Source organism: Corylus avellana, chromosome ca8 (assembly GCF_901000735.1).
Source record: "Corylus avellana chromosome ca8, CavTom2PMs-1.0".
Lineage (NCBI taxonomy): Eukaryota > Viridiplantae > Streptophyta > Magnoliopsida > Fagales > Betulaceae > Corylus > Corylus avellana.
The window spans coordinates 4,263,541-4,334,436 of record NC_081548.1 but is presented as its reverse complement, the minus strand read 5'-3'; the positions used below and the strand labels follow the sequence as shown (position 1 = coordinate 4,334,436).

At 34.5% G+C, this 70,896-nt stretch overlaps 3 protein-coding genes across 6 annotated transcripts; 1 reads left to right on the top strand and 2 right to left on the bottom strand.

Annotated features, from left to right (window-relative positions):
- The first annotated feature begins 9,192 nt into the window (after window positions 1-9,192).
- On the top strand, window positions 9,193-16,524 carry LOC132189384 (acyl-protein thioesterase 1-like). 3 transcript variants are annotated; one of them, XM_059604116.1, is made up of 11 exons: window positions 9,193-9,356; window positions 9,918-9,931; window positions 10,035-10,127; window positions 10,284-10,398; window positions 11,462-11,498; window positions 11,641-11,710; window positions 11,932-12,036; window positions 14,184-14,334; window positions 14,463-14,545; window positions 15,840-15,933; window positions 16,022-16,524. In XM_059604116.1, the coding sequence occupies exons 3-11, from the start codon at window positions 10,097-10,099 to the stop codon at window positions 16,101-16,103; spliced, it is 768 nt and encodes a 255-aa protein (XP_059460099.1). In that variant the 5' UTR covers window positions 9,193-9,356; window positions 9,918-9,931; window positions 10,035-10,096; the 3' UTR covers window positions 16,104-16,524. The 3 variants fall into 3 exon arrangements, with proteins under 3 accessions (XP_059460099.1, XP_059460096.1, XP_059460097.1); XM_059604113.1 differs by lacking the exon at window positions 9,918-9,931; XM_059604114.1 differs by lacking the exons at window positions 9,193-9,356; window positions 9,918-9,931 and adding an exon at window positions 9,661-9,761.
- Window positions 16,525-17,794: 1,270 nt separating this feature from the next.
- On the bottom strand, window positions 17,795-27,475 carry LOC132190710 (CRC domain-containing protein TSO1-like). 2 transcript variants are annotated; one of them, XM_059605756.1, is made up of 11 exons: window positions 27,221-27,475; window positions 26,171-26,325; window positions 25,451-26,018; window positions 20,516-21,132; window positions 20,349-20,423; window positions 20,095-20,272; window positions 19,922-20,020; window positions 19,757-19,823; window positions 19,064-19,247; window positions 18,151-18,916; window positions 17,795-18,058 (listed from the first exon to the last, which is right to left on the bottom strand). In XM_059605756.1, the coding sequence occupies exons 1-10, from the start codon at window positions 27,287-27,289 to the stop codon at window positions 18,172-18,174; spliced, it is 2,757 nt and encodes a 918-aa protein (XP_059461739.1). In that variant the 5' UTR covers window positions 27,290-27,475; the 3' UTR covers window positions 17,795-18,058; window positions 18,151-18,171. The 2 variants fall into 2 exon arrangements, with proteins under 2 accessions (XP_059461739.1, XP_059461740.1); XM_059605757.1 differs by having other exon boundaries at window positions 18,151-18,817.
- A 26,257-nt stretch (window positions 27,476-53,732) lies between these two features.
- Window positions 53,733-55,020, bottom strand: LOC132190263 (uncharacterized). The gene is made up of 4 exons (XM_059605199.1): window positions 54,915-55,020; window positions 54,375-54,770; window positions 54,132-54,242; window positions 53,733-54,059 (listed from the first exon to the last, which is right to left on the bottom strand). Exons 2-3 carry the CDS (start codon window positions 54,758-54,760, stop codon window positions 54,146-54,148), a joined length of 483 nt encoding a protein of 160 aa, XP_059461182.1. The 5' UTR covers window positions 54,761-54,770; window positions 54,915-55,020; the 3' UTR covers window positions 53,733-54,059; window positions 54,132-54,145.
- Window positions 55,021-70,896: the final 15,876 nt, after the last annotated feature.

The window sequence follows — 70,896 nt, the reverse complement described above, 5'->3', positions numbered from 1 at the left end:
GTTGTTGATAGCTGGTCAAAGGATTTGTTTGACTACGGACACTTGGACTTCGATTCAGAATATGAATTATATGGTTGTAACTGGACATTTCATTGATCCTTCTTGGAAATATCACAAAAGAATATTGGCATTTCGCCAAGTGTCGGATCATAAGGCAATAACGATTACCAAGGAAATAGAGCAATGTTTGGTGGAATGGGGGATTAAAAATTTGTTGGCGATAACACTTGACAATGCAACTGCTAATGACAAGGCAATGGCTGAGTTTAAAAAAAGAAATATGTCCAATGCAAATGTTATTTGTCGCCATGACTTTGTCCATATAAGGTGTTGTGCGCATGTTTTAAATTTAATTGTGCAAGCAGGTACGAAGGATGTACATGATTCAATTGAAAGGATCCGAAATATGGTGAAGTATGTGAAGGGATCCCCCCAAAGATTGGCCCTCTTTAAATCTTGTGTAGAAAGGAAGCAACTTGGGTGTAAATCTTCATTGAAACTTGATGTTTCCACTAGATGGAACTCTACTTATACCATGTTGGAAGTAGCACAAAAGTATGAAAGGGCATTTGATCTTATGTTAGATGAAGATTCGAATTTTTTCAACTTTTTGAATGATGATGAGTTGGGGAGTCCGACTGAAGATGATTGGAAGAAGGTTCGACACTTTGTTAAATTTTTGCGTGTGTTTTATGAGGAGACAATAAGGATGTCGGGTTCCTCGTACTCAACTTCTAACTTGTTTTTTGATACACTCCAAAACGTTTATCATTGTTTGACGGAGTATTGTGAAAGTGATGATTATTCGTTGAGTAACATGGCAAAAAGTATGAAAGAGAAATATGATAAGTATTGGGGAGACTTTGAGGCTATTAACCCCCTGTTGTTTCTTACTGCTGTGCTTGATCCACGTTACAAGATATCCGTCTTGGAATTTTGGTTGCAGACAAATGTGGGTACATCAAAAGCATCAAGTATTATTTCCAAGTTAAAGAATGTCTTGAACCAGTTTTATCAACATTATGCTAAGAATGTTGAAGGAAGTGGGAGTAGGGTTTCAAATGAGGGTGTGGATGTCGGTACAAGTTCCGAAAGTGTGGGTAGTAATAAGAAGGATGCTTTAGCTATTTACCATTCCTTTCGGGCGTCCAAAAATGTGATGATGTGTCGGACAGAGATAGAGCAATATTATACCGAGGAGGTCGAGTCACCAAATAAGACCTTTGATATTTTAATGTGGTGGAGGGTAAATAAGTCGAAGTTTCCGGTTCTCGCCGAGATAGCACGGGATGTCCTTGCAATTCCACTTACCTTTGTTGCTTATGAGTCGGCATTTAGCACCGGAGGTCGCATCATAGATCCTTTTCGGAGTTCTTTGGCTCCGAAAACAGTGGAAGCTCTTATTTGTTGTCAGAATTGGTTGAGATCTTCTCCCAATTTTGAGTATGGTGAGCAACTCTTGCCTGATATTGAAGATGAAGAAAGCTACAAGCTTGAGTCGGGTAATATTTGTTAATTTCAAATTTGTTCATTGTTCAAATTATTTGATTAAATTATTTTTATTTTTTACTAATCCTTTAAAAATTTCATTGTGGTAGAAATTCTGTCTAATTCCCTCACATTTGATGAGGATTAAAGGTTTGATGGATGAACATTGCGAGGTGATGTTTTGTTTAAAGTATTTGGTAAGTTTTTTGCATCATATTTTTTTTCTTACTTGATATTTATTTCTTACTCTTTAATATTAATCACTAATAGCGATTAACTATGTTTATGTTTTGTCTATTGAAGGAAGCAAATTTAAGGAATTGAAGATAATCCATGTTTGAGGTGGATCATGGAATTGGAAATTATTGTGTAACCTTGTTTATGTTTATCCATATTTATTACTATCTTTATGTTTTCTTTCTACTTTTGATATTTGTGTAATCGGTGTTGCCCTTTATGTGGGTTAAACTTATTTTCCTTTTACTAAGTGACTTATTGACTTTACTTAGTTAATACTTTGTTTATTATTCTTGAATAGTTGGATGGATTTTAATTTGAATTTGAGTAGGTTTGATTTTTTTTTTTTTTAATTTTGTTGATTTGAGATTGCTTATTATTCACTGATCACTGTATGTAGGTTGATGAGAGCCCCTGATACAAAATGTTTAAGGTCTTGACTCTTGAATTGGTTCAATGCTTAGACTACTAGATTTTGCATTTGTTATTTTGTTTTATTGTGATTTGTGAGCAACTGCATTATATAATTTATATTTATGGGTAGAATTTCCTTCCAATGAAAAATTTCAATTTTGCCTTTGAATCAAATAAAGCCCAATTTGTTGGTTGACAATGACATATTTCGTTCATTGGAAATTTGTAACAAAATGAGCTTCCAGCTTCTGGAAGCCTAGAACCGGTTCTGCTCAGTGCTCATGGTCCATGGAACAAAATGAGCTTCCAGCTTTTGGAAGCCTAGAACCAGTTTATTAATTATTATATTAATATAAACTAAAAAAAAAAAAGGCCTAATAAAAAGCCCACAAAACTCAATTTAGCAATTTCAAATTAATTTTTAGCCTAATTAGCAATCAGTAAAAGCCCAATAAAAAGCCCACAAAGCCCAAACCGATTTAACCGACCGGTTAACCGGTCGGTTAACCGATTACCGATATGACCGATAATTTTCGGTTAATGGACTTATCGGTCGGTAATCGGTTAGGACTTATTTAACCGATAGCTTATCGGTTAACCGACCGATAAGTCCATTAACCGGTCTTAACCGACCGATACCCAGCCCTATATAAATTATAAAGAAAAAAAAAAAAAAAAAAATTCAGCCAACCGACCCCTAACAACACATTTTTTTGACTCCTTACCCGTACCCATAATAGTTTCGGGCTCCATCCCTATATACACAAATGAGATCGGACGTGTCTCTATCATTTGCTTCCCCATAATTCTTCCAAGGCATCTTCCTAAAATGAATCATCCATCCTCCTCCATTCGAGTCATAAAGCTACGAATCCCCTCTTTTTTCTTTTTAAGAAATATTGAAATGTTATTCATTCGTCAAAGAATTAACAACACAAAGAGCTTAAAAGCTCTTAAGAGTAAAGAGCCAATTTCTCTAAAAGTACAACATCTTGGATAACGTTTGGGATTTCCTCCATCCAGATTCTATCCCACCCTTCATTAATTGCCGCCTTAGCAAGTCCATAGGCTGCACCGTTCGCATCACATCTGATAAAGCTAGCCTCCCACTTTCTAAAGGACCGAAGCACCACTTTAATATCCTCCACGATTTGCCCATAACTACAAAACTCATAACTCATAGAATTTATCCCTTGAATCACCAGCTTCAAATCCCCTTCTAAATATAGCTCTTGGATTCCAAGGTCTTTGCTAAATTTTACCGCACATAGAACCCCCATTGCTTCAGCAGTCGTGGGTTCTTGGGTAGCCACTAATACTCTGCTAAGAGTTGCAATGACAGCCCCCGTGGCATCTCTTATTATCACACAGATCCCACCCTTCTCAAAGAGGGATCCATAGCAATGTCCTAGTTTGTCTTAAAACCACTAATACTTTGCCCGTATAGCTAGCTACAAATCTTAAACCATATACTATCGTCATATAACTATTTCATACAATTTTTTTAAAAAAAATAAAACTGTAGATTTTTAAATTACGTGAATTTATGTAATTTCTTGCATCGAATGGCTTAAAGAATGCTACATATTAAAAATGTGCATGTTACAAATAAAAACTAAGTATATTTTTATCAAGTTCTTGCTTTTTATGTTGTAGAAAAAATTTGAGCTAAAAGCTGTCTTTAGGTTTTCTAAAGAATAAGCGTATCTTTAAAAGTGAAGATAAAGCATTTTAAGAATAAATTTTTTTTTGTTGTCTCCCGAACATGCCACTCTTTTTTAATATGTGACATTTTTTAAACCGTTCAAAACAAAAAATTGTCATGAATTCACGTAATTTTAAATTTTAAATTTTAATTTTTTTTTTTTAAAAAAAAAAATATAAGGAATCTAATCCACTATCGTCCTTTAGATTTTGGTGAGACAGAAATATTCCATTGCGATCGTTGAACTTGAACAAGTTTGTTTTCATTACTCATTGACTTCGCCGTAAAGGGTGCCACATCGGCCCCCACACAACGTTGTGGGCTCGAGGTGTCATCTTGCATGCCTCCATATACAACCATAAAAAAAAAATAATAATAATAATAATAAAGATTACGTGGATAGGATTTAGGGTATGCCACTTAGGATTTGTTTAGGATTGTGTTTTTAATAAGTGCAATTTTAAAAATTATATTTTTGAAATCGCTACTTTTTAAAATCGCAAAGGCGTTTGGTAAAACATGTTAACAAATATTTTTTTTATCAAATATTTGTTATACGAAATCGTGATTTTAGTTTAAATTCTCACATTTTCAAATAAGCACCCCTAGCCTGCTTTTTGAAATTGCATTTTTTTTCCTATTTTAAATAAGCGTTTTTTAAATTGCAATGTCAAACGCCTTACGTTTTGCAATATATTTTAAAAACACGGATTATTCTTACGAAATCACAATCCCAAACGTACCTTTAGACTTACAAATTAATGTGATAGTTTACAAAAAATGATCATATTAGGACAATTAAATTTAATTGTTTGGTGACTAATATGATAAGAATAAACCATCTCATCAATTTGTAAAAAATTTATAGAGGAAACTTCATAAAACTCCATAAACTTTTATACGTTTTGAAATTACCCCATGAAGTTCAAAAACTCTCAATTTATTGTATAAAACTTTCAATTTTTTTGCAATTTCCTTCTCGGTTAGGATTTCCCGTTAAATATTTTCAAAATTCCCACAATACCCATTTTTCATAAAAATAAATAAATAAATAAAAAATTGCAAAGATTTAGGAGTAAGTATTATTGCAAATTCCATTTGCAATTTTTTTTTTTTTTTAAATGGGTATTTTGAGAATTCTAAAAATTATTAATGGAAAATTCTAATGGGGGATACATTGCAAAAAATTAAAAGTTCGATATCATATTAAAAGTTTTGAAAGCAAAAAATTAAAAAAGTAATTTTAAAATGCGTAAAAGTTCAGAATAATTTTATAAAATTCTCTCAAAAATTTATATTAAAAGATGTGGTGTGGATTCAATTATAGCATTATTCATATATAGATTAAACTGATCGATGATTAATTTTGCACGTGATAGATGCATGCATGTGAGGACTGGGCATCTCCACATGAGCTGTATGATTCTGTCAAAATACTAATAATTCTCTCAAGGCATTTGTCTCTCCCCTCCCTCCTCTCCCCTCCCTTTCATCTCAATTCTCATATTATGATTCCATCTTTCACTATTGACTAAATTGTCATGCTTTTGAAATTATACCATTCTTTTCTTCTTCTTTTTAATTGGTCACCACCTACATTTTCGATTCCTTCTTGTTTTTTTAAATCATTTAAAAACAGACAAGACTTTGAAAGATACATCTTTGTGTCATTCAATCAGAATATATTCATATGTGTGGGGGTCGGACTAATCGAGGCAATCTTCATTATGCCACCTTGATGGATGAATCTTCATCAAACTTCGAAAAAGTTCTAATTAAATTTACTAAAACCCTATTTATCATTCTCCCATACATTCTTAATAGGGAACACTTCACAAAATCTCATAAAATTTTACACGTTTTGAATATATTTTTTTAAGTTAAAAACTGTCAATTAAGGATATCGAACTTTCATTTTCTTTTAATTACTCTATTCTGTTAAAAATTTTCATTAAATCTTGTCAAAATTCTCAAAATATCCACGTTTTTTTATAAGAAAAATAAAATAAAAATTGTAAAGATTTAAGTGTTTATTTTTTTACTAAAAAAAATAAGGGTATTTCGAGAATTTTGACAAAATTTAACGGAATGGGATAATTGAAAGAAATTGAAAATTTGATACCCTTAATTGAAAGTTTTTAAATTTTAGAGATAGAGTCCAAACGAGTGAAAATTCATGGGAGTTTTGTGACGTTTTCCCTTTTTAGTATGATGAATATGTGAGGGTCACATGATCTAAAAGACAAATATTGTCAAGTTTTGTGTCCGACCTAATTTAAAAGAAAATTTTATCCTTATCTATCCAACATCAATTTAAAAATATATGTTTGGTTGGTGTAATTTTTGTGCTAAGAATCAAAATAATAAAACATCAATTAAATTTGGTTTTATCAAGATTACTACATAAGCTAAAAAGTGAAGAGGCAAAATCGATTGGGGACATTGACTTTAGGAGGGTGGATTTGGATTTAGGCCCCCCCTTTGGATCCACAAGTAAAGGAATGGGATTTTAATTTGGGAAAAAATCCAGTCCAGATTTGAAAAGCCCAAAATCTCTAGTGATATCAAACCTAATCATAGTGTTTGCAGAACATGTTGTGGACTTTGTTTCAAGAATTTAGATATTATCATCATTTTGTCTCCCTCTCTCTTCCTTGGCTTGATACAAAGCAAATGCTACAATGGAGAAGAGACAAAAATCACTACATCTTGTTAATATCTCATTTGGGAAGAGTCTCTATCACTTCACATCCAACAATTCAAATTACCTAAAATGTTAATTTGACTACCCATATAATAAAAAAGTGGGATAAAAAGGTATTTGGATTATCTCCGGTTGATTTCAATTGAAAAGGAGTGTCATCTTTAGGTAGAGGGTAAAATTGTCAAAGACATGTAAAAAGACAATTTTACCCTCTACCTAAAGAGAACCGACTCCTTTCTAATTCAAATCAATTTGAGAGAATCCATTTATGATATAATACTCAACAAAGGAAAAAAAAAAAAAAAAAAAACTCATTCTCTCTCCTCTCAAATGAATTTAAAGTGGTTTTTGTAAAGAAATAATAAAATAAGAAAGAGGAAGAATATTTAAATAATAATAAAAAATAAAATAAAATAAAGAATGGAATGTGGGGGATGTTTTTGAAAAATGGGTAAATAAAAAAGAAAAAGAAAAAGAAATAGATTGTTTTAATTAAAATTAAGAGAGTGGGACGCATGTGGAATGTCGCAATAATTAAAAATTCCTACAAATAATGTGGAGCCTTTTTGCTAATCTTCATTCTGAGCCATTAGCTTTGGCCAAAAAATACCTAATTTCTTAATGATGTTGGACTCTTAGACCAAATTAGTGGCATCAGCATATGTTGTTGGTGAATAAAATACAGACAGAAAAGTCTGTTTTAATTAGTTAATCTCATGATTATTCGAAACTCAAAGACTATAAATGATTTTGTTATTAAGTTTATGTGATTCTCCTTCCACTACTTGTGGGGAATGGAAAGAGTTGACAACTTAAAAGGGTAATCTTTAACTCTTAAGTTACGAGAAATTTTAGACGTTCATTTTGTGTTCCTTTAAAAATAATGTGACTTTTAAAATCATCATTAAGCTTATGATTGATTATTATTAAATTTTGATCAAATGGTAACTGTAAAAATTACCTCATTTTTTAAGAGATACAAGAGATTCTTATAGAATTACTCTTAAATTATATATTTTTCTAACCTTAATTATATGCAAGCCCTATGTCTCTATATTATTATTATTGTATGAAGTAATTTTTTTTGGACCTAGGTTTATTAGTTGTTACTAATAAGGAAGAATTTATGTATAAAAAATGTTTAGAGTACTATAATTTTTATTATAATTTTTTTGTAAAACTGTTAATGTAACACTTATCACATCAACTAAGTGTCACTTACCAAAAACTAGCGTGACTAATGTGATAAGTGTCATGTTAACGAGTAATCGACGTGATAAGTACCATGTGCACTTACCAAAAGTGGGTCTTTATTTTTTCGTCCAAACATAACTCTCTTTGAACTTTTCAAACTCCCTTTCTAAGTTTATACCATATATGATACCTAATAAATTTCTAGTAATTTCCTCTAATTAAGTTCAAAGAAATTTCATTTATATATATATATATATATATATAAAACATTAAGAAATTAAGGAAGCCTTAATTGTTAAATATATTTTGCCAAGTTATAGTGGAGAAATTGCTGTGCAATGCCGAGTGGAGTGGGGTTCCTTGTGTGAAGTGGTTGTCAGATAGGTGCGCGTTAATGCGTCAATAGCATCCAGTTGTGACGTATGAGCTTCGACGCCACTCGTTGGGGTCCCACGAAAACACACCTTTACAGTTCATAATAATGCATCGAAGGAATGAAACATCCGTTTGAAAGAGACAGCCTCAATGCCTCGTGACATATTTGATGATTCTCCAAACTGTGAATGCCTCACTCGACACCACCACAACAACACTCATCACCATTTTTCTTTTCTCAATTATGGGTCCCTTTGATAACTAAGGAAAATCTTAGTTTTTTCTTTTTTTTTTTTTTTTATAATAAAATTAGGTGGGAAAAATAGGGGTTAGTTTCTTTTTAAATTTTTTTTACAATAATATTCACTTAAGACGGAAAAAACACTAAAAAAACACATAACATTTTTCATGTGATGATGTTTTTTTAGAGGGTATTTATTGATTGTTTGAAAAAAAATGTTATGACAAAGTAATAGTATTTTGTATTTGTCTTCAAGAGTTAGTTCAATCAGTTAGAACTATGCTTAATGAAGTAGATGTTACTGGCCCTCTCATTTTTTGTGCGGACATGTCAAAAAAAAAAAATATCATTTTATGTTTTGAATTGTCTGTTAACATATTTATTTTGAAAAGGGAATTATTATCAAACAAATAACCATCTTTAGATATTGATTTAAACTTTTGTCTATTAAGCTTATATTTATCTTTTAGAACAATTGATTATCATTTTCACTTGAATTTCTAGGAGCATATGTCAATTTAATTGTTTAAATAAAATAATTTTTTTCAGCTGAATTTAGAACAAAACTTTTGTGTTTTCAAGATATGCTTCCTTTATTTATGTGTTTTTTTTTTTTTTTTTTTACTTTTATTATAAAAGAATTATTAAAAAAAAAAAGGGTTTTAGATTGAAGCTCGCTTGCCCTAGTGGAAGGTTTAAGATTGGTGCCCCTATTCACTTTAGGTGAGAAAAAGGTAGCAAATGTGAACGTACCTGAAGGGCAGTTTAGTCATGTGAATAGCATTTCGAATAAAATTGAAGGGCAGTTTAAGAAAATGACCAGTTTTTGGACTTTCTGGCTTCTGTGTGTGTAATGTGTTTGCAGGGTTTATGTCTGAACTGTGAAGTATGAACAAAGAAAAGAAAAGGAGGTGAGAGAAAGTTTGTGTGAAGCAAAGAAAGGCAAATCAAAGAGGAAAAGGAAAAGCCCATATGCTTTTGGGTTTGTTCCACACCAGGTTGGTGCAAAAAGCTTAAACCCCACTTTACCTTTTAACCTCTATATTCAATAGTATTTCCTTTTTTTTTTTTTTTTTTTTTTTAAAAAAAAAATCAGATCTTTTATACGCTAGCAAGTTCGCCACTTTCATTGCCTCATTGACCCTGTGGATATTTGAATTTCTGGCTTTGTGAGTCAATGGTTATCTGCCATTCATAAAAAAGAAAGAAAGTATATAATAAATTTAAATGCTTTGTGTGTTTGAGCTGTGGGAGCCTGGGAGGGGATAAATTTTTTTATTTTTTTAAAATTTTTTTTAATATGGGGTTAATAGTCTTGGGTTGCTGTAGTTGAAGTGCTTTACTTTACAAACTGTCCACAACGATAGATTCCCTTACTGTTTGCATTGCAAACTGAAAACTCTGTAAGCTCATTTTATGCATTGATGTGCTTTGATATGTTTGTGGATTCTTTTATCATAAAGAGTTCCTGCTTTTTTGCCCCCATTCTTTTTATCTCTTTTCTTTTTCTGGGTGCCTTTCACTTTCTATGAGTTTATATTTTTTTAATGAATTTTCAGACTCTGTAACTGGTGTAAGCCGGAATAGCTGATGCAAATTCATGGGTTTTATTTCCCTTTTCACCCTCCCATATGGCTATAAGTAGAGTTGGTCAATGCTGATTTTCTTCATTGCAGGAGCTCAACTTAACCATTGCAACAAGTGGCCTGTACTGCAGCAAACATTTGGCTGAGAAAGAATGAGCTACGGCAGCTCCAATATAGGTTCTGGTTAGTTTTTATCCCTGCCAATGTCTCTGTCAGCTGTGTATGTATAAAAGCTCATATGTTTGTTAGTAAAGACTAATGCTGTTGCTTCTAGCCATATAATTCATCTTTATGCCTTCGGGGTCTTGTGGTTTTAACTTTGTTGCTCCAATGTTTCAGGCAGTGGAACTGCTACAAGGACATTTGAGTTCGGGAGGACTCATGTGGTGAGGCCCAAAGGGCGGCACCAAGCCACTATAGTTTGGCTACATGGCCTTGGTGATAAGGGCTCAAGGTATTAATGCTAGTTCTTTACTGAATCTACTCTTTCTGACGATGGCAATTCTGCTATAATTGTTTCAAGATGGTTCTTCTCTTTACTGCTCTCCATTTTATTTATTTATTTATTTTGTATAGGAAATACTATAGTGTTTTATAAGTTGGTTAGTAAGTGGATTTGGAAATTGTACATGTACTTGAGTTATAGCTTGTCATCTCAACATTATGATGTGGTATAACTATCAAGCTTTTGCTCAATAATGGTTATGTCAACGTGCATGGATCAATGATTATGAAATTGAAAATTTTGAGATTTAATAAACATCCAAATAAACCTATTCCATACTTTTTTAGCAGAATATGGGTTGAGTCGTCCCTTTCTCTTTTCCTTGAGCATATGCCTTCTTTGTTAGTGGTGAGCTTCTTTTGTATCCAAAAAAATCAAAAGGGAGTCAGAAAATGTCAATGTCTTGTCTTGTTCTGCTGAAGAAGTTTGTTGTTTATCTAAGTTCTTGACCTCTATATCCCTTTCTAGAAGATTCTTATTCTGATTGATTTGATGGGGAAGGGCAATGGTGAAGTCAACTAAAAAACAAATTTCTATTTGTCATATTCTTCCGTCCTCTCTTCTTGATTCTAAGCTATGCTGGGAAGCCTTGAATCCAAAAACTTCATATGCCAATGCCTAGAAATGGGGGACCACTTTTTCACTAGCTTGGTCTTCCTTTAAACTTGGCAAACTGAAATATATTATTCATTAATGGCATATATAATACTAATGCTTAAGTAATTAATTATCATTTTTTTTTTTTTTAAATATGACAATACCATATTGAGATGAGACATTTATAGCGGCATAACATTTTTGTTAAGGCTTGTTCTCAACTTTGCAAGTGGTCCCAAGTTTAGATAGTTAATATTTTTACCTTCAGTGTTTATTAAATGGTTGTATGGCTTCCAAGCTTCTGCAGCAATTCAATTCTATCATTTGTTTATACTAGCAAGTGTGGTTCTCAGTTGAAATGAAGGTAGCCAATAGTGACTAAGGTGAAATCTTACATTTATCCTTTGTTTTGCAGCTGGTCACAGCTCTTGGAAACCCTTCCTCTACCAAATGTAAGAATAAGCATGCCTTTTTTCAAGATTCTTAATAGCTTCTCAAAGTATGTACATGTAACATGCATCACAGCAGCCCTAATTCTTTGGATATCTAGTAGAGCGTATTTATCATCTGTCTCTACTGAAATTAATATTTCAGATCAAATGGATTTGCCCCACTGCTCCCACTCGGCCAGTGAAACTATTTGGTGGATTTCCCTGCACTGCTTGTAAGATTTGCTGCTTTAAAAATTCTTCCTTTTTTCTATTCTCGTCAAAGACCATTAAATCTTGCTGACTGTAAGTTTTGATATTCCGGCAGTGCATGCTCAAAATATATCCAGTAATTTACTGTAGGTTCTATCGCATGAGTTTAATCACTGTTTCATTTACTTTTTCTGTTTGGAACTCTGAATAACATAGTTTAAATTGCTTTGGTGATTTATATCAGGGTTTGACGTTGGAGATTTTTCAGAAGATGCACCTGATGACTTGGAGGGATTAGATTCTTCAGCAGCACATGTTGCTAACCTACTGTCGACAGAACCTGCTAACAGTATGTTCTCCTTTGAATCCTTGATAGCTTTGAACACTTTTTTTTTTAGTTATATGCAATAGACATATCAGTTTTGGAGTTTAAGGTAAGGGGGACATATATACTTGTATAGGGTTAGATTCAAGCTACGCTTGGTGCAACTTTAACAAAAAATTTAACATTAAATGACTTTTTATTACAAGAATATTTTGTCCCACCATTAGGTTAAATGTCTTTCCTATAACTGTCATGCTTATATCAAGGTGATTGACCATTAAAACAATCTTATCTATTAAGTCTTAAAATTTATAGTTTTTTGTATTCTTAAATATACTATACAAATAAGTTTCAAAGTTTGATAGTAAATGATGTTGGATTATTGTGAAATTTGGTGTGCATAATAAGCCTACAGGGAAACATGTATCTAATTGTAGTTTCAGCAGAATATTGATTTAATAGAAAATTGTTGAGTAATGTGGCTTAACTTGAACCCAACTCATTTATATATATATTAAGTAAATTGAGAAGCCAAGAGAGTTTTGAAATTTTGGGAAAACTATGGGAAAGAGTTGTTAAAGAACCAAGGTCGAATTATATTATCTCTTTATCACTTCATCCTGTTGTCCATCAGTTTATGATTTTTTTTTGTCTTTTTGTCCATTAGTTCATGCATGATTCCCCCCTCCTTTCAGGTTTTAATCTTGGTAGTCCCATTGATTAGTTCATGCCTTTTTAGAGTGGCTTTTAACATAAGTTTGCTAACATGGATGAGTCTTTTTGTACCTCGGGGCACTCTTGTTTTTTGTTTCTTGTAAACAACCATGGATGGAGCGGTGGGAGTTATATGACACCCACCCCCCACGGCCCCCTTGATGATAACTTTGCATGAATTTTTTTTTTTTTTTTTTTTTTTTTTTTTTTTTTTTTTTTTTTTTTTTTTGGAGTTGGTATTTATTAAGCTTTCCTTGGAATCTTTCTGTGACTTGATCCATCATTTACTAAACTCGTTTTGACAAAATAATACTAATGCTCCTTACGATTTTAATGCTATTTCGATTACTTATAAAAAAATAATAATTTAGAAACTTATGGATTTGGTGATTGAGGAAAAGAAACTCAGAAATTCCTTGTTTGTGAATCATGTGTAATGAACTGCTTCAAATATATTCTTGTCTTTTCCCCCCAAATGGTTTTCTCTTCCGAAATTTATAGCTGGCCCAAAATTAGGTTTTAGCGAATACAAGATACTTCTCCACCTGTATCCCTATTTTTTTTTTTCCTTAGTTCTTCAATGTTTTTGTATTCTAACCTAATCCTCTGTGATTTCCAAGAGTCTCATGAAAATGTCACTTACCTTGTTGTCTATTGAGGTTGTTCAGATTAGCTGAAAGCTGCAGGATCACTGCTGTGTCCTTTAGTCTGTTAATTTTAATAAAATAATTAAGCTAGGAGCAAAATAGTTGTTTAATTAAAGGGTAACTTCACTTTACACTCCTGAATTACCACGCGATTAGAGAAACCCCACAAACTTCAAAACCTCTCAATTTGGATCCCTTAACTTTCAATTGCAATAAATTTGAACCCCTCTGTTAGATTTTAAACGTTAAAAGTATTTATCAAAAAGATTTTAAACGTTAAAAGTGAGATAATGACGTTTATAGTCCTGACTTTTTTTATAAATTCCAAATTTACCCTTAATTCCAAATAAAAAAATAAAGTTAAAAAAAAATTAGGGATATTTTGGTCTTTTTAAGGGTAAATCAGGGAAGTTAATGGCTAAATATGACGGAGGGGTTCAAATTGACTGCAATTGAAAGTTCATGAGTCCAAATTGAGAGGTTTTAAAGTTTGGTGGGCTTCTCAAATCGCTTGGTAATTCAGGGGTCTAAAGTGAAGTTACCCCTTCCCAGCCTTGGGAGTTTAATCTTTTGCAGCAACTTTCATGTGGGTAGGAGGATGGAAGAACAGAAACATGGGGCGGGGGGTTTAGTTGGTTTGTACTCTTCTGAGAAGCATTTACAGTGCATCTGAGTATTGTCATTTAATCCTTGTGAGCATATAAATATGTGAAAGTGCTATATATCCAAGGCACATATTATATTATGTTTTATGGAGCATTACCACTACTGCATAGCTTATGTAATTTTAATTTTACCATTACTGTGCAGTCAAACTTGGTATTGGGGGCTTCAGTATGGGTGCTGCAACCGCGCTCTACTCTGCCATGTGCCTTGTTTCAGGAAACTATGGGAATGGCAACCTTTACCGAGTCAACTTAAGCGCAATTGTTGGTCTTAGTGGCTGGCTTCCGTGTTCAAGGTTTGACTTCTATCATATATATGTATACATAAAAATGCGTAATACACCAATAAGCCACCTTGTAATCAATAATCCGCATACTCTTTGTCATTAAGCAACATGTTCAGCATATCAGCTAATGTTTATAGGACCTTGAGGAATCGAGTGGAAGGGTCGCATGAGGCAGCAAGACGTGCAGCATTATTACCCATTTTTCTCTGCCATGGTCTAGGTATCCATATTCATCTATCAGTTTTTATGATGTGGTTTCAGTTAATTTTTAACTGGATTTTTTCCCCTTTTTTGTTAATTTATGCTAATGGGAGCATTTCAAGTCATCTCTCTTTACTGTTTAAGTCATATCAGGAAGCCACCAAGCTGCTGAAACACTTCTAGTGATATGAAGTTGAATATAACATGTCCTTTTTAATTTTTTTAAAGTTCTACTTTGTCAACATGCTTAAGGTCAATCTCAGATTCAAAATAGTGAAAAATTGCTTTTAACGATAAGTATTTCTAGATCTTCCATAATCTGCTTATCATAATAGAACTGTTTCTGTAGGAGGAAAACCATGCTTTCGTGCTTTCTACTTCTCTCGCACAAGTACTCACCCAGACTATATATATCCTTGTTGGAGCTTTCATTGGAAACTCATATGTTGTCACTACCAGTGTTCTCATTGCTAGTTTTGTCACTGAGTTACCATCTCAACATTTCCATCTAGCTAGGTTTCTTGATATATCTTGATTGTGTAAAATTGTGTTCCGTGTGTTTTAGTTTTCATCTAAGTTTCGTGATATAGCTTGATTGTCCAGTTCAAACATCTGTTTTGTGTACCATTGTGTTTTCCTCTTCAAAGCATGCAAAGAGACGAATCCAAAAAAAAAGTCCTAATCACAGTGCTTTCATCTATTTAAGTCTACCCAGTATGAAATAGCAAATTATTACTTGCATATACATGAAAACTCAGTTACCTTGGCTTTACTGCTCCCATACATTTAGAGCACGTGCGTGCATAGACAAATGTAGCATTTTCACTCTAGAGAGTTTCTGCAGTACTGCTTTTCTTACACAACCTGTGGGGTTTAAATAGATTGTCTAGGTTATTTGGTAAAGACAAGTCTTTTTAGTAGACGTCTAATTCTCTTTATCTTCTGCACCATGATTGAATAAGTTGATTGATACAAGATGCTTATGTATTCTATGAACCATGATTGGATAAGTTGATTGGTTCAAGATGCTTGTTGGGTTGAACAATGTTTCAAAGTGTTAAATCACTGCTTATCTCAAAAGATTCGAACTTAGGACCTTTGCTTTGATATATGTTCAATCACCAGTTATCTTAAAAGGTTAAGCTGGATAGAAAAATGATAAATTTGATCATTTAATTAATATTATAACACAAAGGACTCTTGACAATAAAAATTATGATAGGATTCAATCAAAGATTCCTGTTGGAGAATGAACCCACGAAAATAAAAAATCGCTCTCTATAATGGAGATATAATTCAATTTCATGTTGCAGGTGACGATGTGGTTGCATATGAACACGGAAAGAGATCAGCGCAGACCTTAAGCTCTGCTGGATTTCGAAATCTTACATTTAGATCTTACAATGGGTATTTAACTACCTTCACTAAGGACTCTGATATGCTTCTTCTTCTTCTCAATAGTTAGTCTGTAAGGTGCAATGTTGTTATGATGCAGGTTAGGTCACTATACAATCCCGGAGGAGACGGATGAAGTTTGTAATTGGCTGACTGCAACTTTGGAGCTGGAGGGATCCTGATCATACTAGTGGGTCATATTGGAAGTTAAGCATATAAAATAAGGGTTCCAAGGGGCACTCTAGAGTAGAAGATGGAGCTGGTTATATGGTTTAGCTGCATGGTTCAGTTCCTATTCACCTATCATCTCTCTTTTCCTAAATAAACTTGTTAACCGAGGCTCTCTTGTATTTGGCGTTTGCTGCTCACTAAGGGATTTGTGTTTTTCTTTTTCTTTTTTGTTTTTTTTTTTTGAGGGTGGGGGTTCACTAGTAGGAAACAAGGAGAAGAAGAAAAAAGGGGGTGAATTTTTCAGAAATGGAAATTTTGTTTTTATCTTTTTTTCTTTTGTGATACTGATGAAACTCATAATATCTTTGAGACATCGGAGGTATTTGAAATGCGGAATAAATGCTTGAAATTATGGGAATGCTGAACTTGTTGATCTTGCTCAAGCTCAGTTTGATTGTTTATTGGCTATGTCAACTGTTACGGCTGTTTATCAGGGATTTATAGTAAAAGTTGTATCCCGAGCATCACTCTTTTTTATAACTATTTCTGTATTTATTTATTTTTAGCTTAAATTTGCTCAAGCTTAAAGTAAAGGTGAATGAGATAAACACTTTCCTTGCGTGTACAAGATATTCGCCAAACAACTTAGGGATTGAGAAAGGATTCACACTGCATCTAGCTATCTTTTATCTTCTTGATTATTGTTAGTGATAGGGTTGTAATTATGCTGAGCCGAGTCAAGCTTTAAGATTTTAAGACTGGCTCGTTTACAAAAATGCTTATTCAAGCTGAGTTATAAAATGTGTGTTCAAGACTAGCTCATTGGAAGATTGGGCGAGCTCGAGCTTGGCAATTAAATATTAACTAGATAAGTAACCTGTATAACATATATTACTTAATTACTAGTATGCATATTTAAATTTATATAACTAATTTTTAGTAATATATATCTTGTATATATATAAAAAGATATATGAACGAGTTAACGAGACAAACAAATGATCTAGTCCAGTTTTAAACGAGTTGAGCTCACGAGTCTCTTTCGAGTTTTCTTGAAAAAGTCAAGTATGTATCATTTACTAATTGAATAAGTTTCTACAGTAATAAATGGATTTGTATAGTATTGAGCTCGAGTTCAAGTTGAGTTAAACCAAGCGAATATCGAACGAATTATCAAACGAACTAGTTTATTTGTAACCCTAATTAATGAGAAGTGTTACACATTCTCTCCTCATTATTCCTCAATTCTCCCACTTTTCAAAATTACCATTAAATTTGTAGTCTTGATCCAATGGTGATTTAAAAAGTGAAAAGATAAAAAAACCAAAAGAAGAAAAGAAACATTTTCCATTGTTAGTGTATTGTTTCACTTCTAGCCGTAGTAAAACCCATATACCTGTATTTACTCAAGGACCGTTGACATCTACCAAGCATAGCACTTTCACAAGAGACCATTTGAAAAGAAGGGAAAGTGCAAATATACTACATCAAAACATAAAATGGAAAAACATCCAAACACACTGATTCAACTGTGTTCAGAAAATGGAAAAATAAAATTTATTTTTGCCGAGTTGAATTGGGACACCTACTTTAGTTCTTACTCAAAGATTCAAACCCATTTGAACAATAATTTCAAACATTCGATTGAACAAAGAAAAGCTACAAATTAGGAACATGATAACTACGACAAGATAAAGAAGACTAGAGATGAGAGTGCAGCCGGCAGTGATCCTTAAAATTTTGTGCATTAGTTCTCGAAACATGAGGCCAGTGGCCCACTTGTAGACCTGTTTAGTGCAGTAGTAAATGACTGAGCCAATTATAAATTGATATGTTAGAAAATATTTAGGGCTCAGGAGGCGTTTCCACATGGTAAGGTCTGCTGTTTTCCAACCCATGGGACTTTCTGCAATGTTCTTCTGTGATCATGTAAAAAGCCCAACAGCATATGCCCTTTTGGAGTGTGCTGAAGCAAGAAAGAGATAAAGATTAGCGTACAGATCAGTAATACAGCTCAAAAACCATATTAGAAATGGCAGGTGGAAAATGATGACTCACCAAAATCTCCAGACATGTCCCTCATTTGCTGCTACTATCATCTTGAATGTTGTTAGCTTTCGAATTTGTACCGCCTTTGGAATCAATGCAAGGGGTAAGAGGTGGGAAAGAGGGGACAGCCTTCAATATGAACTTGCGGCCACTTCTCAACCCCCCTGAAGAGTTTGACCCAAGCTCATGCAAATGGCTCTTGGGAGGAGAAACTCGCTTCTGATTTGGGGAACTTACTTTAACAGACTTAATTGGTGTAGCACTATCCTTCAATATCTCAGGAGTTTCATCTTCCAGAATGTCACAAAGCCCACCGTCAGGGTCAAGCCCCTGGACTGATTTCATCCCATCCAACCGAGCCATCGGAGTAATTGGTGAACTGCGCCAACGAAGGGGACCGCTTGATGATAGATAGCAAGTTCCAGGAGGGGGTTGAACTTGTGAAATGTTTGTCCAGTCTGTTGTTTTGGATGAACTTGAAGAAGACATGGTCATCAAGGGTGGATCTGATACCGGAGTTTGATGGCACATATTTGCAACTACATTATTACTTGGTGATAACTGATCCATCATTTCCATGTTGTAATCCACTTGCCAATCAAAACAACCAACATTTGGTAATTCGTTATTTGCTTGCAGAAGCATGTCACTGCTACCCAAAGTTCTTGAAGATTTCCTAGGATCCACATAGGATGACAAGATAGCAAGATCAGATTCAGGTGACTGGAGGCATCTTCTTGAAAAAGATTGTGATTTTCGATCAGGCCTTCCATGACTAGCTTGGTTAGGGTTGGGAAAAAATAGCAATTAGCAAATAAGTAGTTAAAATTATGATCTAGCTTAGTTTCAGAATATACTGTGACATCTTTTTTGTATCTTTTTGCTGAGAAAAAATGAGATGTCAATATGAAAGGGATCTTACTCTGAGCACATGAATGTCGGTGTCTGAGGAGTGAGGCTGTGCAGATCATACAACTCAGGACGTAAGAAATCTTTCTTGGTTGCCACCATTTCCAGCCTCTCGTCAAGTGTGCCTTCAAATCTTCTCTCACCAGCTCTGTCACTAATCATCTCTTTATTCACAACATGCTCAGTAGCAACATATTCTGAAAAGCCGGCAACATAAATTTATCGTTAGACACTACTGCAATTGATTTCAGACCATTTTCTTTGGCATGCAAACATGTTACCTGTCATGCTCCTCTTCATATATAAGGTAATGGAACTTGTGGTTAGTTATCATGATTTTTGAAAACAAACATTGGTGGTTATTTATCATGATTTTCTTGTTTTCTTTGCCCTTACTAGTTATATGGCTTCTCTTGTATACTTCCTATGTACATAAGGGTGCCTTACACTTTTAATGATATTTCGATTAATGATCAAAAAATAAGAAAACAAATAGACATTGAAGCCTAAACCTTTATCTTTATTTGCTACCTCATAATACACTTCAACTAAAAGGGGTTTGACGTATGGATGGAATACTCCTCTTTTTTCCTTTTCTTACACAACTATTCATAACAATGCAAACTTGATCATTTTAATGACAATACTACTAAGGATTATTTAGTGATCATATTAAGAAACATCAGTTCTTAACGAATGTTCCTACCTTCCTTCCGGCCATAAACATTTTTGCATCCATCGCACCGGCATCCACTAGAGCATCCTACATTAGCCTTTTGAAAATGAAGCCAATGAAAGTTCAATTAGAGTGATTGGAACACAAAAAAATTGGCAAGCATGATGGCATATTATGCAGTAAAAAAATTCAAACCTGATAGCATTCGCAATATTTCTTGAGACACATTGACTTTTTGCAATTGCAGCCTCTTTTATGCCTCCCCGAGGATGGAGTTGCTCTATTTCCATCTTCCTATGCAGGGAAAATCCAATAATCAAGTTGCTAAATAAGTATGCAAATAAAATTGAACTGAAAGGATTTCATACCCTATTATTGAACTCAGGTACAGGCCGTACAATCTTGGGAGCAAATGCAAGTGGATTACGGGACTCAATTTGTTGTCGGATTTCAAGAACTGTATCTTCATATTCAGGTCTGTTATAGCACTCTTGGCAAGCACAAGGTTCCGCACAGTAGATTCCAGCAGCAAAGCAATCACAATAACTGAAAAGGGAAATAGATTCTATAATATGACCAAACTTATAAACAAGTGTAAACTTTAAAACATGGATTTACTTACAGTTTCAAGCATTTGGTCTTCTTACAGTTGCAACGCTTGCAACCATCATTATCAATGGGGCTCGAAGTTTTCTTCCTGTGGAAGCATACAAAATTTAGTGGTTAACCGAACAATTACATAGGAGAGATGGACTATCATAATAAAAACAAAGAAAACTAGGAACTCACCTTTTCTTTTTGGAACTCAGTTGGCAGTACTCATAACTTTCAACGTATTCAGAGTAAAATTTCCTCTTATCATGCGGAGTTGCATGAAACTCTACAGGCAACAAATTCAAAGGTTCTTTAGAGTTGGGAGACTCAGAAGGGGCAGAACTTGCAGCAACTGAAGACATACTATTGTCCTTCCCATCTTCAGCAACAAATGAAATTGGGCAACTTCTTGTATTCTCGAGTGAATGACAGCTGATGACAGCTGATGACATATGCCGCTCTGCTGGTTTCAAGTCTGCAATGGCACCATGCCCTAATGGCACCGCACTGACAATGCTATTCAAGTGCAGGCCGATACCTGATGGCTTGGGAGCTGTTAAGGGAGAATTTCCTCTATACTGAGGAAGCAAAATTGTCCTGGATTGGGACAATGTAAACGTTTCACCCCTACTAGAAGCTGCATTTATATCTAGAGATTCCAAACCCTCCAATTCTACAGTGGTGGCAGGTGGCCTTGAATTGGTCACTTTATCAGTAATATCCAAGGAACTGGCACTGTTTCCAACAAAATTCGGTGGAGCCTCTTCAAACTGAAGGCAACGTCTACGTATGACACGTTGGTTTTCACTGGCCTACAGTAACTGTTATTGTTAGTCTACTGCAAAAAGAAAGTCCTAGTAGGCTTCAATAACACAAAAATAAAAATAAAAAAACCCAAACATTTGCTTGTGTTAATTCTTTGTATCAAAATGCAAAAAACGTCATAATTTACCAAGTCTCCCACAAGACAATGCTTGCATTACGTTTAACAAATTATATCTGCAGCAAGCACTTTAATTAATGGCACACAAAAACAAAAACAAAAGGAATGAACTTGTGGTGGTATAATATAGAGGCAACATATGTCTCCAAGAAAAGCCAATTTATACTTGAGCCTTAATTTCCCTATGAAATGTCCCAATTAAACTTCAGAAACGCTTTTCTGGAAACCACAAGCATGCGGGGCTAATCCATGACAAAGATCCCCCATGAGTAGTTATACGACATCCAAGGACCAGCACCTTCTGCCACAAGCTATACCTCTTTTCCCTGTATCTTCTACAATGTTTCCATAGGGAATTGAAGTTCAAAACCTCTAAATTTAATCAATGATTTACCTCTCTCCTTGTCTAGTAAGCATCGCTTATTCCAATTTCGAAAGATACAAATTGAACTCACAACACTCACCATCATTTTTTTTTTATAAGTAATGTTGTATATATTAAAAAGCGTAAAAGGAGGCACAACTCTTGTACTTAGGAAGTATATAAGTGGACGCCTAAGTAGAAGGACAAAAGAGAACAAGAAAGTCAATAAAGCTAATCACTAAGGGAGCTAAACATGCAGCTGTCGAAGAAAAGAGAGAAAAAAAGAAAAATGACTTGAGCTCCTCCAAAGTCCTCATTGGTTTTCGAAATTTCTATCATTTCTTTCCCTCCACATGCTCTACATAAGGCAAAGAAGAACCATCTTTCATAGGAGTGGGTATCGGTTATAATGGTACCAGTAACCGTATTTTCGATAATTAACCAAAATTATCAATTAATTTGGTTAATTAACCGATAACATTTCGATAAGAAATCATTTCGAAAATTTTGGTTAAAAACGGTTTGGATAATCGGTTAATGTCAGACCAACAACGCGCAACCCACAAGGCTTTGACGTTGCACCACCGACAATTGGAGTCGAACCACACCGTCACGGACTCACGACAGAAGAGGAACACGACGACGATAGAGCCAGAGAGAGACGACCAGGAGCTGAGAGTGACGAGAGGAGCGTCTTGCGAGAGAGCTGAGACTAAGATTGAGAGGGGCGTGCGAAAGTCAAAGAGTTGAGAGTGAGAGCAATGTGAGAGTCGAGAGAACAGACGGGGACGGCAAAGGATTTGATTTAGGGTTAGGGGAAAGAAAGAAAGAGATGTATATATAGCATCCCAAAACTACGTAGTTTTGATTTCAATAAATTGTATATTATGAAAAATTAAAAACGAAACGTCGTTTTATACCCCCACTATCGGTTCCTTATCGGTTTGGTTTGGAAACCGATAAGAAAAATGTTTTACCGATTACAGAACTAAATCGAAAATCGGTATAAAAATCTTAACCGATTACCGATTGACTTCTATTAGTTGACGATTAATGTCGGTTCGGTCACAGTCGGTAGACAGTCGATAATCGGTTAATCTGCCCACCCCAATCTTCCACAGCACCCAAGAGCAACCACCCGTCTACCAATAGGCAAACAAATCCATCACATGATTAGACATAACTCAAGACAATCCAAAGCGACTGAAGATGGCATTCCATAAGGCATTGGCGACCTCACAATGGAGGAGAAGATGATTAATGGACTCCCCATTAAGTTTGCACAAGTAACACCTATTAATCACAATGAGAAGTCTCTTCTTAAGGTTGTCCATGGTAAGAATCATCCCTAGAGCCGCCGACCTGGTGAAAAAGCCACTTTTAAGGGAGCCCTAGTCTGCCAAATACTCTTCCAAAAGAAAGGAAGATTGTCTTTACAAGCAAGGATCTTGTAAAAGGATCTAACATCAAACTTCCCTTTGCGAGATGAAGCCCACCAAAGCTTGTCCCCCCTTCCCTTCTCGCTCTATGGGAATACAACAAGGTAAAGAAGGAAGCCAGAACATCCACTTCCCAATCATGAGCCAAACGAATAAAGCTAACATTCCATTGAAAGGAACCATTCAAACAATCCATATTAATTGCAACAAGCGCATCCTTCACACAAGCAAAGTTATATAAAACTAGAAACGATTCCTTAAGACTTGACTCTCCACACCACACATCATCGATATTGGACCCCATCTCCCAGTTCAAATATGGTATGGCTAGAAAACAACCTCCACCCCCTTCTAATATACTTCCAAAGCCCCACCCCAAGCGACCTTGGGGGATCAATAAAGCACCACCTGCCTCAAACACAACCAAATTTAGCGTCCAAAACAACTTCCCACCAAGCCCCTTTCTCATGCACATAACGTCACAACCACTTCCCTAAAAGGGCTCTGTTGAACAATCTCAAGTTCCAAATCCCTAAGCCTCCCTCAAAAATAAGAGAGCAAACTTTGGGCTAAATGACCAAGTGATATTTAAATTCTTCACCTATCCCACCCCATAAAAAATCTTGTTGGAGCTTCTCTATACGATTTGCCACAATAGTAAGAATGAGAAAGAGACACAAAATATGTAGGTAAGTTGGAGAGAGTGCTCGTTATGAGGGTAACTCTACTACCCTTGGATAAATGCATAATTTTCTAACTAGCCAACCAACGCTCAATCTTTTCCACTAGGCCATCCCATAAAGACTTGGCCTTAAAGCAAGGCCCTAGAGGAAGACCAAGAGGAGATCAGCTAAAGAAAAAAGTCTAGGGTCCTTTGGCCAAAAGAAGGTGACAAGTGCAAGAGATCATCAGCTAGAGACAAAATAGATTTAAAGGAGATCAGCTGAATACTTTTGTCACCCTCACCTTCTTATTTGAAGTTCCTTTAAATCCTTTTTTTTTTTTTTTTTGATGTGCAAGTTCCTTTAAATCTTTTATGATATTGAGTAAAGTTTTAGCTCATGATGTTTAGATTCAATTATCTAATTCCCAACCTAGGTAGCCATCGAAGGTGGTTCCGCCCTTAATGTAGGATAGCTAGAGTCACCATACAACAATGTTAGCATTATATCCATTTTACGAACCACAAAGCCATACCATTTTGAAGCACAAGATTATATGCTTCAAGAACAGAAAAGAGGTTCTAAATGTAGAACATGTTAGCATCAATGTCTAGGATAAAATGCATAAGATTCAAGATTTGAACGAATACTCATCTAAGATGACAACTCCTAATCTAATAGAGACTACAACTATACTTGTTAATATATTATGGTAAGTGTTTTTACTTATCAAAAAAAAATTATGGTAAGTGTTTTTGTTTTTGGTTTTGACATAAAGGTGATAAGTGGTTTTAGAAGTATTTTCTAGTGGGGTCCACATTTGAGAAAATGTTTTGATAGGGTACACCTGCTTGTTTAAAGAAAATTTAAACAACTATAGAACTGATTCCTCACTCAGGAAAAAAAAAAAAAAGAAAGAAAGAGTGATTGTGTGGCCACCCTCAATGGAGGAGAGGGGTGGCTATGCAACAACTACGATTTGGTTGGGATGGCCACACAGCCATCCTTGGCCGGGTAGCTGTGGACACCCTTGACTAAGACCATGCGACAACTTCTATCTGGTCAAGATGGCAGCCCAGCCACTCCTAGCCTATTGTAATTTGTAGTGGCAGTGTAGTCACCCGTCTCCACTAAAGATGGCATATACATATATAATAAGTTAGCTCCTACCCCTACAAAAGTTAACTACTTGTTTTGTCAAAAAAAAAATTTTAGGAGTATTACTTTATTAGAAGAAAAGGCAAAGCCCTCGTGCACGAAAAGTATACTACAGAGGCAACACCCTAATGATGTTTGAAATCTAAAAAGTTAACAAGATCTACAAGATTTTGAGGAGGGGAAATTAATAACATAAGCTACAACCCAATCTAAGAGAGCTGTGAAAAGTTCTATATGTTTTGAGTTGTTTGTTAACGTATTTGAGAAAAGTGTGTTTCTCAAACAAAAAACACTTAGAGAATAGGATAACAAACATAGCCTATAATATTTTAAGAGCAATAGATGTACGCAGATGAAAGTTGGCAAATGAAAAGAAGATGAGCTAAATTATACTTCAGGCTCATGCAGGGTAATGTTCCCAACAGGTTTATGCAAGATTGCTGCCACATTCTCACTATGATCTTCATATGGCTGAGCAATTTGTAATGTTTCAAACAGTGGTTGAGGAGCACAATTGCAATCATCCTTTCCCCAATAAATATAGAATGCAGAATTCTGTGTTACCTGGGTGCATGAATCTTCACATCGTTGTCCTTTAAAATTATGGTCTACAGACATATCCGACTCCATGGTTAGCAATTCATTCATTGGTTGTTGACCTTTCCTTTGTTCCTCCTCATTTTTGGCTGGCTTAACATAATCTATTAGCTTTCCTTGAAGGTCCTCTGCAGCTTTCTCTGACATAACCAGAGGTGGCTCCACTTCGGTCCCTTCATATTTTTCCATGTCATTTTCATGGTCAAATTTTATGGTTTTCTTTGAGTCGGTTAAGTCACTTAGTGATGATTCAGCCACATCAATAGATTGTTTATGAGATGGATTGGCTGAATCTCCAGAACTCACACTGTCCACGGCTACATGATCAGCCAAATACTCAGTAACACATACAGAGGAACTGCAGGGTTGGGCTGGAGCGTACTTGTTAATATCACAGTCTTTATGAGCATAAGTGATCAATTGCCTGCATGATTGGGTAACTTGTTTTTCAGATTCACAAGGACCATCAGCAGATTTCTTGTCTCTGCCATCATTATGAGATAGTTCTGCACTGGACAACTGAGGGTACTGAGGCCTGTTAAGCATATAACTGTCGTGTAATCAATGTTGATGCCAAAAATAATTAACGTCCATCAATCTTTAAATAAGAGAATACAATATTTATAATTTTTTTTAGAGAGAGAGAGAGGTAAAAGAGAGAAGAAGAAAAAAAAAAAAATTTCAGACCTTTTCAGAAAACTTGTTTCGTGGTGTGAACTTATACGTGGTGATGTGAATACAAGAGGAGGAGAATTAAGTCCAGAAAACCCTTGAGCTACATGTGCGCCCTTGACAAGCTTAATTGGCGATAAGTTGTTTATATAACTGGTTAAAGGGGAATCCTGAAATCAAAGAAAACAATTATAAGGAAGACATTTGTTGTTACATCATATTGTAAATGAAACCCCATTCATAGGCAGGAGCAGTAACTCCACAATGTAAGGACATGTTCTTCCCAAACCAGAAAATTAGTTCCATGTACGCACCAGTCTTATACATTCCTATTATTTTGTTTTGAAGTAAAAAACGAATCTCATGTTGATTGGTAAATGTACCATTGGTCTGATTTAGTTGACTTGCTGTTTCATTTGCTTATGTAGTAAACAGAATCATAATCAGTTTTCTTGAGAAAACAAGCAAGGAATGAACCAAAAACGGCTCCTTATGATAAACCCTAAGGAACAAAGAACAAACGAAGCCCCTTGCAGAAGATATATCTGCAAAGAAACTAGTTGAAAGTCTAAGCACTGGTAACATACACAGACAGACAACTGATGCAGAACTACCAATTCTCAGACATCCTTCAAAAACCATGACATCAGTTAAAAATCCTCACCGTGTTTACTTCAAATCAAACCAAACAGAGAAAAAACCATAAGGAAATCCATTTCTAATAAAGCAAAATTTTTTACCCATAGAACTCACTGCATTCAAGATTGATCACCGATTGCTTGACAAAAAGCCCAAATTGCCTTGCCCCAATCCAATCCCACCAACAAAACTTAATTGATGAAAAATGCTGATGAACCCTATGATCAAAGATCCCCCAAAGCCTACCACACCGACTAAAAAAAAACTTCCTCGCTCAAAATCACAAGCAAATACAAAACGTAACATAACCACAAAATTAAAGTGAGATCTAAAACACAGTTACGAACGGAACACATCAAGAAATCAAGTCCAAGAAAATCATGAAAGAGAGAGCGAAACAATAGGAACCGGAGAGACTGTATTTACTTGGACTGGAGAGGATTCTGATGAAGTGGATGTGGCGGTGCTGATATTAGGGGGTTCAGGAGAACCCATGACCTGGAAACCTAACCCTAACCCTAGAAAACTCACTCCGCATCTTTCTGTCTTTCTCTCTACGTCTCCCTATCTCTCTCTATCTCTGAGAGTGATAGTCTCTGATTATAGATAATGAGAGAAAATGTGGAAATTTCGTTTGGCTTTTATTATTTTTGATTTATTTCTCGAAGAAAAAGATAAAAAGAGTGGTTTTGAGAGAGAGAAAGAGAGACGTATCAATGCACAAAAACGGCGGGCATTTGAAAAATGAAGCGGGAATTCCACACCGGTAGTGCCTTGTGGATATCTGGGCCAAGCCCAAACTTGCAAATCCGATCTCAGCCGGATTTGCAATATAACGGTTTTTTATTTTTATTTTTATTTTTATAATTATGCTTTTAAAATAATAAATATTCCAAAATTATTAAAAATAATAGAATATTTCATTCAAATTAATTTCCTTTGAGAGGCAGATGCTAGAATTTTCAAAACCAACGGTAGTGATTTTGTCGATAGGTATTTTGTTATGAAGTGTTTACTTTTTATTGGATGGTGCAAAATACCCGATTTATACCAAAGACTTTATTAAAATTGAATAAATATTTGAATATTCTTAAAATAAAAAATCATTTGGTAAATTTTTATTATTATTATTTAAATTATTTAGGAAAAAAAAAAAGGGTTTGAATCTTTAGATTAATCAATATACTCAGAAAAAAAATCTAAAATATAATCCAATCGATAAAAGATCTAAAATATAATCCAATAGATATTATAGATGTATCTAAACCGATTATAGATGTATCTAAACCGATTGGGAGACGCATCCATATTAGCTTCGTATCTAGATATGAAAAAATTTAAAAATTAAATTTCAATTGTTTACCTATAATCATATACATATGATTTACCTATAATTTTGATTGTTTTGTCATTGGGCTTCAACTATGCTTTGGCTAGTTAACACAAAGCCCAAGATTCATCACATTTCTCATTGTGACTTTACAACTACTAGGCCTCGTTTGGTTCGCGGAATGTCTAGTCCATTGAAAAATGATTAGCTACTACTGGGAATAGAAGAGTGTGTAATAGATTAGTTATTCATATTCCTTTGTTTGGTTGTAACGCTGGAATAGACTAGCTAATTCTATTCATTCATTTGGTACAATGCAATATGTTGGTGAATTGAATCATATTGTGATCAAATTTCCTAAAATACCCTTATAATACAAATACAATTTATATTATTAAGGACTTTCATTTTTTTTTTTTTTAAAAAAAAGCATAAACAACTTTACTATAATTTATTTTTCTTTTTTGTTTTTAATTATGTCAGGTATGTGGCCTTTTTTTTTTTTTGCAGATTATCTATAAAATTATTTATATAAAAAAAATATATAGTTAGAGAATGTACAGAGAATAAAAACAGATTATATATTTATATTTTATAAAAACCTTGCAGATTCTGTTTCTCGAAAAAAAAAATGAGAAAAAAGAGATACAGAGAAACAGAATAAAAATAAATAAATAAAAGGTACATAAATAAAAAAAAAACAGAGAAACGGAGAGAAGAAAATCAGAGAGAAGCGGTATAGAGAATCAAAAGAAATAAAAAATAAAAATAAATAAATAAATAAACAAAAAAAAATAAAAACTGAGAAACGGTACAGAGAAGGGAGACGACATAGAGAAAAAAAAAAATTCCGTTTGCACTTACAGAAAAACTGTACCAGAAAAATCAGAGAGAAAATAGAAAAAGAGAGAACGAAATATAGAGACAGAGAAAAGAGAAATATATATATATATATATATATATATATAGAGAGAGAGAGAGAGAGAGAGAGAGAGAGAGAGAGAAATATAGAAGAATCAGAAAGAGAGAATGAAATATAATCCCACACGGGTTTTTTTGGTGGCAATTTACACAATTAATTTAATCTCACAAGAAAGGATTAGCTAAGCGACTCATTTTTTAGTAGCTTAGCTAACCCTGTGTGTATAGGATTAGTAGTCCCATGGGAATAAGCTATTCCCAGGAATAGAGTGTTACGAAACAAAGGACTAGTTATATCTAGTGTTAACTAGTCCAATCCAAAGGTCTATTCCGCAAACCAAACGGGGCCCTAGTGTCACGACTGATATGACATCTTGATCTACATGTGAGCAATGCTATATATATATATTACTCTACCTCTATTTCATTGTATTAATGTGACAATATTTATCAACTAAGGACATGAACATTGTTACTTCAGCCGAGTGGGATGAGGGTGGAATGAGAGTATAGTATATCAAATTTTTTGATCTGTATATGTTGTTGTTGGCCATATCAATCTATCAAACAATGAGGATCCAATGCAATATGCAATGGACAACCCCATGTAAGGGGCTTTTTGGGCTCCACCTGTTGGGACAATTGCCCATTTGGAACTTGCTATGGTAAAGCTATTGGGGATTGAAATTTAGTGCAACCTTATGTGAGAGAGGTTGCTCAAGCTCCACCTTTTCGGACAACGAGACAAATGTTTGAATAATTCGAGCTTAGGCTAAACGTCCAAGCAGCGAATAGTCTTTCACATGAAGTTGCATTCCAATCTCAATAGATGTACCAAGTTCCAAATTTCAAGTACTTAAATCAGTCATAGCAAACCCAAAAGTTGCTTGAGTTATGCATTATGCTTTATACCTGCAGTATGACTATGCCTTTTCAGAACTTCCAAATCCTAAAATGAACCTCTATTGTAATCCGAACAGTGTCATAGCCCTTGAGAGCCCAGCATTGCCCAACCTACTGAGCTAGCTTGTGCTAGGAAGTTGGTTGGCTGGACAATTTGCACTGGTTAGAAATATGAAAACGGTCAAATAATGCTATAAGGAGGACTTTTATCCTTCTTTTATTCTACATTTTTGGGATCAAAATCCTATGTCTAGAATTATTCTGCACAGTATATATATGCTACTCGCTTTGGAGTGAAAGTGTTCTTACTTGTTAATAAATAATATTAGCTTTGTTAGTTAACATATTTTGAGAAGTGTTTTTTGTTTTTAGTTTAAAGGGGAAAATACACTTTACCAGCTCCCTAAAGTATCAACGTATTTGCATTTTGGCACCCAATGTTTAAAAAGTGACGAAAGACCCCCACAATATATCTGACATTGGCAAAAAAACCATTTGTCTATTTGGACGGAAACCAAGTCACGTGCGTGGCACGTGGCATTTTTTAACCAAAACTTTTGAAAATGACCTCTAGGGGTAAGTGTAAACATAAATGACTTTGAGGGTAAATTGTAAACAAAAAAAAAATAATAATAATAAAGCTTATGTAAAATTAAAAAAAAAAAAAAAAACAAAAAAAAACCTAAAACAAAAAGAAAAAAGAAAAAGAAAAAGTGGATGGCCTTTGGCCAAGCCACCCCCAGACCAACCAAATGAGGACGGCTCAATCACCCCCAAACCCATTTGGAAGAAAATCACCCCCATTCGGGCATATGAAGTGGTCGGACCACTACCCACATAGGACACATGCATGTAGCGTGAAACACATTAGCGACAAATGGGGGTAGGATCATGTTCACAAGTGGTGAACATTTATAGTCTTTGTCGCCGTTATTGAGTGATTATTAGTAGCGACCCGAACAAGTCGCCACTATTGATCATTAGCGTGAATGCTATTTATCAATAGCAGCGACAAAGTGCTCATTAGCGGCGACAAGATGTCACCGCTAATGAGTCAGATGCTTGTAGTGATGGGTGGTTCGGTACCCCATATCGGCTGAATGGGGGTAACCAAGCCACTCCCTTGGCCAAATCGAGGGGGCTGAGCCACCCCCAAATGGCTCGGCCACCCCCTACTTTTTCTTCTTCTTCTTCTTCCTTTTTATTTTTTTTATTTTTTATTTTTTTATATAAACTTTTTGTTTTAAGTTTTAGTTTAGTTTAGTTTAGGTTTAGTTTTTAGTTTTTTCTGTTAATTTATTTTTTATTTTGAATATAAACTTTTTGTTTTAAGTTTTAGGTTTAGTGTTTTTATTTTTTTTATATGTTTATGTTTACACTTTACCCTAGAAGTCATTTATGTTTATAATTTACTCCGATGGCATTTTCGAAAGTTTCAGTTGAAAAATGTCATGGTTTTCGTCCAAATAAATGGATTTGATGGATGGAGGGGTTTTTTTGCCAATGTCAGATATATTGTGGGGGCCTTTCATCCCTTTTTAAACATTGGACGCTAAGACGTAAATGTGTGGATAGTTCAGGGGATAAAATATATTTTCCTCTAGTTTAAAAGTGTTATGATGTGGAAATATATATATATATATATATATTAATGTTTTTTAGTAGTATTTTGTATTTGAAATTTTGTTAATATATTTTGTTTTGAGAAAAGAAAAAGAAAAAAATATATATGTAACTTCGTGCATTTCTTTTACTATTTATAAAAATATAATTACTAAACAGAATATATACTTCCATTATGGTGTTGTTTTATAATCCTAGGATTATATAAGCTACAATGAAGGGATAACGATGACTGAGGAAAAACATAGAGTTTTTATTATTATTATTATTTTATAATAATAATAATAATAATAATAATAATAATTTGAAAAGGAAAAAACATAGGTTAAGGCTGTAGACTTATAACTCATAATGACAACTTGTGTTTCAATCTTTGTCGTGAGATCAGTGGGGGAGCCAGGGTTTAGGGACAGGGGTCACAACATTTTTTTTTTTTTTTTGTTCTGTATAAAAAATAAAAATAAATCAAAGTTGAACAAAATTAATTAAAAATATTAAAAATACAATTAAAGGAAAAATTAAGTAATCTAGAAAAATTAAATTATATTTTAAAACATAAAAATGTAACAAAATTAGATTGTTTATTTCGAATTTGATTGGAGCTCAATGGAATCGTTGTTGTTATCTATAATCTCTAATAACTATAATTATAAATTTCATACAATTAAAATATGTACAAAAATCATATATATATATATATATAAACAACTAATTTAAAAGAGCAATTTAAATATAAAATAAAGAAACATTTTTATTATTTAATAATAAATTAAAAAATATATATTAATGTAAACATTTGATTACTTGAAATTTTTCAAGAAAGATCAATTAAAAAAAAAAAAAAAAAAAACCGATTTTTTCCTCAATTGTATGCATCCCTTCCTTTTCAATGCATTTAAATTGTTGATTTAAGAAGAAAAATTTTATCAATTGCATAGAAAGGAATTCAGCAAATTGATCCCCGTTCAATTTTCAAAGGAATTAGCAAATTGATATATATATATATATAATTTATTTTTTTCTAATCATAATTTTTTTTAAAATTTTTTATTAGGGTATCCTAGTTTTACGTATTTATCAAGATTAGATGCCTCAGACAGGATCCACCAGACTAAGGGCCTGTTTGAAATTGCGTTTGAGGGGCTTAAAAGTATTTTTAGCACTAAAAAAATCCGTTTAAAGAAAAAAGTATTCGTTTGGTAAAAAAATTAAAAGCGCTTTTAATGGTCTAAAAAGCCTAAAAATAATCAATAATCAAAAACGCATTTTTAGCAAACACTTATAAATGAAGCTTTTGCTCAAAGGCTCTTTTTGACTTAAAAGATATATTTTTCAAATGCGTAATCTCTTATCTTAATACCTCCTCGAGAGATATTAAGCATTGAGACAAGGGATTTGCCCAGATGGAGTAGCCTCAAAGGACATGGACTAGAACTTGAGACCTTGAGGGAGCACACCCCAAGATCCTAAGCTCTTCACCAACTGAGCTAACCCCTTGGAGTTTAATCACAATATTCAAATGGTTCTCACATTACAAGCCAAAAAGCCTAAAAAATTAAAAAGCTCAAAAACTAATTTTGTTGCCCATCAACGTTAATAGTGCTTCACCTTCTTTTTTTTTTCTTTTTTTTTTTAATTAGAAAAAAAAATGCTTATTTTTCCCTTTTTTTAATGCTTAATTTTTTGTCAAGTGATGTTTTGTCTAATATGCACTTAACTTCAAACTTACTGCTACGGTGTCAACCTGCCAAGTGTCAAGTGGATATGCTTTTTATAGAAGAGATGAAGCACAGAGATTTTAGGTGGTTTGACTTAAGGCCTACATTCACACATCAAAGCCTTTTTTTGGCTACATCCTTTCTTTTCACTTAATTATTTGATTATATACAAGATTTTATTTATAGAGAAATAACATAAATGTTACATGTCTATTTTACTTATACATTAACAACCATAATTGTAACTCTTGTCACTTGAGTTCTTGTAATTCCTGTCTCTTGAGCTCTTGTAACTCTTGTTTATTGAGCTCTTGTAACTCTTGTCTCTTGTCTTTTCAGCTCTTATAACTCTTGTCTTAATACGACCCCGCAAACCCAATAGTAGAACACTTACGTTGAGGTTTGATCTTGAAGCTCAAATGGTAGAGAAATTATTTATATGGCCTGAATTGGAACATCGGCTGTTATGACTGAGATTTGGACTTCGGCGACTCTGGCCGGCATCGGCTACTATGACTAGAATTGGGCCAACTATGGGCCTCGTATGTAGTGGCGAGGCCAAAATTTTGGTTTAGAGGGGTAAAATAAAATAAAAAAAAAATTTAAATAATTCAACAAAATTAAATAATTGTTTAAAATATATAAATGTTACTTACAATTTATTTTGTCAAGCCTATAGTTAATTTATTCAATTGTTTTCGGATTTGGTCTCTATCACTAGGATAGTAATTAATGAGCAATTTTTTTTTATGCAATGATCATCTACTAGCATATTTGTTAAATATATCGACATGAGCTCGTTTAGAATTTGATTGAAGCTCAATAAAATCATTGTTGTTCTCTGTAATTTAAGTAATTACACTTATATATTTCATACAGTTGTTCTCTTTAATTAAATACCTGATTTTTTTTTTTTTTTTTTAAAGAGAAATTATCAAAAAGCAATTGATTTGTATTGCTGAACGACTTGAAGAAAAAAAAAAATTAACATACTAAAAGAACGACTTCAGAGTTTCATAGAAGTCTAAGTCACAATTCACAATTTCCATTTTTACTGTCTATGCCATTTGTCTCTTGCTTGGCCTTTTTTTCTGGATCAAAACCTTATACACTTTAAGGCTTTGGTTTTCAAAAGTTGCCTTAATATATATTTTTTCTGCAAGTAACAGTGCCATAAGTTGATTTGGACTTTGGAAAGTCTTATGAAATTTGGTTTCTCAACCAAATATACAAAGAAAGAAAATAGTGCGGGTTGCAGGCTTTAATTTTTCTTTTAAAAAGAGAAAGTGCAGCCCTACAAAACAATTAAAAAAGGTGGGTCCATAAAGACAGTAATTCTAGAGTTTTCAAAACCCACTAAGACGGTGATTCAGTGATTTTGTTAATGGGTATTTTGTTTATGAAGTGTTTACTTCTTATTGGAAGGTGTAAAATACTCAGTTTATACCAAGATGTGATTAAAATTATTTTCTTATTGTTATTATGCTTTTAAACGAATAAATATAGAACATTCATAAAATAAAAAAATAATTTGGTATAAATTTCAATTTTTTATTATTATTTAGGAAAAAATGAAAAAAAGAAAAAATTGGTTTTGAATCTTTAGATTAATCCATATACTCAGCGATTGGGAGAGCCGAGAGGAATCCATATTAGCTTCGTATCTAGATAGGAAAAAAAATTTAAAATTAAATAACTAGAGAAGATATGATTTACCTATAATTTCAATTGTTTTGTCATTGGGCTTCAACTATGGCTTGGGCTAGTTAACACAAAGCCCAAGATTCATAACATTTCTCATTGAGATCATCTTCTAATGGGCAACTAGACTTCACAACTATTAGTGTCATGACTATATATATATATTTATGGCGCGAACCAGGATTTCTGGTGTGGGGGATAGACTTTTTTTTTTTTTTTTTTGATAAGTTGTGAATATTGACTTATATAAATATAAAAGCACATAAACACATATAATTTCTCTATATGTGTGTTTGTGCGTGTTTATATAACATATAAAATAAAAATATAGAAGTATTAAATTTAATCTCATGGCATCACAAACACATGCACAATAGTATAAACAATTAACAAAATAAACTAAGACACGATCTATAGAGTTCAAGAAAAATGATACAAAAAATAAATATTGTAAACTCAAATGACTACAGAATAACTAAAAAAATAAAATAAAAGCATATATTTTCATCATATTCCACATTCTTGTACCAAAAACACACCAAAAAACATAAATAAATGCAAGGAAAAACGAGATGTGAGGAAGATGGCTAAGAAAAAAAAAATACAAACGGAATAACGCATAATATATTAATTTTGGGGGGGGCCAAATATATCATTTTTGAGGGGACGCGCGAATTCATAAAATATGTATATTTTATAAAGAATTGTAAAAATTTTGGGGGGACGAATAGCACATGGATATATATATATATATATATACTACACAGTCTACACCTTCGTCGTACCTTTATTTCATTGTATTAGCGTGACAGTGTTTATCAACTAAGAATTGGTGGAAACTGCTACATCAGTCAATTGGAATGAGAGTATAGTATATAACTTTTTTTTTATCTACATATATTGCGGTTGGCTATACCAATTTACCAAACAATGGGGATCCAATGCAATATGCAATAGACAACCCCCATGTAAGAGGTCTTTTGGGCTTTAGCTGTTGGGACAATTGTCCGTTTGGAACTTGATATGGTAAAGCTATTGGGAATTGAGATTTAGTGCAACCATATGTGCGAGAGGTTGCTCAAGCTCGACCTTTTTGGATAGCGGGACATGTGTTTGAATAATTTGAGCTCAGGCTGTACATCCAAGCAGCGGATAGTCTTTCACATGACGTTGCATTCCAGTCTCAATAGATGTACCAAGTTCCAAATTTCAAGTACTTAAATCAATCATAGCAAACCCAAAAGTTGTTTGAGTTCATCACTTTTAGCCTTTTCTGCATTCTGCTTGACGCCTGCAGTATGACTATGCCTTTTCAGAGGTTCCAAATCCTAAAATGAACCTTCTATAGTAATCCGAATAGTGTCCTGGCCCTTGAGAGCCTAGCATTGCCCGACCCACAGATCTAGCTTGTGCCAGGAAGTTGGCTGGCTGTAAAATAATTCAAAGAAGAGAGAGTTGCACAAGGAATTTTCTCTTGTATTCGATAATCAAAAGTATTACAAGTTTTTGCTTTTGTAAGCTCTGTACATTGGTCTAATATGGGAATAATAATTACAATATAAAAATCCTAAAATGCAAAATCCTTGATATTCTAGAGTAGGTTTATTACAAAATATTATCTATGAAACTAGAATCAAGTCTTTCCTTATGTGTGAGTATCTTCACGTATGTCAACAGACGAGGATATTGCCTTTGCTGCACCTTTGAGAAAATCATGGGATGTTAATGCAAAATCTCTTGGAGCCTTAGTTGCCATGAGATTCCGTTCCTTGTGAAGCTCAGCTTGATGATTTGGTGATGCTGAGTTGGCTGCATGGTTGATGACAGTGAGTGCAAGAGGTGGCTGCATGTTTGGAGTTTGTGTTCTAACATCCCCCCGCAAGCTAATAGGTGGGGAACACACCCTTAGCTTGTCACGAAGTCAAAGAAAACGATTGGTGGTAAGTCCCTTGGTGAAGATATTTGCAAGTTGGTTATGAGTAGGGATGTAGCTAGTACTAACATCTTTGTTGACTACCTTCTCACGAATGAAATGGTAGTCAACTTCAATGTGTTTTAGTGCGCGCATGATAGACAGGATTAAATGCTAAGGCCAAGGCACCAAGGTTATCACACCAAAGGGTTGGGGAACAAGAAAGGACGAGATCAAGCTCTTGGAAAAGCATACGCAATCAACATAATTCAGCCATGGCAAAAGCAAGGGATTTATATTAAGCTTCTGTACTGGATTTGGAGACTACTAGTTGCTTCTTAGCACACCAGCTAACCAAGCATGGTCCAAGAAAGAGGGCATATCTTGTTGTAGATCGTCTATCATTTGGACTTCCTGCCTAGTCAGAATCACTATAGGCATTGAGGTGAAGAGAACCCTTACCAAAATACAATCCATGATTGATGGAGTCTTTGAGATACCGAAGAACCCTCTTGGCTGCAGACTGCAGTCAAGTGACTGGTTGTAGGAGAGTGAAGAAACTGGCAGAGTTGATTAACAACAAAGAAATGTTTGGTCGTGTTAGAGTGCAATATTGCAAAGCTCCAACAAGGTTCCAGTATTCAGTAGGATTGTCAAGTGGATCCCCATCATGCTGAGAAAGTTGGGAGCCAACATGAAGTGGAGTCTTGGCAAGCGTGGCTCCTATCATGTGCACACAGTCAAGGATGTCTGAGACATGGTTTGAGAAAGATGGAGGCCTCCAAACAAAGGCTGCACATGAATTCCAAGGAAGTAGTGCAGACTACCGAGGTCTTTTGTGGCAAAAGACTTATTCAAACAATTGACTAGGTTATGAATAACTGAGAGAGAGTTACCAGTGACAATGATATCATCAACATAAATCAAAATGAATAGATGCACATTAGAATTATGGAGAATAAACAGAGAGTAATCTACTTTGGATTCTGTGAAACCAATTCTAAGGAGAGTGATAACAAGTTTAGTGAACCATGCTCTTGGAGCCTGCTTGAGGCCATCAATGGATTTATGAAGCTTGCATACATGATGAGGAAACTGATTATTAACAAAACCTGGAGGTTGTTCCATAAAGACCTCTTCTTGTAGATTGCCATGGAGGAAGACATTGGTCACATCTAGCTGTCATGTACACCAATTGAAGTGAACAGCAATTGCCAGGATGGCCCGAATGGTGGAGGATTTGACTACAGGGCTAAATGTATCATGGCAGTCAATCCCATCTAGTTGTTGAAGTCCCTTGGCTACTAAGCGAGCTTTAAATCTATCAAGAGTGTCATCAGCTTTTTGTTTCACTTTAAAAACCCATTTATTGGTGATGATGTTTTTATTAGAGGGCTGTGGACAGAGGGTCCAAGTGTTATTGGCTTGAAGGGCAGTAAATTCTTCCTGCATAGCTTACTGCCAGTGAGAGGATTTGGCTGCTTGAGAGAAATGAGTGGGAGTAGGAGGTAAGGCAGCAAGAGAGATTGTGGTGTGGAGGGCTAGAAGAGGATGCCTAGTGGTGTAGTAGAGCTTATAGTTGGGAAAGGTTTTAGACCTTCTAGTACCATTCTTAAGTTTGGTGGTCATTGTTGTGATGTTACAAATATTGGTTTTATTTACCTATTAATTTTTTGATCATTTAACATAAAATCTATTCATGAGTTTTTGACCGTTGGGCAATAAAACTTTTTACCATTTTTTTTTAACTGCAGGTTTTAATTCTTTTACCGTTGGTTTTCTTAAATTAAAAACCATTTGTCTTCAATATATAAGCTTTGTTGACCGTTTGTCTTAAATACATAGATTACATGACTGTTTATTTTTATATGTTGACCGTTGGTTTTAATACATTGATTTTATGACCGTTTTTTTTTTTTTTAATACATAGATTACATGATAATGAGTTTTAAAAGAAAAAAAATTCCCCCATGTCTATATAAGCAAGTGTTCAACTTTGACAAAAAATCATAAAAAAATATTACTTTTTAGTAAGATTTCATTTTCATGCTCTAGAATTTTTCTTTGTTACCAAAGAGAAAAAATAGAGTTATTTGCTACTCAATTTTTCATCATCTTCAATTTGAGAAAGGATTGTTTATTTGATCTTCGTTACTTGAAAGTGCGTTCTTAACGAAGGTAGACGGTATAGTCTAATTCTGGGAGGTTGCATGTCAAGAGATCCGATCGCATCGAGTTATACACTCCGGGAGGCACGAAATCAACCTTTAAGGACAACGCTCTTGCATGATTCTATAGCTTTGTGAGATTTTCCCTTGCTCCATTTTTTTATTATTGTATTCGATCTATTTATCTTATTGTTAATTGTTCGGATTAATATTATTTAGCATCAATAAGAATTTTTGCACCATCTATTTAATTTTACAACAATCTTAAAAGTTGATTTTGGATGCACAAATTCTTGCTGCTGCTAAAGTTCTTCCAGATGCTACAAAAATTGAACCTTTTGATGGAAATAATTTTAAACGTTGGCAACAAAAGGTACTTGCAGTTTTAGATTTTACAAAATTCTCTAGTGCTCTAACTGAGCCTAGACCAGATGAGGAATCTGAAGAGCAATCCAAAGAATTAAGAGATTGGGAGATGGCTAATACATTATGTGTGAATACTATATTGAATTCTTTATCTAATGAATTGTTTGATGTTTATTGCAATTTTACTATTGCTAGAGATTTATGGGATGAATTAGTTGGTAGATATGTGATTGAGGATGAGGGTACTAAGAAATTTGCTGCAAGCAATTTCTTACATTTTCAAATAACCGATGAAAATAGTATTTCTTCTCAAATTCACGAGTTTCATAACATAGTTGCTGAATTAGCCAAAGAGGGTGATGGTTTACCTGAAAGTTTTATGACCCAATATCTTGTTGAAAAATTACCCGACTCTTGAAAGGAGTATAAACTCCATTTCAAACAAAAGAAGATTTTCATGAGTCTTCAACAAACCATGGTGCATATTAAAATAGAAGAAAGGAATATGTCTTTGGAAAAGGTTAACAAAGCTAAGGAAATTATTTCCAAAGCTAATTTAGTAGAAGAGAGATCTAGTAGGCCCCCACAACACTACACGAAATTTGACCATAAGCCCAAAGGAAAATCTTAGAATAATAAGAAAAAACTCAACACATCTCATTCTCTAATACAAAAGAAAAGGGTAATTTGTTTTGTTTGTAAAAAAGCAGGTCATTATGCAGTGGTATGTAAGCAAAGGACTACCAACAACTACAGAGGATCAATATCAAAAAACAAGGCAAATGTGACGGAAGTGGAAGAGATCATTGCAGCTGTCGTATCCGAAGCTAACATGACTACAGAAGTAAAAGGATGGGTGATTGATTCCGCATCTACGAGGCACATTTATGGAAATAAAGAAGATTTATCGTCCTACACACCAATAAAGGAGAATACTGAGCGGGTAATTGTTGGAGACAATAGATCTGTACTTGTGGTAGGCAAAGGGAAAGCTCTCTTAAAGCTAACTTCAGGTAAAACCATTTCACTCTCCGATGTTCTACATGTTCCTCATTTCCGACACAATCTTGTTTCGGTACACTTGTTTGGTAAGGCATGACTTAAGGTTTTATTTGATGGTGGCATTGTTACCTTAACTAAGCATGATTTGTTTGTTGGTAAAGGCTATGAAGATCAAGGTCTTTTTGTATTAAATGTTGCTAATACTATTAATGAAAATTCATCTTCTTGTGCTTACTTGGTTGATTCTATTAATATTTGGCATGGTAGACTTGGGCATGTAAATCTTGGGTACATCAAGAAAATGAAAGAAACCGGAATTATTAATTCACTAAATGAAACCAACATGGATAAATGTGAAGTATGTGCTGAGACTAAATCACTAAAAAACCTTGTAAATCTATTACAAGAGAAACTGAACTTCTTGGCTTAATACATAGTGATTTGGGTGATTTAAAGCACACAATGACTAGAGGTGGTAAAAAATATTATGTGATATTTGTTGATAATTGCTCTAGATTTACTAAACTTTATTTATTAAGATCCAAAGATGAAGCCTTAGAAATGTTCATAAAATACAAAATTGAAATTGAAAATCAAAAGAGTAAAAGGATTAAATGACTAAGGACCGATAGAGGTGGTGAATATGAGTCTAATCCTTTTAAGGAATTTTGTGAACAAAATAGTATAATACATGAAGTTACACCTCCTTATTCATCGGAATCTAATGGAGTAGCCGAAAGAAAGAATAGAACTTTGAAAGAAATTATGAATGCTATGCTTGTTAGTTCCGGGCTACCCACTAACATGTGGGGGGAAGCCATTCTTTCGGCTTGTCACATTCAAAATAAAGTGCCTCATAAGAAAACCGGTAAAACTCCTTACGAACTTTGGGAAGGTCGTAAGCCTAGTTTGAAATACCTCAAAGTGTGGGGGTGTTTGGCAAAGGTTATGCTACCCGAGCCTAAAAAGAGGAAACTTGGCTCTAGAACTTGTGATTGTGTTTTTATTGGTTATGCTTGCAATAGTTCATGTTATAGATTTCTTGTTATTAAGAGTGATGTTTTACATTACAATACTATTATTGAATTTGAAAATTCTATTTTCTTTGAGAATGTGTTTCCTTTGAAAAATAAGGAAAAATTATTGCATGAACCTTCTTTTACTTCTAATGAAATTGTTGATGATGTGCAAGAATTGACAAGAAGCAAGCGAACTAGAACGGAAAGGAATTTCGGTAATGATTTTATTACTTATATTGTTGATGATGATTCGATATGTTATAATGAAGCAATCAAATCAATTGATGCATCTTTTTGGTTAGAAGCTATTAATAATGAATTAGATTCAATTATGTCTAACCATACATAGGAACTTGTTGAGTTACCTCCTAAGACCAAACCAATTGGTTGTAAGTGGGTGTTCAAGAAGAAACTTAAACCGGATGGTACACTAGATAAGTACAAGGCACGCTTGGTGGCTAAAGGCTACAAGCAAAAGCAAAATATTGATTATTTTGACACTTATTCCTCGGTTACTAGAATTGCATATATTAGAATATTGTTTGCTGTTGCTTCTATTTATAAACTTGTGGTACATCAAATGGATGTCAAGACTGCCTTTTTAAATGGTGATTTAGAAGAAAACATTTATATGGAGCAACTCGAGGGACTTGTAATCCCCGGTCAAGAACACTAAGTTTGTAAGTTGATGAAATCTTTGTATGGATTAGAACAAGCTCCTAAACAATGACATGAAAAATTTCACAAAGTGATGTTGTCTAATGCTTATTCTATTAATGGTGGAGATAAATGCATTTATAGCAAGTTTAGTAATAATGAAGGTGTCATTATTTGTTTATATGTTGATGATTTGCTTATTTTTGGAACCAACATGAATGTTGTGCATGAAGCTAAAAGATTTCTTTCATCTAATTTTGATATGAAAGACATGGGTGAAGCTAATGTTATATTAGGCATTAAAGTTCTTAGAGATAATAATTGTATTACTTTATCTCAGTCACATTATGTTGAAAAGATGCTAAAAAGATTTGAGCACTTTGATTATTCACATATGTCTACACCATATGACTCTAAAATACATTTGGTTAAGAATCACGGTGATAATGTTTCACAAGAGAAATATGCACAAATCATTGGTAGTTTAATGTTCTTGACAAACTGTACACGCCCTGATATTGCGTATGCTGTCGGTAGATTGAGTAGATATACTCATAATCCTAGTGTTGAGCATTGGGATGCAATCTCTAGATTGTTGAGATATTTAAAGGGCACAATTAATTATGGTTTGTCATATTATGGTTTTTTTGCTATATTAGAAGAGTATTGTGATGCTAACTGGATTTCTGATTCAGATGAATTAAAGCCTACCAGTGGCTATGTATTCACATTAGTAGGAGGAGCTATATCTTGGAAGTCCTCTAAACAAACTTGCATAGCAATATCCACAATGGAGGCATAGTTAGTTGCCTTGGAGAAGGCTAGAACTGAAGTTGAATGGCTAAGGAGCGTTTTGATTGATTTGCCTTTATATGCTAACCCAGTTCCACCTGTTTGTATTCATTGTGATTGCTAGGCTGCTATAGCCTGAGCCAAGAGCAAGATCTATAATGGGAAAAGTCGACATATCTAATTAAGGCACAATATTGTGAGGCAACTTATTGAGACCGGTGTAATATCCATGGATTTTGTGAGGTCAGAAAGGAATTTGGCAGATCCTTTGACCAAGCCACTAGCAAGAAGGCTGGTGAGTGAAATATCGAGGGGGATAGGACTGATACCCAAATGATGACACTGTGATGGATACCCAACCTCTGTGATTGGAGATCCCATGAATGAGGTTTAATGGGAAACGAAGTCACAAGTGATCATGGTGTGGTACTGTCATTCTATGTTATTTCACTATCTTGTTGAGAAGATTGTTGATGAGTCCATCCCAATGGTGTAAGACAGTACAAAGATGCAGGGTGATTAAGGATGAGTTTAAAACTCTTAATGGTTCCATAGTCCCTACCTATTGGGATGGGGTGTTACCTGAACACACTCTTGATGAATATCACCTATGTGAATGTGGAGGTGGTGCCGCTTCCTATGAGACTTGGGTAGGTCTCTAGAGCACTCATGAATCCCAGGAGCGCATGGCCTCTGTAAAGTGCCAACCCCCAGAACAACCCAATTTTTTTTTTGATTTTAATTCTTATTTATTTCTTAGTTTCTTTTGGAGAAAGTTATGTGGGTGATAAGTTTACTCACTTTATGAATTTGGTTAAAAGAGTCTAACTCTACCACAATTCATTAAGTTCCTACTTATTTATCCTAGTTATGGTTAAAACTTTCTGCTACTACATCGATGCATGCTTTCAATCTCCTTCTACTCTAATATTTGTAACATGTGGGGGATTGTTGTGATGTTACAAATATTGGTTTTATTTACCTATTAATTTTTTGACCATTTGACATAAAATCTATTCATGAGTTTTTGACCGTTGGGCAATAAAACTTTTTACTAGTTTTTTTTAACTGCTGGTTTTAATTCTTTTACTGTTGGTTTTCTTAAATTAAAAACCATTTGTCTTCAATATATAAGCTTTGTTGACTGTTTGATGTTATTTGTTGACCGTTTGTCTTAAATTCATGGATTACATGACTGTTTATTTTTATATGTTGACCGTTGGTTTTAATACATTGATTTCATGACCGTTTGTTTTTTTTAATACATAGATTACATGATAATGAGTTTTAAAAGAAAAAAAATTCCCCCATGTCTATATAAGCAAGTGTTCAACTTTGACAAAAATTCATAAAAAAATATTACTTTTTAGTAAGATTTCATTTTCATGCTCTAGAATTTTTCTTTGTTACCAAAGAGAAAAAATAGAGTTATTTGCTACTCAATTTTTCATCCTCTTCAATTTGAGAAAGGGTTGTTCATTTGATCTTCGTTATTTGAAAGTGCGTTCTTAACGAAGGTAGACGGTATAGTCTAATCCTAGGAGGTTGCGTGTCAAGAGATCCGATTGCACCGAGTTATACACTCCGGGAGGCACGAAATCAACCTTTAAGAATAACGCTCTTGCATGATTCTATAGCTTTGTGAGATTTTTCCTTGCTCCATTTTTTATTATTGTATTCTATTTATCTTATTGTTAATTGTTCGGATTAATATTATTTAGCATCAATAAGAATTTTTGCACCATCCATTTAATTTTACAATAGTCATAGGGTGAGTAGGCATGGCAGAAGGTTCAGGAGCAACTTGATTGGAGACATCATTTGCTGTAGGGGACAAAGAAGGAGACAAAGTAGGAGAATATAAGTGTGGTTCAGTAGCTAAGGGTAATGCTATAGGGGAACTTGGGGAGGGTGGTGATTCAGAGGAAGTCAGTGATGTAGCAGCTGGAGAAGTAGGTGGAGACTGTGGTGTAGTGTAGAAATGAGTAGCAGCAGGAGCTGGGGTAAAATGAGTAGGCATAATGGTACTAATAAGTGTTGGAGCAAAAGAACTTACCTTGGTGGGAGCAAAGTCATTTGCAGAGAGTTGTGAGGTGGAATGTATCCAATCTTGAGCTGGGAAGATGTGTTCATCAAAGATAACATGCCTGATGATGATTTTCTTCTTGGATATAGGTTCATAGCATTTGTAGCGTTGATAGTTAGAGTAATACTCTAAAAAGATGCACTTCTTAGACCTATACATCAATTTGTGATTGTTATAGGGTCTAAGCATTGGGTAACAAGCACAACCAAATATCCTAAGAAGAGAGTAGTTGGGCTTCTTGTGGAGAATTTTGGTATAGGGAGACTTATGGTGCAACACTGCTGTGGGGAGTCTATTGATGAGATATACAATTGTATTGAAAGCATCTACCCAATAGGTGAGAGGTAGTTTGGATTGAGCTAAGAGAGCCAAACCTATCTCAACAAGATGTTTGTGCTTCCTTTCAGCTAGTTCATTTTGTTGAGTAGTGTAAGGACAAGAGATCCTATGGAGTATACCATGAGTCCATGAGTGGTGAGAAACTTTTTGAATTGGTTTGAGGTGAATTCCCCTATGTAACGACCCTCGATGAGAAAATAAATTAACTGGTAACTGACCCCATAGTTCGTTTCTAAGTCCTATCCCTCACGGGACAAGACTCATTGATCATAACCTCTCCTATATGAGAGACTTCAACGGAAGATATTTAAACTATAGGGATAGAGAGCAGTAACTAAAATAACCGCACAATTATACACCAGAGTAAACATAATAACCTCATCATATAAATACGTCACCAAATGTATTGGTCAACAGATCGTCATAACATATTACAAACTACAAGATAACTGTCTTACAAAAAGATAAAAAGATCAAATCCTAAGTTTGAGTAATGTCAAAGAGATGACAATCTTGATCATTGCCTCCTGTGTGGTTCCTCCATCATCCCATATGGATGTCAGCCAAACATGGTCCATGTCTTCAAAAACAACTCGGATCAGGTTTTGAGCAATCACCTAAGTCGGGTTCGTAGGCATCTTCTTCTAGGCTAGCTAAACTGTGCAATTATTTATAATGGAGGGGGAAAAGATAAAAATAAGGGGGTAAGTCCAAGGACTTAGTGAAGATCAATGCACATAATACCCATGCAATTTTAGTGATGAACTCTATTTGATAAAGAATGCAACAGTTTAGTTATGACAATTATTCATGGATGCGATATAGATATAATACATGCTTATAATCATGAGTAACAATGATAGTTCAACAATATGGTTTACCCGAGATATTATACCTTCTCAGCAGGGTTGACATTGTCCCGAGGGACTTGTAATATAATGTCGGTGCCCCGACCATGGTACGGTACTGTCCATAACACTAGCAGCCCGACTGAGTCCGACCTCGGGTGGCCCACGCTACTAATGATGTACGTCCTGTAGTGACTGTCCGTTAAGGCTGTGCCCGTCACAAAACAACCATTGGATCCAAAGCCCATATATCACACACATTTAACCATAAAGTTAACATATATAGTAAGCCCATGACCGTTATTTTGCACGTACCGGTGTACCTTGTCAATTAATCTTGTCTGTATTTTACATGCATACTTTTACAAGTCTCAATGTCATTATCTTTGTTAAGTAGCATATTTTTACAAAAATCTAGAGTTCATGTGCAACAAAGTGTATATCGTGAGAGTTGTAAATATGCATGTTTTGGTACACAAAATAGTCGTGTAATGTGGGAAAATAAATGACAAGTATTATGTGAGTTAAAACTCACTTGTGTCAAATAGGTTCTCCAAGTATCCTTCCAGGAGTTCCGGGCTCTCCAAATATGTGGACAACCTCCCATTAGTCCTAAGTCCACTACAACAAACCCTAGACTCGAAAATAAGGGTCGTTGGGTGCTTGGCCAAAAAGGCCATTCCTTGAACGACCTTGGTCGAGTGCTCGACCTAGGGATGAGCATTCGTCCATTGAGGTTTAGGTAGAACTTCATTTGACTCACTTGCTTTCCGAGCCTCCCTTCGAATAGTTCTAAGGCCAAAAAGGTTAATAGCAATTCCTAAACAACATGATGCCTTCTAATAACATGATCATATATAATGGAAAGAACAACTAAACAAGTTTAAGCTTACAACTCCTAATTATTAGCACTAAGCTACTAAAGCAATAAGTAAGCTAACAACCTAACAAAACCTCAATGAAAGAAAGGTAGAGATTACCTAAATCAAGTTCCTCCAAGAAAATTCCTCCTTCTCCAGAAAACCTCACAAAACAGACCAGTAGGGCTTCCCAAGGTTTCCAAGGTTGAAAAATTCAAATGGGGTTGAGGGGTATTTATAGGGGAAGAGGCTGATGGCAAAATGTTAAACAACAAGAAAGGATCGAGCACTCGTGGTACTACAGGGGTGAGCTCTCGTGTACTGTAGCTCAGAGGGGTTAAAGTTGCAGGTGGCATATGCGGGTAAAAACCAGTGGTCAACAAAAAGTCAACGAGCGCTCGTCTTGGTCTCCACATGAGCACTCGTGTATGGGTGCCAGGCAAGCGCTTGTGTGTGGTCCCTCACACGAGCATTCGTCTACTGTAGTTCTGAAATTCAAAAATGACTCCAACTAACCCTCTAATTAAGCTGTCCTAAGCCTAATTAATTATTTTGGTCACTACACCCTCCCCCATCAGATTGAAAGGATTTGGTTTTCTTGGAGAGAAGATTTTCTACTAGGCTTTTGAATTTGACAAAGCATGTTAAAGTTTATGGTTTGTTATGCAAAGTATAAATCCAAAAGAATCTTGAGAAATTGTCAATGAAAATAAAATAGTATCAACATCCATTAAGAAAAGGAATTGGAGAACTCCACAAGTCAGAATGTATTATTTCTAAAGGTTCAGCAGTTACATTATTGAAATCATAAAAGGGAAGACATTTAGACTTGACTACTTGACAGGATTCTCAAAGTGATACATGAGAAGTAGAACCAACTACAAGAAGATGCGCTAACTGTTTTAGTTTATTAAGGATAGGAGGTGCTGGATGTTCTAGTCGACTATGCCAAATCACTACAAAAATTTTGATGTTTAATGACTATCCATTAGTGACGTTCTTTGGACAAAAAAACATTACTAATGGGGTAATGACGTGCTTGTAGTGACCATTTTAAAACGGCTAAAGTCTAATAGACTAGAGATAGGGGTAATGACGTTTTTACTATTCACACGTCACCTTGGGAATGTGACATGTCACTGTTCACATGTCACCAAATTTGATGACATGTGAACAGTAAAAACGTCATTATTTTTTTTTTTTGTTTCGAAAATATTTTTTTTCATTTAACTTAATTTTTTGTTTTTTCATTTTATTATTATTATTATTATTATTATTATTATTATTATTATTATTTCTTGATCAGATTCTTTCCCCTAGATATTTTTCTTCTCCTCATTCTTCTTCTTCTTCTTCGACCAGGACGTCGTTCTCTCTCCACCAAGCCAGATGTAGAAAACCCAAGCCCCATCCCGTCTATTTCTCCCTTTTGAACATCACGTCAAGTAAGATGTAGCAAATCCCTTATGTTTCATTACTTCACCAGGTATGGTTGATAGAGAGAGCAGGTGAGAGGGTGAGAGAGGGATTGAGGTGAGAGAGAGAGAGAGAGAAGAAGAAGAAGTAGAAGAGAAAAAGAAGAAAGGGAAAAAGATCGAGCTCGAGGTTGGTTGCTGTGTAAAAAATTCTCATCCTCTTCTCCACATCTGTTCGAAGAATAAATGAAGAAGAAAGGGAAAAAAAAATAAGAGAAAGAAGAAAGAGGAAAAAATAAAAGGAAAAAAGAATAAGAATAGGAGAAAAAGTATTTTTGCTGTGGAAAAATAAGAGAGGGAAAAAGTACTTGTGCATGAGAGTGGGTGAATAGGAAAAAGAAGAAAGGGAAAAAATACTGGTGCATGCGTGGGAGTGGGTGAATATATTCAAAATTTGATAGTCGGTTGTCAAAATTCGAAATTAATAGGGAGAGAGAGAATGTAGGGGTGATGTGTGAACAGTGTCACACGTCACCCTTGGGCGACGTGTCACTATTCAAACTACAGTAAGGGGTGTTGTTTTATCCAAAAACATCACCTTTTTGGTGACGTTTTTAAAAATCCTTACTGTAGACACTTCATAAAGTCCCTTTTTATTTATTTTTATTTTTTGTAGTGAATCTTGGATGAAGCTATGACTCTAAGGAAGGGTGCAAACTTTCTAACTTGGGTGGCTGGTCTAGTGAGGGAGATTGGATACAAACCATCTCTACTTGGCCCTTACAAAAGAATCTGCCTTGTGAGGTTGTCCTTCACAACAAAATGGGAATCAGTTAGAATAAACCAGGGTTTATTATCAACACAGAATTTATGAATTGAGAGTAAGTTGGTTGCTGCAGTGGGACAATGCAAGATGGTTTTCAATTTAAAAGGATGTTTGAAAGGGGTCTTGGAATTATAAAGAATAGAGAAACCTATGTGGGAGATAGGCAAACCAGTACCATTCCCAACAACAACCTCCTCATCACCTTTAAAGGGTTCTTATAGAGTCAGATTGTCCAAGGCACTTGTAATATAATTGTTGGCACCACTGTCTACATACCAGGGATCTTCATCATGTTGTGCAGTTGCCTCATGGTGTGTTCTAACCACCACGGCAGACAACTGGGAAGGTGGAGTCTTCCCTTGATAGGAAAAATTCATCTTGTGGAAGCAGTCCAAGACTTGATGTCCAGGTTTCCCACAAATCTAGCAGGGTGCTCTCATTGGTGCTATATGACTTGGTGTGCCAAGGATAGAGGGTTTGGAGAAGGAATTGCTTCCAAAGTGCCTAGGATTGGACGGCTGATAGGTGTTGCGTTGATAGCCTCCAGAGAAGTTGGATTGATTATTGGGATAGTTGCTTGAGAAGTGAGGCTGTGAGATGTTCTTGTGATAGCCTCCTGGTTTACCCTTGGAGTAGCTGCTGTTGAACGGCTTTCGTTTGTGGGAGTAGAGAGCAAAGTTTCCAGATTCAGAAGAGGGTGGTTGTTGTGACTTCTAATGATGACCAAGTAGGATTTCATGGTTCAGAAGTTCTGCTTGAAAATCTTCAAATGACGTGGAAGTTGTTCTGGTGGAGAAGTTGAAAAGAGTAATAAAGGTGATGTAGGCAGAGTTGAGGCCTCCAAGAACATAGGAGATGAGATCCTCTTCTTCTACGGGTTGACCTGCTGCAGCAAGCAAATTAGCACAGGATTTGGTTTCCCTAAGGAATTCTGAACAGGATTTGGAACCCTGATTGAGGGTTTGCAACTGGCGCTTCAAGTAGGTAATTCTAGCCTTTGATTGAGAGGCATATCTTATGGCTAGAGTGGTCCAAACCTGCTTGGTAGTGTTGAGTGAGAGAGGACAACATTCGATCTGACATGGTAGTATTGAACCAACTGAGCAGACATTGGTCCTTCTTTCGCCATAGTGAGTAATCTGGATTAACCAATGTGGTTGTTTTACCAGTTTCATCAATGAGAAATTTGGGAGGGCATGGCTCATTGCCATCAGTGAATCCTATGAGCTTATGAGCTTTGAGAATTGGTGTGAAGTGTGACACCCAATTCAGGTAATCTGCAGGTCCATCGAGTTTGGTGGGGATATGTTGAGATATGTTAGGTAAGGTGAAAGTGGAAGTGACCGGTGCAGAGGATGAAGAGGTGAGAGTAGGCATAAGAGGTATAGAGGATGAAGCTGGTGAACTAGCCAATATTGTTGCAGGATCGAAGGAGTTTTCATTTTAGTGCTCTGATACCATAAAATAATTCAAAGAAGAGAGAGTTGCACAAGGAATTTTCTCTTATATTCGATAATCAAAAGTATTACAAGTTTTTGCTTTCGTAAGCTCTGTACATTGGTCTAATATGGAGAGAATAATTACAATATAAAAATCCTAAAATGCAAAATCCTTGACATTCTAGAGTAGGTTTATTACAAGATATTCTCTATAAAACTATAATCAAGTCTTTCTTTGTGTGTGAGAATCTTCACGTCTGTCAACAGACGAGGATATTGCCTTTGCTGCACCTTTGAGAGAATCATGGGATTTTAATGCAGAATCTCTTGAAGCCTTAGCTGCCACGAGATTCTGTTCCTTGTGAAGCTCAGCTTGATGATCTAGTGATGCTAAGTTGGCTGCATGGTTGATGATAGAGAGTGGAAGAGGTGGCTGCATATGTTTGGAGCTTGTGTTCTAACAGGCAGGACATTTTGCACCGGTTAGAAATATGAAAACGGTCAAGATGACTTTTATCCCTCTAGAATTATTCCGCTCCAGTACTATAGACTTTATATATATATATATATATATATATATATATATATATTTGGAGTTAATTTGAGGAGTTTTTTATTTTTATTTTATTTTATTTATTATGATTATTATTTAATTAGTTTAAAAGTGTTATGATGTGAAAAAAACATGTTTTTATGTTTTTTAGTAGTGTTTTGTATTTGAATTTTTTTTTTAATATTTTTTTTGTTTTGAGAAAAGACAAGAAAAAAAACAAAATAAAAAATTTTAAACAAACTTACATTTCATTATCTTGGCGCGCAGCTTAAAGATATGTAATTAACTTCTCCTTCATGTATGAGTTCAAACTCTTATTTTAAACCACCAATTATTTTAAAAGTTTTAGTTAATAAAAAATTGAATTTAACCTTTTAATTTACCCTTAACATAGTTGTAACTTTCACTCCACATTTGCTAAGCGGAATGGCTATTGCATTGAAAAAAATGAATAGTTAATAGTGAGATTGGAAGAAGTTGGAAATAAATAGTTAGGGGTGTATACGGATGCGTTTGCGATTATTTACAATATTTGCTGCCGTATCTGCAAAATGCGGATATCACGTTAATTTCATCCTTTTTGCCCAAGTGAATGAGTGAATTTTGAAGAAAATAATCTAAAATAATGTAAGCATAACATATACCCTAATCCAAAACCATATTCTTTTGGTGTTAAACACCAAAACGTCGATTTGGGTTTCTGCAAAGAATTTGCAGTATAGTAGTCGGGGGTGCTTTGGATGATATAAGGGAAAGAAAGCCAAAGGTTGAGTGGTGGAGATTTGTCTGGTTTTCTCTAGCCATCCTTAAACAAGCTTAATTTCTTTCTTTGGCTTGTATTTCATAAAACACTTTCCATGGTTTTTTGAGACTGTTGAGCATCTTTTCTTTGGCTATGGCTTTTGTGCTCGGTTGTAAAAGAATATTTTGAGGAAGGCTTGATTCCTGGTCCTATTTTTGACTGGTCTAATATTGTGTTCTTTGGCATTAGAAATTGGTTGGAAAATAGCCTATGTAAGCTGAGTCTAAGGCCTTGATTGTTAAACAACAAGTTAACATTAAAAAAAATTAAAAAAGAAAATAATGATTAGTATAGAAAAGTAAAAAAACAGCATTGAAAAGTGAAAAATTTTATTTTGTAGTGATTTTTTTATTTAAATAGTAGTAAAAAGTAAATGATGTGATATAAAAAGTGAAAATGTTTTGATGATTTTTTTGAAAAAATGAGATAAATAGTGTAGTGGTGTTTGGTGTTGTTTGCCAAACATTAGCCAAGTGTTGCTGAAAATCACCTTTAGTTGCTGAGAAATGCTATTAGGCATGGCAAAAGTCCTAGAACTGCAGAGCAGAGTTTTCGAGATGTGAAGCATCGAATTAGCTGGGGAGGAAGGTTTTGTAAGTCTGATGCTAATTTGTCTCTTTGTGAAAGCTGGGGAATTAATTGGGACTGGTATTCTGCACTGATAGCAGGCTTTCTCTGCCTTTTGCTTATGCAGCATGCTTTTTTGATTCCTTTGTTTTGCAGTCTGTTGCAGTGAAGTTCTGTTTGCTGAAGCTACCTAGTCTGGTTGGTGGTTTTGTTTTGTTGTATTGAGTTTCTGATTGTTTGGCTTTGAAGTAATCTGTAAGTAGGGGTTGGCTTAGGCTGTTGGCTTGGTTTCTTGTTTGTATAGTTTTTTGGTCTTCCTCCCTTTCTGTACAGCTTTGTGTTTTGGACTTAGGCTAGCTTCCTTCCTAGTGTTTTTAGTTGATTGCTAGAGGGTATTGTTTTGAGTGTATTTGTGAGTATTGAGTTTAACATTGAGAAAATATAAAGAAAAATAGTAGTTAATATACTAAAGTGAACCAAGTCCATTAGCTTAGACTTTTGGACTAGAGTGGTGTTCAATTATGTATATTAGTATATTCTTGGTAAAAAGTACTTCATAACCGCTTTATTTTTCAAGTGGTATCAGAGCCATGATTAGCTTCCTTGGACAGGTCTTCAGGTGTTTGGACGCATCAAGTTTAGAGTTGTGTCTGTTTTCGCAACTCTTGATGTGAGACACATTTAGAAATGTAAAAAGACTCACAAGCAAAGCGATATGAGTGAGTTAATTTGAAAAGACTCACAAGTAAGTGGGAGATTGTTATGAGTGCATTTGTAAGTGTTGAGTCTTATATTGAGAAAAAAAAAAAAAAATTTAGTTAATATATCTAAGTGATCCAAAGCATATTAACTTAAGCTATGTATATTAATGTACTCTGAGTAAAAACTGCATAACCGGTAAAACGCTCAAAAAATATTGTTTGAATCCAATTTTTATTAATTCTCTTTCTTTGGTTTAACCAAAAGATCCCAACGTGGTCCATGAACAGCCCTTTAATTGCTTTGCAGATATGAGCATTAATGCTTATTTTGGGAGTTATAGTCAAACATTCTGTGGACCAAGCCCCAGTAAAAAGCAAGAGAGAGAGAGAGAGAGAGAGAATCTCTTTGAAATATATTCTTAAAATAATTAGCTAAATAAAGGAAAGCGTCTTGCACCAAGTAACATGCGCATTGAGGCAAGAAACCCTCTCAAAACACAAAGGACACATGATATATTAGATTGATACACCAAAACTACGTGCCTATGCTAATTAAATATAAGAAAGCTCACTGAACTCTTCAACCATGATTCTTCTTCTAAAGCTCCCCCTAGCAGTAGATCGAAGATAAATGTGAAAAAAAAAAAAAGAACAGGCCAAATTGAGTAACTTGGTGGCATCATAGTCGTCGATTCTCTCCTTGGACAGCAGCACCTTCTGTAAATTGCATTGATGATCAAAATATGTGTTGGTTTGATCAGAAAATGCGGGCAGAAATCAAATCCTTACCCAAAATGGAAAATCTAGGATGAATATGGAGACTTGCCACCTGAGTCCCTCGGTGCATTGCATCGGTAACATTCCATCCTGCTTGCAAAATTGTGCTCGTTGCAACCAGACCTAAAACACGTTGCATAGTAGATATGAAATAAGTGTGACGTGTTTTAAGTAGCTAGCATGGAAAATGACTTAAAACACGTTGCGTTGCGTTAGTAGATATGAAATGAGTGTGACGGTGGAGATTGAACTCACCTGGTGCAAATCCAGTCACCAGATTTCCAGTTGGAGCGGCTGGAGCTGCCGCTGCCAAACCCGAAGCCTCTAATTCTAGACATGTCACCCTCGTATCCCCCACCGCCGGGAGAATCATCCTTGGAGGCACCACACTTGAAGCAGTTTGAGCGGCTGGCAAAGTTGTGGGCGCCGCAGTTGTTGATGTTGCAGTACCAATCACCTGGCCGGACGTCCGGGCCAGTACTGAATGACCCGAACGACGGTGAGCTACCTCTTCCTCCTCCGAAACTTCCATAATCACTTCTCTCAGATGGTCTAGGCTCCCCACACCGCTGGCAGGAGTCCCTCCTTTGAAAGTTGAGATGGTTGCATGATCTGCAATTCCAATCTCCTGGCCTGCTCATTTTCACTTCTCTATATTTCACACAGAAACAGAAAGATCAGTACACATATGGTTGGCTGCTACACTGTACTATTGAAGTATATGTTAAAAAAAAAAAAAAAATGTTAATCATGAATTCAACTATATATATATATATTTCTCTAAGGAGGAGTCACCTTGAGAAAAAAGAGTTAAAAGGGTGATGGTGAAATTGCTTGAAGTTGAAGATGAAGAGAGATTGAATGTGGTATTTGTGAGTGGGGAGTGAGGGTTGGAGAGGGATTTATATACTTCCTTGAGACCTCGGGAACCGGGAAGATTAAGGTACCCAGTGGAGCTGTGGAGGGTTAGGTGGTTCTTTTTCATATTCTTCACTTTGCTTCCTTGAACAATGGAATCGTGCACAAAAAACTAAACTAAGTAAAAGAAAGAAAAGAAGAAAATTAAAATGGGATTCCAAAGAGAGAGAAAAAAAAAATAATAAATATATTAAAGCTCTAATTAACTACATGAGCTTCTTTTATAGTTTCTGGAGCTACTGGCAAGTGCATGAATACTTGACCACAAATTTCACGATGAAGTTTCATAACTGACCCCTACTTTACTCATTCTTGAGAGTGAGACATTCAAATCAATGAACTTTGTTCAATGAGGGATGATTGTGTTGATTGTATAATGACATTTGATGGCAAAGTGTTAGGAAAGTTAATGAAGTGAACTAAGCTTGAATCGATGGATTTAGCTTAGGTGCTGTAATAGAAATTACAGGAGATTTTCTATAGTTTCTAAACGGTATATATATAATTATAAGTTTTCTACGAGAAAGTAAGTGAAAGTGAAATCAAATCTAAACGATATTAAAAAAACAAAATTACGAAAGATCTTCTGTAGTTTTTGTTACAGCACCTAAATCAAATCCTTGATGGACACAATGTCACTTTCAAAAGAGTTTGCGTTCGCTAAGGAACTTGCAATTAATGGTCATTTATATTAATTATTTGAACTAATTAATGTTGTTTATGAGAACTTGCTGCAGAAACTAATCTCTTTCTGCAGATTCATTTTCTAGTTCCACTCTATTTCATACATGCTTTGGGTCATGTAACATCATTAGAAATTAAAGACGATAAAAGCCTATTCTCCTTCATGCAAATTAGATGACAAATTAGCCTATCACAGTAAATTAAAGACCCATATGCATGTATATATACACTTGTTTATTAGTAATATATATATTGCTAAACTAATGGTTAAGTGATTAAGTTTACCTTTTCCTATCAACTTAAACTTTTGAGATATTTGATAGTTTAACATGGTATCAAAGCCAAAAGTCCTGAGATCAAACTTTAACTCTGTCAATTCACCCCCATTTAAATTAAATATTCCACGTATTAGGCTTCACCTATTAAAAGGGAATTTGAGCTCACACTTGATGGGAAATGTTAAAGTAATGGTTAAGTGATTAAATTTGCCTCTTCATATCAGCTTAAACTTTTGGGATATCTGGTAGTTTAACATAGTATCAAAACCAAAGGTCATAAGATCAAACATTGAATCCGTTAATTCGCCTCATTTAAATTAAATATTCCACGTATTCGGCATCACTTATTAAAAGAGAGTTTGAGCCTACACGTGAGATGAAGTGTTAAAGTAATGGTTAAATGATTAAATTTATCTCTTCTTATCAACTTAAACTTTTGGGATATCTAGTAGTTTCTCTCTCTCTCTCTCTCTATATATATATATATATATATATATATATAGCTTATTGGTGTTCAACATTATCAAGCTGTGCTCCCTTGTCCCCACATAAAAGCAAATTAGCATGCATTTGCAACTCCAATATCTTTTAGGCCTTGTAATTCATTGACCCTTTAAAATACTTTTGACTATTGCATGCATTTAGGACCCTCATTAATTCCTCAAGTTGGCCAAGAGAGAAACATGGTCCTCCCAAACATGGCCAAATGCTTTCTTGTTGAGTCAAGACTAGATAAGGAGGAACAAAATCCACTGTTATCAGACAAAATGAATATTCCTCCCACAGGAAAAAAAAAAAAAAAAATAAATAAAACCTTAAGAGGAAAAGGACCCCACTCCCATATTCTTATCTCAGAATATATATAAACAAAGAGAGGTCGACATGTCTCCTTTCAATAATATACTTTGGAACCCACATAGAAACGGTCACTATATAGTAAAAATGGTGGTTGCTTTTCAATTTTGAATATTCCTTTTATTGTACTTGGACCAATTTTAGGGATAAGTCAAAAGGGTTTTACTTCTAAGCAATTATAATTTCCAAATTAAATATCAAGCACCAGTTTTGCAAAGTAACCCAATTTCAACTACATTAATTGCTTCTTCAGTCACATATGGTCTCCATAACTAAGAAGGACAAGGATTCTCTTCATTTTATTTGAAATTGATAGTAATATTATTCAATTTTTTTTTTTAAAGACGTGCCAACATTAAAATCATATAAATCTTTAGATGTACTAATTTTAAATTTTAACCATAAAATGAATACTATCGATTCATTTGAAATGAAGAGAATCCTTCTGCGCGCAGTTGTATCGTATATACAGGTTATCAAGCATCTCAGCATTAACCATCTTCAAAATCTTATATGGACAAGTCTTGTTTCACTAAAATATCTTTGACTATATATAAAACCATGAAATTGCATAAATTGGAGGAAAGTAATGATAAAACTTATTAAACAGAAGGGTCCTTTTCACTCCAATTTCATGGTCTTATATATATATATATATATATAGTCAAAGATATTGAGGCCAAAATGTGTGTGGTGAGTAATGAAATAAATCACTGCAATTTACTGCTCTACTTCTGAAAACAACCACCACTTGGAAAGAAGTGCTTCTCACTTGCAGCCTAGCTACTTCTCAAAGGGAGAGTTCTTCCATATGTGTTGAATCAGTCAACCAATAAGTGCCATCTTCAACACCAAAAAAGAAAACAAAATATCATAAAAATATATATAATATATATATGTCACTCGTGCTTGTCAGAAACGATTATTTAGAGGAAGATATTTAGCCATATAATATTTCTGGCACAAGACGTAGCCGAAGCAATAGCAAAAGTTGCATGGCCATCCGTTCAAGGAACGTCCTTTATTTAAACTTATTTATTTTATTGGAATATATAATATATATATTGAAAGAGAATTTTGATGGGAAGGGATAATTTAATTAGGACGATGGAGGGGGGGTTCAAAATCAAAGACAGGAAAATGGGTATAGCATTTCGATAAAGATAGTCGAAGTTGATGATGATGGAAGAGAAGTTTTCGAGGTTCAAATTTTGACCATCTTTTCTTTTTCTTTTTCTTTTTCTCTTCTTCACTACTGCTGTGGCTTTTTCGCTGTCATTTTCTTTTTCCCCTTCTCTCAAGAGAAGGAATGAAGAGAGAAAAGAGAGAGAGAAAAAAAAAAAAAAAATACAAGTTAAAAAAACTATAGAAGATCATCACCCACCATTATTCTTGGGGAATGGTAAAGAAGGCTGTAGCAAACTGTGAAAAAGCAAAAAGCTTCGTGGACTGATTCGATTCTCTCTTTGGGAAATGCTTCCATGCATGACCATGACCCAACCCAGTACATTTAACGTATACATCCCTAGCTTCCACTTTCCTCTTACATCTTTCTGAAATACAATATAATTAAACAATTCTATTTACGTACATAATATATAGTTTTAAATTATGTTCATTTATCCATACATTCTCCTTTAAGAATCTGTGTACATGCATGCTTTCATGTATATATTGGTTTTCACATGTATTTTTAAAAGACATGATTGATGTCAATTCCTAAGGTTGATCAGTTGGAAGAATTTCCTCCGACTTAATTCAAAATATAACTTTATGATCTTTCGCACAACAAATCAAATTCAGTTTATCAGAACTTTATCATGATAAACACTCAGCTCATATGTTTTCCATGAAAAGAATCATTTGATGATGAAAAGCATTATTTGAGATCTATCACTCAATTGAGAGGCTTTCAACTTTTTAGAAGGCCTAAGAATTTATCCACTACTTTTGAGTTGCAACGTGAAATTGGTATTATTGAAAGAGAAATGCTACGTCTTTTCTTGTGGTTTTTTTATTTTTATTTTTTAAATCTATATATGATTAGGAAAACACTATGAGAACACCATGAGAAATCGTAACATTTGTTTCATTAGAAGCCAAATGAATTCCAATAATGATGACTTACATAATATTTTTTAAAATATCAAAAATTTCTTGATGTAATTAATTAGATCGTTCTAAACGAAAAAAAGAAAAAAGAAAAGGGTTGTAAATCTATGTTTTACGTAATTCGCGCTTGGGTTGCATGCACGTGAGGTGTAGAGAGGTGTGTGTGACATCAGAACAATGATAAAAGTTGTCTCTTTTCTTTTACTTTTTAGTCGTCCGATATCTTTTATTGTAGTCTCAGAGGCCGAGAGTCCCCAAATGTCCACCTCTTGGATTCTGCACAAATTTCCACCCAAACCTTAAATATATTAAATGCTTGCGGAAGCTTCAATATTAGGAATCTATTAGGAATCATTTTATAATTCAAATTAGATTTTATAAATTTAATGATTACTATATTATCATATTATTCAAAATTTTAAATACTATATATATATATATATATATCCGTTAAATATAATAAAATAAAAAATAAATTTTCATTTCACTTAAAAAAAAAAGAAAAATGTCTATCTTTGCAATTCCTAAAGTGACTTCACAACATATGCTTACCAAAAAACTTAGCAATATATATTAAGAAATGCTCACTTTCCTTTTGTCATCAACAACATATAAGAGCCATTTCTTAAAAAAAAAAAAAAAAGAAAAGAAAGCATTTCTAACAGCAAGAGCTATTTTAGCTATATTCAAAAATGTTTTCATTTTATTTTTCCTACTCATTTTTCAATATAAATTTCAGTAGATTATTTATTACATTCTATAATTTCTTTAAATATTCTTTTTTTATTCTTTTTTTTTTTTACTTCTCTCACTCTCTTGCTCACCATGCATACCCCCCTCCCCTGGTTTTCCAAATCCCCTTCCCCTTGTGTTTGTCCTCCACACTGAGAGAAATCGCAACCGTAAATTAGGTTTTATAATTTGTAAGGAATTTCTTGTGGTTGATTTCGATGGGATGGATGGTTTTGGTTGGAGATGATTTTGATGGGTTATGGCCATGCAAAGTATGATGCGTTCCCTATAGGTGTTCGTTAGTAAGAAGAGGAAGGGGATTGTAACGTCCCACCCCAAATGACACAACAATATTGTCCGCTTTTGGCTCTAAACAGACTTTTCAGGAAGTCACTTATCCTTACTACTCTCGTATAAGCTCGTTTAACTGCAGAGTTCTGATGGGATCATTACCATCACGGCTTTAAAACACGTTGTTTTCATGAAGGGTGTAAGTATACATATAAGCATATTCTCATCTCCATACCCAAGCGATGTGGGACGCCACATAGATGATTCCAAAGGTTGTGGATCCAAAGCATGTAGCGGAGGAAGCCAAGAAATTTGTTACGTAATCCCTTTTTAGGAAGTGGCCCATGTGCAGGAGTCCAATAATCCTGAGAAGCATGTCTCCATTGGGAACCATTGTGCTATTTGTGAAGAAGAAGAATGATACTACATAGATGGGCATGGGTTACTAGAAATTGAACAGAGTGACAGTGAAGAACATGTACCTCATACCACAGATCTACAATCTATTTGATCATTGTAAGGAGTTAGTATATTCTCCAAAATAGATCTTTGGTCGGGGTACCATTAGTTGAAGACCAAATGTGAAGATGTATCGAATCGGACATTGAGATTATGGTCTGGTCATTTCGAGTTCTTTATGCCGTTTGGGTTGGCTAATGCACCAGCAGTCTTTTATGGACCTGATGAACCAAGTATTCACAACTCCTTGGATTGGCTTGTGGTCATGTTCATTGAAGACGTCCTAGCTTACTCAACAAGTCGAGAAGAACAAAAAGATCATCTTCGAGCTATGTTGAAAATATTGTGGGAAAAAAAGTTTGGTGTAAATTTTGGTTGGAGAAAGTATCATTCCTTGGGTGTGTAAGGTCTAAGGATGACGTTTTAGTCGACCCAAGCAAGGTTGAGGTGGCGGTCAACTAGGAGAGACAAACCAACGTCCAGGAAATTTCCAGTTTTCTAGGGTTTGCTGAATACTATTAGAGATTTGTGGAAGGATTCTTTGAAATCTTTGGTCCACTAATCATATTAACAATGAAGAGTGCTCAATATGTTTGCATTGAGGTTGGAGCTCATTAAGGATTATGACTACACCATCCAATACCAACTTGGTAAGGCCAATGTAGTTGTGTACACATTTAGTCGTAAGTCAAGAGGAAAAGTATCTGTCGTCATGCCTACTCAATCGCAATTAGTCTTAGAAATGGAAAAGGCTCAACCTAGACGTGGCACCAAGTAAGGAATCGGCATTAGTCATGACCCTGATAATTCAACCATTGACAGTAGATAGGATCAATGAAGCACATGATAGTGATTCAAAATGCGCCAAGCTTTAGGTCAAGGCCAATACGAGAGTGTTGGGAAAATTAATAATTAATTGGCGACCAATTTCCCACCAGCTCTTTATGTGAAAGACAAGTTTGAAAAGAAAACACACGAGAATGCACACCAATCACACATGTACACAAAGAGTTTATGTGGTTCGGCAATATGCCTACGTCCACGGGGCATGATCCGGTCTCCTTCTTTACTATTGAGAAATATTGAGTACAATGGTATAAGCCTGAACCGCTCAAGTTTAATATTCCAAACCCAAGCCCTTAACCCTTTGTACACCCCACTCAACCGTCCCTCTCAAATACCTAGTAAAGAAAAACTTTTTACACTTTATAAATGCCACAAAGTGCTTTCACCAATTTGGATTTTCCGGATAATCTCAACCAAGGACTACATATCCTTTTATAGAGGCTTAATCATGAAAAATAGGAGAACAATTTTAATTCAATTGCTGCTGGGAAAATGAAACCATCATGAATACAAAGTCATTTTCATGCATGATGAAGATAAGCATTGCAGCCCACATGTTTATCCACACACGTTTTCTCCAAAAAATCCAATTCCAAGTAGTTCTTGGACTCCTTTTAAAACTAACCTTATCCTCTTGTAGATAAATAGAAATTGAGCCCACCAACTTGAATATTGATATTTTCCAGCAATTATCTTTACACTTATTGACAATTTGAGCCATTATCAACAATCTCCACCTTGGTGAAAATTTGGCAACCTCCACCTGAGACCTCAGGTCCGCATCTTGACTGATGCCCATCCCCACGCCCTAGGATGTCGTACAAAACATTGTCTACACTAACAGTAATAATTCTACAAGAATTATCATGCTCCACCATAAAGAGCACATGCACTTAGAATTAAACCATTCCAAGAATTTTCATTTTCGGCACATGTCGAAAAAATCCTGTTGAAAGTATGGTGCAACTTCCATGTTTGGTTCCCCCAGAAGGTCATTAGCCCTCGACACCCTTTTCCACCACATACCCGACATAAAAAAAAACCAAACCAATGTCTCGTATGCAACTGTGGACCCGCTAATAGAACACATTCATTATCTTGACATTTTTAGCGGTCATGCTAGAGGATGTACATGCCCTTATCAAAGAACATCATCATCTCTCTCTGTAATGAGAGAAACAATATTAGCATTTTTGGAGCACTCTGCCGAACTTGCTCCTCTTTTTCAGCAATTTCTTTTAAGGTGTCTAGATTTCCCGCAACCCCAGCATACAAGATTTCCCTTCATAGGGTTTTTTTTCTTCCAGTTTGCAACTACCAAGATTCCCTTCATTTGATACATCTCCTCGAGCTTCTCCCAAAGCTCCTTTGCCGTTGATGTCCCTTGCACATTAGCAAGAATGTTCTTAGCCAGACACAATCGAATGGAACGCGCTGCCCTCAGATCCAAATCCTCCCAATCTACGTCGCTAGTACCGGATTTTCCGGCACCATCACTGGAACTAGAGGCGGGTATACCTCTCAACATTTTGTGTAGCCCAGGTTGGATTAGGATGTCCTTGACTTGTATTTGCCACAAGCCAAAGTTCATTCTCCCGTCGAACCTTTCAATCCCAAATTTCAAGGACTGCATTTCTTCTTAACGAGTAGAAATTCGCAACCAAGCTCTGATACCAATTGTTGGGAAAATTGATAATTAATTGGCGACTAATTTCCCACCAGCCCTTTATGCGAAATACAAGTTTGAAAATAAAACACACGAGAACACACACCAATCATACACGTACACAAAGAGTTTACGTGGTTCGGTAATATGCCTACGTCCACGGGGCGTGATCCGGTCTCCTTCTTGACTATTGAGAAATATTGAGTACAATGGTACAAGCCTGAACCGTTCAAGTTTAATATCTCAAACCCAAGCCCTTAACCCCTTGTACACCCCATTCAACTGTCCATCTCAAATACCCAGTAAAAAAAAACTTTCTACACTTTGTAAATGCCACAAAGTGCTTTCACCAATTTGGATTTTCCGGATAATCTCAACCAAGGACTACATATCCTTTTCTAGAAGCTTAATCATGAAAAATAGGAGAACAATTTTAATTCAATTGCTGCTGGGAAAACGAAACTATCATGAATACAAAGTCTTTTTCATGATGAAGATAAGCATTGCAGCCCACATGTTTATCCACACACGTTTTCTCCAAAAAATCCAATTCGAAGTAGTTCTTGGACTCCTTTTAAAACTAACCTTATCCTCTTATAGATAGATAGAACTTGCGTCTACCAACTTGAATATTGATATTTTCCAGCAATTATCTTCACACTTGTTGACAATTTGAACCATTATCAACAGGGAGAGATGCCCTACTTTCAAGAATGTGTGCTCCTTTTAATGAGAAAGAATCCTTAAAAAATAGTCAATTATGGTAACATAGGTGTCAACGATTTGTAGTTATCCTTATTGGTTACATTGCAAGCTGTTGATGATTGATGATGATATATGGTTTCATTGTGCAGAAGATAATGAGAGCTATTGACTGAATTTATTTTATGAGGGTGATTGTGTGATCTGATGGTGAGTCATAGATTATTCATTATCCTGGATCATGGCCAACTACAGTTACCTAATTATTTTTCATGTAAAGGCTGCTTGAGTTGGCCTATGCATGGTAGTTATTTATATCCACACCACCGTTCTTTCATTTCTTTCCTTTTTTTGTTAAGTAATTTTGAGAATGATAGAGAATGGAGGATAACACCTATAAGCAATCTCTAAAAATCATTCCGAAAGTAGGGTTGGGCATCGACTCGATCAATTTCAAAATGTCCAATTCTAACATCCGACTCAACAAGAATCAAAAGCCTATTTTTTGGCTTTCGATCTCGTCTTGCAACACCTATTTTTTGAATTGAGTCGATCCAAACAATATCAGCTTGAAAGTCAGTGGGTACTAGAGGTCACATGGCCATCGTACAACCACAAACTTGAACATAGTGGCCGCAGTGACCAAGAGAGAGAGTGGATACCATATTATAATATGGTGGTCGGGTTGAGTTGGAAGCGGGCCATAATCTTATCCATATTTCTACTTCCAACCCGATCATCCAACCCACCTTCTATGAGATTAATTAACCCGACCCAAAAAGGGTTTGAATGAGTTGGGAGTTGGGGACCGATTTGAACACCTGCTTTCTTGATTTTACTACTCTCTGCTCTCATGGCAGAATAGTAAATTAATATTTCAAGATTCTTTGTTCAAGTATTATCACAAGGAAAGGCGAAATATCATGATTTGTCTGTGTACTTCATCAAACATAGATAAAGTGAAATAAATAAATAAAAATATCTTGTTTTTTTTTTTTTTCTTGTTTTCTTTTCCTTTGATGGGTTATACATGCAATCATTATCTGCCATTCCAATGGTTAAAGAAAAGATGAATTGTCACGCCAATGAAGTAATTCTTATCACAAACATCATTAATTAATTTGTTGATTTCATGAACTTCCAACCAAGAAGATCTTGTTGAACATACTTTAAAGCATGATGAGCATTGGATTCCAAAGCTTTTCAAGCTTAAACCTTTCATGGGTTCCCTCATTGACCTCAAAGGCATGTTTAAGTGCAAAATTGTTGGTCAAAAAGTAGCCATACATTCATTAATAATGCCTGCTACTACACTCCATTATTTAGCTTTTAGCAAGATTCTTTGTTTCACTTTAAGCCTAACTTTATGTTACTTCATTTGCTTTGTTGGTGTTAGTGAAGGCTAGGTATATAAGTACTGCCCATTCAATCATATCACGTGGCTTTCGAGTTTCTTATTGAGGTTTTTGTGCCATTTTCAGCGCATTGCATTAATCATCATTTCGGTTTGTCTTATCGTGAACCCATCTTTTTAAACACACATGTTGCTTTATACTTATAGCTATTTGATAATCCGACACCAACCCATTTAAAAGATTTGATTCATTTAATTAAATAAATAAATTAGAGTTTACTTTTATATATATCCATACTTCAATATGACATGAATTCGACACGTAAATATGTATTGCCACCTCTAGTGAATATAATGTAGAAATTTCAACCACTAAAGTTTTAAGATTTTTTGAAATTGGCTAGAGAAATCATGATAACACAAAATTGTTTGGAGTTACCATAATTCTTAGACAGTTTCTTACAAACTGATGTGGCAGTTTATTATTGATGAAATAATTAAGCAATAAATATGGCTGATCGATTGATCTTAATTATTTAACTCTATGAATTGTCATATTAATTTGTAAATGATTTTATAATAAAAATTATACTACCCTAGCTAAACAGATGAGTTTGAACTCACCTCCGTCTTGTGAAATGTGATCCCGAAAATTATTTTTTGCCCATGGGTTACTAACATGGTGTGAACAATAGCAAGTGGATACCATAATTCATTTACCAGCCTTCTTTGACTGGCCGGGTGGTCAAATGTGTGTTTTGCCCATGATCAAAGTTTGGTAAAAGAAAAGAAAAGGATACCATAATTCATTCACTAGATATAAATAATCTTATTGGAGACAAAATGGAAATCGAATTAACAACTCAATGTGATATTGTTCTTGTAATTTTGTTAGAAAAAAAAAAATAAATAGAAGAAGCTAAGAACAATGAAAATATTCTAATATTTATAAGTGAATCTAAGTACTATAGCTTTTTGCTTCTTTTTTTTTTTTTTTTTTTTTAAAGATAAAAAGTACTATAGCTTTTATTAAAAGTTCTTTTACAAATTTATGTCACAATTTATAATTAGTAAAAAAAATTAAGTAAAAGCATTGGTTTATTAATTTAAGGGTAATTTCACTTTAGATCCCTGAATTACCACACGATTTGAGAAGGCCCCCTAAACTTTAAAACCTCTCAATTTAGACCCCTGAACTTTCAATTGCAGTTAATTTGAACCCCTCCGTCATATTTAGCCGTTAACTTCCCTAATTTTCCTCTAAAAAGACCAAAATATTCTTGATTTTTTTTAACTTTATTTATTTTTATTTTTTTAATTTGAAATTTTATAAAAAAGTTAGGGGTATAAATGTCATTGTCTCACTTTTAACGTTTAAAATTTGATGGAGGTGTTCAAATTGATTGCAATTGAAAGCTTAAGGGTTTAAATTGAGAGGTTTTGAAGTTTGAGAATGTTTCTCAAATCGTATGGTAATTCACAGGTCTAAAGTGAAATTACTTCTTAATTTAATTGGTTAGTGATTGATTTATTAACCATACATTTTTAATCATTTTATTGATCATAAATTGTCATGTCAGATTATAAGAAAATTGTAGGACATGAAGCTATACGCTATTATTTTCTATAATCACTTATAAAGCCTAGTATCACAAAATTATAAATAAATGTATGACTTAGTACCCGCCATTAGCGTATCATGCAGTGCTCCATTACTACATGGTGTTTTTAGGTTACTCGGATATTATTTGTAATGACCAAAAAAAAGTACGCATTTGCGCTATCATTCTAAAATAACTAAATAATTTAGAGTTTTTTTACATTCAATGTCGAACTTTAACATCTATAAATGTCTTTACAAACCACCCATTTCTCATAAATTACTCATATTTTTAACATGGGAATGAGGTGTTCCATCAAGCATTTTCCCATGAAAGAAATAATATATAAATTATACCCGAAATTTCAGGGTGAGGCCTAGGGAACAATTCTTTCGAAATTCAGGAATGAAACATAATTTCTGCTGCTTTGTATTATTTTCTGGGTGCATCTCAATCTAACAAAGACAAGACATATGACAGACTGATCTTGCTGATGAAAGAACAACATGAACATCTTAAAAGATGAATTTAAATGTCAGTCGGGTCCCAGAAGCTCTCAAAACCAGACAATTCAATGGATTAAGTACGAGAGTTGAAAACTAATCAACACTGTAACAGTCAATGGTAGCAAAAACAAGGGAACTTTTTATCCAACTCAATGCACGAAAAAATTACTTGAGCTTTTTAAAGTTCTTCCTTTTTCTTTTTTTAAAAAGCGGACTTTTTTTTTTTTTTTTTTTTCGAAAAAAATAAATTAAAGAAAAAACTTTTTCTATACTCTTTCTATTTCAAACTAAACAATATGTATTTAATCTTTTAAAGCATCATTTTGTATAGGCAACAAAAAAGAGTTTTAAAGGGATGCAGTACTATCCGACCTCCTTTTTGTACACCATCAATGAAAGAAAGATAATGAAAATGTTGAAATTTGAAATGCTTTGAAAAATGAAGATAAAGATTATTTAAAAAAAAAAAAAACAAAACAAAAAACAAAAATACTCCGAGTATAAATGATTCCATTTTTATTATTGAATTAATGGGGTTTAAATAATTTGAAACGGAAAATCGAGTATAATTTATCATATGTTATAATTTGAATTTGAAATTTGAATTATAGAGTTTGAACCAACCAGGGTGTGATTCAAAGAAAATAAAGTAAAGAGACACCCCCGTGAAGATGTCTTATTAATATTAGTGTAACTAAATCTTCTCATGAGTGAAAAATGCATAGGCAAAATTTCCTTATCATATATACAAATACAAATATTTTCTTAAAAAGGTATTCTATTATTCTTTAATAATAGGATTAAATAACTTATTCACCCATATGATTTAACTTCTTTATTTTTTGACTCCTAGGGTTTACTTTTTATCACAGGAGGTCCCTTTAGTTTGCCTAAAGATTGAGGAGATGGTCCATCCGTCAAAATTCCATCCAAAATTTAACGCTACGTCAGCACCAATCACAGTTTGACACGTGTCCATATAGTTAATTAAATAAAAATAATAATTTTTTTTAAAATTAAAAACATTAAAAAATATTAAAAGATTATATTTAATTAAATTAAAAAAAAATAAAAATTGGGGGCCATTTGGCCATTTGGGGGTGGCTGGCCACCCTCTTTGGCCATGGGGGTGGTTCGGCCACCCCAGTATTGATGGCAAAAAAAAATTTGGTAGAAAGCCCTTGGAGGTGTTGAGCCAGGACCCATGTAGGGGTGGCAGTGCCTCAAAAGGGCCCCCAGGAGACCCAATTGAAAAAAAAAGAAAAAAAAAAAAAGTCTTGGGAAAGCCCTTGGGGAGCGTTGAAGACACCCAAAGGCCAGCCAGAGGTCGGATGAGCCACCCGGTTCGCCCCAGCAGTAGAGGTGTACAGCCTAAAATGGCAAAAGAAGCCACCCCAATTTGTTTTGTTTTGTTTTTTTGTTTGTTTTTTTTTTTTTTCAATTTAATTAAATATAATTTTTTTTTAAAATTTTTTTTAAAATTTTTTTAATGTTTTTAATTTTTAAAAATAAATTTTTAATTAATTAATTATATGGATACGTGTCAAATCGTGATTGGTGTTGACGTGACATTCCGTCAAATTTTGGATGAAATTTTGATGGAGGGACTATCTCCGTCTTTACGCAAACCAGATGGACCTCCTATGATAAGTAAATGCTAAGGGTCAAAAAATAAAGAAATTAAACCACATGAGTGTATAAGGTATTTAACCCTTAATAATATTTAAAAATATACAAATTAGGTTACATAATCTATTTTATTTTTGGATAAGTATTTATGAAGAATAAAAATTTTCAAAAAATTGTATTCCAATAAAATGTTAATTAAAATCGGGAAATATCATACACTCATACTTAAAGGAAAAAAAAGAAGAAGAAAAAAACAACAAAAATACTCACTTTGTCAAAGAAAATGTTTTGCTAAAGAAAATGAAAACGCTCAAATGTCTCGGCAAATAGAGGATTGTGCCTTTGTTGCGCTTCCAATTGCTAGGTGGTTGTAACACTTCTGTAATATTAATTAGGGAAAAATATAAAAAAGCCCCCCAAACTACTAGTTGTTTTCGATTTAACCCCCTAATATTCCAAAAGTGATAAAGTAGCCACCCAAACTATCAAACTATTGCATTTTTTATTGAGAAGATGAGAAGAAGCCCACATAGAGTATGTGGTTTATAAAGATAATCATAAGTGTTAAATTTCACATTGCCTAGTTACTAGGTCAAAGTTGGCTTTATAATGAATTCTATGAAAACTTCAAACTGACTAGTTATTTTGGAGTAATAGCGCAGATGTGGCAGCGTTTTTCCCTAAGTCGTTAGAGGAGGTACCTCGGGTTTACATAAAAATGGAAATGATACCTCCGTCTAAATTCGATCCAAAATTGACGGAAAGCCACGCCAATACAATTAAAAAATTGACACGTGTCCATATACCTAATTAAAAATAAAAAATAATTCCTTTTAAAATTAAAAACATTAAAAAATTAAATTTTAAAAAAATGGGGGTGGCCGTAGCCACCCCCTTTGGCCATTTGAGGGGTGGCTGGCCACCCCCTTTGGCCATGATGGTGGCCACCTCCATGGGCCGTGGGGGTGGATGGCCACCCCCAAGGTAAAGCGATTTGTGCACTCATCCGCCCCACAAGGAGATAGGCCTGGTCGATTGGTTGGGATACACTACAAAAAATCATTGGTTTAGTGACGTGGCAACTGTTCATTTGTTTTATGCCACGTCACTGAATTATAACGTGTTAAACTATAACACGTTACTATTATTTTTTGTAATGTTTCTTTTTTTAAACGTCACCATATGGTGACGTGGTAGAAATGCCACGTTACCATATGGCAACGTGGCATAACAACACGTTACCCGGTTACAATTTTAAATAAATTAAAAAATAAATTTTTTTTAATTTATTGATGATAAAAAGATTTTTTCAAGCACTCTTTGTATTATTTGCTAGGTGAGAAGTGTATTTTTTATACAAGTGTAATTGTAAATGATCATACAATTTTGTTGACATTAATTCATTATATTATTAATAACTTTGAGAAAAAAATATTGGGGCTAGCTTAAGACTTTGTGGCAGGCAAATCATAATCTAGATTGCATGTGAGTCTCGAGGGAAAGATCAGAACCCAAAAAAGATATGGCTAAGATATGCCTCTAGAAAAGAATATGCATTAGTGCTTGTGTTTTGCAACACTATAGACATCACTACTTATGTGTCAAGCACGCTTGAGGCTATCAGCTCTATAAACACTAACACCATGCTTTATTTCATAGTCAGGATATGCACTAGCATTATAGCCCTATGTGCATCAAGCATGCAAATTACAACACTACTTAATTGATCAATTAATTAACTAATAAATTAAGAGAACTGGCCGATGCAAGCCTTGATCAAGGCACGCCATATACGTAATATTACGCATATTTAATATGTTGGATCGATTCGACTACCAATTAGCTAATTAATGAGCCAAGTACTGTTGAGGAATAGATACAAGTAGTGACAAATTAATTAAATAGAGCGGCTCTTTATCATGTACAAATATACTTTACATATATATATATATATATATATATATATATATATATATATATATCAATCAACTACTAATTAAGATATATATAATATATTAAGTGTATTAATATATATATATACATATATTAATTAATATACTTACTTATAAGTATATATATATATATATATATATATATATATATATAGAATTAATTAAAGTAGCTAGTAGTAATATTAATATATA

What these genes read in the sequence shown, in the direction of transcription:
- LOC132189384 (XM_059604113.1), top strand. Translation starts at nt 10,097, where the DNA reads ATGAGCTACGGCAGCTCCAATATAGGTTCTG. An exon ending in CTTGGTGATAAGGGCTCAAG is followed by an intron (nt 10,399 to 11,461) that starts GTATTAATGCTA and finishes TTTGTTTTGCAG; the next exon opens with CTGGTCACAGCTCTTGGAAA. An exon ending in GGCTGGCTTCCGTGTTCAAG is followed by an intron (nt 14,335 to 14,462) that starts GTTTGACTTCTA and finishes TAATGTTTATAG; the next exon opens with GACCTTGAGGAATCGAGTGG.
- LOC132190710 (XM_059605756.1), bottom strand. Translation starts at nt 27,289, where the DNA reads ATGGGTTCTCCTGAACCCCCTAATATCAGCACCGCCACATCCACTTCA. An exon ending in CTGAGTTCCAAAAAGAAAAG is followed by an intron (nt 20,424 to 20,515) that starts GTGAGTTCCTAG and finishes ATGCTTCCACAG; the next exon opens with GAAGAAAACTTCGAGCCCCA. An exon ending in TACCTGAGTTCAATAATAGG is followed by an intron (nt 20,021 to 20,094) that starts GTATGAAATCCT and finishes TTCCCTGCATAG; the next exon opens with GAAGATGGAAATAGAGCAAC.
- LOC132190263 (XM_059605199.1), bottom strand. Translation starts at nt 54,760, where the DNA reads ATGAGCAGGCCAGGAGATTGGAATTGCAGATCATGCAACCATCTCAAC. An exon ending in GGTGACTGGATTTGCACCAG is followed by an intron (nt 54,243 to 54,374) that starts GTGAGTTCAATC and finishes AACGTGTTTTAG; the next exon opens with GTCTGGTTGCAACGAGCACA.